The 70782-nt window shown below is 55.2% G+C and overlaps 1 protein-coding gene across 2 annotated transcripts; it reads right to left on the bottom strand.

Annotated features, from left to right (window-relative positions):
• Nucleotides 1-17449: 17449 nt before the first annotated feature.
• MST1R (macrophage stimulating 1 receptor) lies at nt 17450-67785 on the bottom strand. Of its 2 annotated transcripts, none has more exons than XM_075130642.1 (21): nt 67698-67785; nt 62637-63967; nt 42736-42924; nt 42063-42188; nt 41539-41709; nt 35496-35674; nt 34429-34606; nt 33621-33766; nt 32593-32748; nt 31223-31316; nt 30311-30538; nt 29500-29646; nt 28097-28253; nt 27557-27649; nt 26881-27099; nt 23778-23858; nt 21919-22100; nt 20626-20735; nt 19641-19806; nt 18329-18465; nt 17450-17935 (listed from the first exon to the last, which is right to left on the bottom strand). In XM_075130642.1, exons 2-21 carry the CDS (start codon nt 63855-63857, stop codon nt 17704-17706), a joined length of 4212 nt encoding a protein of 1403 aa, XP_074986743.1. In that variant the 5' UTR covers nt 63858-63967; nt 67698-67785; the 3' UTR covers nt 17450-17703. The 2 variants fall into 2 exon arrangements, with proteins under 2 accessions (XP_074986743.1, XP_048712455.1); XM_048856498.2 differs by lacking the exon at nt 67698-67785 and adding an exon at nt 67606-67691.
• Nucleotides 67786-70782: the final 2997 nt, after the last annotated feature.

Genomic DNA, 70782 nt, shown 5'->3' with positions numbered 1-70782 from the left:
GCGTAGCTAGTGCACAGCTCCTTGATCTGCTGTTGCTGCATATGCCCAAGGGTCATGGAGAGGTTCACCTCTTCCATGCCACTATCACCTTTCCCTTCGTAGCAGACACCTTCAGGCCACTCCACGTCATCTCCTCCCTGGGCTGTACCATATTAATTCTCTGGAATAAAAGGGCTTTAGAGAATTAATATGGTACACCTTAGACTTTCAGTTTGAGGTGGGGAATGCTATGAGATAATTAACAGCTCCCAGGCGCTCTTGAACCGTGAATGGCCCTTTCCATCACGCTTCCATTTTCTGGGCCTGGAGCACCTTTAAGACCATGACCTGGTCCCCTACTTTGAAGGAAAGCTCTCTGGCATGTTTATCATACCAGGCTTTTTGCTGTTTTTAAGCATCTTTTAGGTTTTCTTTAGCAACGGCTAAAGAGGTTCAGAGGGAGAACAATTAAAGAGTTTACCCTGTATAAGCTTTATACAGGGTAAAACAGATTTATTTGGGGTTTGGATCCCATTGGGAGCTGGACATCTGAGTGTTAGAGACAGGAACACTTCTTAAGCTGTTTTCAGTTTAGCCTGCAGCTGTTGGGGGATGTGGTTCAGACCTGGGTCTGGGTTTGTAACAGACTAGCGTGTCTGGCTCAAACTGGCAAGGTTCTGGAGTCCCAAGCCGGCAGGGAAAATGGGTTAGAAGTACTCTCAGCACATCCGTTGGCAGTTCCCGAGGGGTTTTCTGTGACCCAAACCGTCACAGAGGTGACCAGCCCTCTGTGGAGAAAGAAGCGGTTCAGGACTATTTAGAAAAGCTGGATGAGCACAAGTCCATGGGGCTGGATACACTGCATCCGAGGGTGTTAAAGGAGTTGGCGGATGTGATTGTAGAGCCATTGGCCATTATCTTCGAAAACTCATGGTGACTGGGGGAGGTTCCAGATGACTGGAAAAAGGCTAATGTAGTGCCCATCTTTAAAAAAGGGAAGAAGGTTGATCCAGGGAACTACAGGCCAGTCAGCCTCACCTCAGTCCCTGGAAAAATCATGGAGCAGGTCCTCAGGGAATCAATTTTGAAGCACTTCGAGGAGAGGAAAGTGATCAGGAACAGTCAGCATGGATTCACCAAGGGAAAGTCATGCCTGACTAACCTAACTGCCTTCTATGATGAGATAACTGGCTCTGTGGATGAGGGGAAAGCAGTGGACGTGTTGTTCCTTGACTTTAGCAAAGCTTTTGATATGGTCTCCCACATTATTCTTGCCAGCAAGTTAAAGAAGTATGGGCTGGATGAATGGATTACAAGGTTGAGAGAAAGCTGTCTTGATCATCGGGCTCAACGGGTAGTGATCAATGGCTCCATGTCTAGTTGGCAGCTGGTATCAAGCGGAGTGCCCCAAAGGTCAGTTCTGGGGCCAGTTTTGTTCAATATCTTCATTAATGATCTGGAGGATGGCGTGGATTGCACCCTCAGCACGTTTGCAGATGACACTAAATTGGCAGGAGTGGTAGATATGCTGGAGGGTAGGAATAGGATACAGAGGGCCCTAGACAAATTAGAGGATTGGGCCAAAAGAAATCTGATGAGGTTCGACATATTTGGGGTTGGGAGGGAATTTTCCTCCAGGGCAGATTGGAAGAGGCCCTGGAGGTTTTTCGCCTTCCTCTGTAGCATGGGGCACAGGTCACTTGCTGGAGGATTCTTGGCTCCTTGAAGACTTTAAACCACAATTTGAGGACTTCAATAGCTCAGACATAGGTGAGAGTTTTTCGCAGGAGTGGGTGGGTGAGATTCTGTGGCCTGAGTTGTGCAGGAGGTCAGATTAGATGATCATAATGGTCCCTTCTGACCGTAATATCTATGAATCTATGAAGGACAAGTGCAGAGTCCTGCACTTAGGCTGGAAGAATCCCATTCACTGCTACAGACTAGGGACCGAGTGGTTAGGCAGCAGTTCTACAGAAAAAGACCTAGGGGTTACAGTGGACGAGAAGCTGGATATGAGTCAACAGTGTGCCCTTGTTGCCAAGAAGGTTAACAGCATTTTGGCATTGCCAGCAGGTCGAGGGACGTGATCATTCCCCTCTATTCGGCATTGGTGAGGCCTCATCTGGAGTACCGTGCCCAGTTTTGGGCCCCACACTATAAGAAGGATGTCGAAAAATTGGAAAGAGTCCTGCAGAAGGGAACAAAAATGATTAGGAGGCTGGAGCACATGACTTATGAGGAGAGGCTGAGGGGACTGGTATTGTTTAGTCTGCAGAAGAGAAGAATGATGGGGGATTTGATAGCTGCTTTCAACTACCTGAAAGGGGTTTCCAAAGAGGATGGCTCTAGACTGTTCTCAGTAGTAGCAGATAACAGAACAAGGAGTAATTGTCTCAAGTTGCACTGTGGGAGATTTAGGTTGGATATTAGGAAAAACTTGTTCTCTAGGAGGGTGTTGAAGCAGTGGAATGGGTTACCTAGGGAGGTGGTGGAACCTCCTTCCTTAGTGGTTTTTAAGGTCAGGCTTGACAAAGCCCTGGCTGGGAATATTTAGTTGGGGATTGGTGCTGCTTTGAGCAGGGGGTTGGACTTGATGACCTCCTGAGGTTCCTTCCAACCCTGACATTCTATGATTCTAAGCCATAACTGATTGGTTGGGGAGCTGCCCCTCTGGGGCAGCTAAGAGGGCTATTCGTCACAGCTGAGAGCCACATGTGCACCTTCTCCCCCTTGTGATACATGTGCAGTTGCTTCTAGGAGGAAGTGCTGGACGGGGCAGCCTTCAGGCAGGGCCAGCTTGGGGGGCCGTCGCTGCTGGGTGCCAACTTCCAGGGGGCACGTGTCACTGCACTGCTTTCCTTTTTTTTTCCCCCTCTGCTGACTGGCCAGCAGGAGGGCTGGATTTGGTTTGCTTGGGTGGCTCTCTGCTCGGAGAAGGGTGGGGGCACTGAAAACATTTTTCCACCTGGGCATCGGAACAGCTAGGGCCACTACTGCCATTAGCCCCTCCATAAGCTTCAGGGCTTGTTACATTAATGAGGTCGTTTGTGCTTCCTGTCCTGAGTACATTGCATTAGGCCAATGCACTGGCGAAGGGAGCCGGTTACAACCCTGTCCCTAGCAGATAAAGTTTTGTTCACAGGGCTGGAGGGTTTTAGCAGCCCAGAGATCATTAAATCCCAGCAATGCAGACTGGTCAGTGGTTCCCACACGCCATCTGACTGTAGAGCTCGCCCTGCACCCCCCTCCCCACTCAACCCTCAGGCCCTTGCGGTAATGACAAACAGGGATGAGGGGTGAAGCAACCAAGTAGGGGAGTTAGCATCTTCAGCCGCACCCTGCTGTGATGTTACTGATATAAGTTGTGACCGTATAGATCATTGTTGCAACCACTGTTATATATTTGCAGCAAATATTGTACAAAAGTTGTCGTGTGAGGTGTCTATGAAAAGGTTATGATTTGCTGGTTATGATTATGCTATCTGTATTCATGTATCATTTTTGTATTTAAAGTTATAAGTATTGGCTCTATCCTGTCTGTATTTCAAACTAGTGCTATGCTTCTCGGTGACACCCCAGACAATGTGGCGTCAGCTCTGCCTAGGCTGCTTGATGGCCCATTAAGGACCATCAGCTATACAACTGATCCATTGAGAGAAGGCAGATACACCTTGTGACTCAGCAAGGCATTCAGCCGTACCCTGCTCTAACCATGGAGGTGGGCAGGTTCCCAGCGAACCAACCCTGCAGCCTGAGCTTCCTGCCTGGCTGGTAGAGCAGCTAGTGAGAGTCCTGCCACTCAGCAGCACTGGGAGAGGAACCAGACCTGGATTCCCGAGCCCCAGGAATGGGCTCTGGATTCAGGCCCAGGGAGGGAAAGGACCGGCCTGGATTCTCAGGAGGTAGGTGCCAGGCTGCTGCCCGTGCCCTGCCCCCAAAGTGCCACGCCCAGCTGTGTTGTTCCAATCCCTCTCCCCACGCCAGCAGTGACCTTGGTGCCCCTCGCTGGAGTGAGCTCGTGTGCAGCCAGCTCTGCCAAGCACAGCTCACTTCAGAGTCCCCACTTAGCACTAGCGAGGAGCAGCACAGGATTGCAGGCCTCCCTTTTCACACAGGGCCTGTCTGACTCCTGTGCACCAGACAGAAGAGTCCCTGCATCACATTGTTTGTCCTTATTTCCTGTCGCAACACCAGTGCTCAGAATAAAACCCTTTAGCAGGACAAAGCAGGCTCCAGGCCCCTGCATGTCTCGCCTCGCAGCTGTCCTCCAAGCAAACCATCAGCGCCTCCCTTCGCTTACAAGATGATTCCAGTAGCCTCAGCTTGCTGGAAGCAGCATCCTCAGGGCTCCTGTAGCATGAACAAGTTTCGCAGCCTTAGCCTAACAGCGCATTCAGAAGCCTACCTATTCCTGTGTCTGTGCACCAGATGCTCACCCTCTAGCCCTGTCTCTCCCTCATAGAATCATAGACTATTAGGGTTGGAGGAGACCTCAGGAGGTCATCTAGTCCAACCCCCTGCTCAAAGCAGGACCAACCCCAACTAAATCATCCCAGCCAGAGCTTTGTCAAGCCGGGCCTTAAAAACCTCTAAGGAAGGAGATTCCACCACCTCCCTAGGTAACGCATTCCAGTGTTTCACCACCCTCAGTTTGCTCCTACCCACCCCCCACCCCCCGCTTAGCACTTCCCACCAATGTTCAGCACCTCGGCAGGGAACTGCCCACTGCGGATCGGCCCAAGCGGATCAGTGAGCCCTTAGGAAATGGGTGCGGCAGGGAGCAGCCAATTCAGGAGAGACAAGCAGCAGCTCAGAGGCCTGAACTACAGGAGAGCTCCTTCTGCTGGTAGCAGTGGAATAGCTCTGAGCATCTGTGTAGGGTTGGCCAGTAGGTGGTGCCATCCAATACACAAGGCCAGTATGGTAGAGTGCAGCACACAGAGACTTTAGCTCCCAGAGTGCCCTGCCCAGCCAGACTCTGCAGGGACAGCTGTGAGCATTGACTGCTCTGCTGCAATCTGTGCCCTTCTAATACCCAGGCAGCCCATCTGCTCCCTGCCCAGTCAGGGGCTGCCTTCCCTTGCCCCTGCAGACTCGCTCACCTGCCCCTCTTTCAATGGCACAATCCAGTATTGGGGAGCCCTGCCAGCTGCTCCTGATTCCCCACCCCACTGCACTGTCACACTGGGCCCTTCCACCCCAGCTCACCCCTGCCCATGCTGATCATACCCCAGCCCACGTAGTGCTCTGGGCGCCTGCTCCAGCCTTCAGCCACACAGTGTGCCCCCTTGTAACACCACCTGTCTGGACACTTTAGAGTTTATGTAGGCCGGGACCCCCAGACAGACCCCTGACCTCCCCACTCCAGCCAGATCCTCCCCTCCCCAGCTGGGCCCCTGGCCTCCCCACTCCGGCCAGACCCCGCACTGGCCGGGCCTCTGGCCTCCCCACTCTGGCTAGACCCTCTGTGACGTTATTGACATAAACTGTGACCATATAGATCATTGTTGCAACCACTGTTATATAATTGCAGCAAATATTGTACAAAGGTGGTTGTGTGAGGTGTCCATGAAAAGGTTATGATTTGCTGGTTATGATTATGCTATCTGTATGTATGTACCATTTTTGTAGTTGAAGTTATGAATATTGGCTATGTACTTGTATCTCAATGTGTTTTGATTCTAAGTAGCCTCAATAAAGCATTTGGTCAGCTTCTTGAGAAAGAACCATTCTCAGTAAGTGCCCAGTCAAGAAACACTTAACTGACAATGAACATTGGGAGATGCCAATCCACATCTAAGCTTTCCTGGGAACATATAAACAATGGAGTCAGCCTATAAAGAACTGAGTCAGGCATGGACATGTGACTTGCCCATGTGACTCCAGGCTCCATCTTGCTGCTGTGATTTCCACAGTAAGAACGGAGGGGTGTCCTTCCACATGGAGAGGATATAAAAGGCCCTGGAAACCCTTCCATTTGGTCTTCAATCCTGCTTCTTGCCTCTGGAGGAACTTTGATACAAACTGAAGCTCTGAACCAAAGACTGAATGACCAATCCCAGCAGTGGATGTGCTCCAGAGTCTTGATTTGAACCTGCAGTTTATTCTATCACTGTTACAAGCCTGAACTAAGAACTTTGCCCTTACTGTATGTAATTGATTCCATTTAACCAGTTCTAGCTCTCATCTATATCTTTTTCCTTTTATGAATAAACCTTTAGATTTTAGATTCTAAAGGATTGGCAACAGTGTGATTTGTGGGTAAGATCTGATTTGTATATTGACCTGGGTCTGGGGCTTGGTCCTTTGGGATCGAGAGAACCTTTTTTCTTTTACTAGGGTATTGGTTTTCATTACCATTCGTCCCCATGAGTGGCACTGGTGGTGATACTGGGAAATTGGAGTGTCCAAGGGAATTGCTTGTGTGACTTATGGTTAGCCAGTGGGGTAAACCAAAGTCCTCTCTGTCTGGTTGGTTTGGTGTGCCTTAAAGGTGGAGAAACCCCAGCCTTGAGCTGTAACTGCCCTGCTATAAGCAATTTGTTTTGAATAGGTACTCTCAGTTGTGTCCCACCAAAGGCAGCATCGTTACAGTGGTGTAGTCGTGCTTGGATCCACAGATCCAGGTCAATTAAGCTATGGATCAAAACCCCACACTATCCAAATTTGAATTTTGGTATTGAGAGTTTGGTTGGTTAAAAAGCAGTTACAATGGATGAGCAAAGAGCATATGAGGAGGGCCTTGACAAAAAAGCCCTGGAAGATTTGTGTTCAGAAAAGGCGATAAGCTTTAAAAAGAAAGCTACAAATCAAGAACTGAGAGATCTGTAAATGGCCAGTAATCAGAAGGCAGGAGCGCAGCCCTTACCTGATATGAATTTACTGTTGTCACCGACTCACAAGTCTTGCCCACTCTTGGCCCCATGCAGTCCCTGGGGGGAACCCCCTTCAGTGTGACAGACCTTCTCAGGGGTCCACTCTCTCTCAGGGGTTAAGCCCCTCCGCCTCCTGGAACCGCACCTCTCAGAGCCTTTAGCATGCCTGTCTCTCGCGGTGGGCCCCCTCAGGGAGTCCACTCCCTCTGGACCCCCAGAGCCTCCACTCCCAGAGGGAATAATGCAACCCTGATCTCTAGACCAGAGCAACTCTCAGTCAGCATGAAAGAGGAGGGTTTATTGAGCGTCTGAATGCAGCATCGGAAACTCTCAGAGCCCTCAGGCCTGGCCTCCCTCAGCACAGTATGTCTAAATCTCTCCTGCATCCAGGTGGGCTCTGCTTGCGCTCTCTCTCTCCAGTTCTGAGCCCTCCGTGCTTTCCAGCTGGGTATCTGATATCACCTCCCCCAAGTCCCGCCTCTGTCCATGGGCCTCCTCTCCTCTCTTCTGTCCCCCTCTGACTGGAACTGACTGGTCAGGTCACCAGGATCCTCTCTTCACAGCCCATTGTCCTTGCACTGGCCAGAACCAGCTGTGACTTCCAAGCTGGACCTCCTAGTCACCAGTTGCTGGGGTATTCATTCTCCAGGCCATTGGCTGGGGTCCCAAGTCCCATTGCCAGTCCTAACAACAACTCCCTCTCCCATCACCTCGTTAAACCAGTAACACCCATGGACACTGAGTCCCACCCCTTCTGCATGCAAACCATTGAAAAAAACAAGGAAAAACCAAGGAAACCCTCACTTCGTCATAACTGTAAGTATGCTTTTAGCCAGACTCCACCTTGAATGGAATGGTACTAAGCATGATGTAATGGTACATAGCTGGTGTAAGGAAGTTATTGCCTAAGGATCTTTTGATTGGAGAAGATATTAAAGCTTTGTTCAGTCCAGGTAACCAGTCACAGGAAAGAAATGATCTTAAACCTATTATGTCTATTATGGGCAATGATTTGCCCGGGGCGGGTTTCTCCAAATGTTTGAGGGAAAGAGCTGTTTGTCTGTGAATGAAGTTTCTAAATGTCTCTCTAATGTCTCAGAAGTGAATCTGGAATTAGATCAAGCACAGGAAAAGCTCACGAAAGCTTATGCTCAAATAAATTTGTTAGTCTCTAAGGTGTCACAAGTCCTCCTTTTCTTTTTGCGAATACAGACTAACACGGCTGCTACTCTAAAACTTGATCAGAAAAATGTTTCTCAGGAGCAGATTAAAGTGGATGGTCAGGTTAAAGCCCTAACTGAGGAAGGAAAGGGTAGATTTTTTTGATGGGTGATGGATTATTGGCAAGTACAGCTTGTAAAAGTGAATCTGAAAAAGGTAATACGGATTTGCTGGAAGTAGCTCAGTGTAGTGAGAAGAGCAGCAATTTGTGTGTTGGGAATAGCAATGTGCCTGGTAAAAAAGCTGCCCCACTATCCCAGTATTTGTCTGTAACCAGCCCTGTGTGGTGGGACAAGAGAGACAAAAGCAGGGAAAAAGAAAAGGAGTACTTGTGGCACCTTAGAGACTAATCAATTTATTTGAGCATAAGCTTTCGTGAGCTACAGATCACTTCATCGGATGCATACTGTGGAAACTGCAGAAGACATTATATACACAGAGACCATGAAACAATACCTGCTCCCACCCCACTCTCCTGCTGGTAATAGCTTATCTAAAGTGATCACTCTCCTTACAATGTGTATGATAATCAAGGTGGGTCATTTCCAGCACAAATCCAGGTTTTCTCACCCTCCGCCCCCCCCCTCCCCCCCACACACACACACAAACTCACTCTCCTGCTGGTAATAGCCCATCCAAAGTGACCACTCTCCTTACAATGTGTATGATAATCAAGGTGGGCCATTTCCAGCATAAATCCAAGTTTAACCAGAACGTCAGGTGGGGGGGGGGGTAGGAAAAAACAAGGGGAAATAGGCTACTTTGCATAATGACTTAGCCACTCCCAGTCTCTATTTAAGCCTAAATTAATAGTATCCAATTTGCAAATGAATTCCAATACAGCAGTTTCTCGCTGGAGTCTGGATTTGAAGTTTTTTTGTTTTAAGATAGCGACCTTCATGTCTGTAATTGCGTGACCAGAGAGATTGAAGTGTTCTCCGACTGGTTTATGAATGTTATAATTCTTGACATCTGATTTGTGTCCATTTATTCTTTTACGTAGAGACTGTCCAGTTTGACCAATGTAAATGGCAGAGGGGCATTGCTGGCACATGATGGCATATATCACATTGGTGGATGTGAAGGTGAACGAGCCTCTGATAGCGTGGCTAATGTTATTAGGCCCTGTGATGGTGTCCCCTGAATAGATATGTGGGCACAGTTGGCAACGGGCTTTGTTGCAAGGATAGGTTCCTGGGTTAGTGGTTCTGTTGTGTGGTATGTGGTTGTTGGTGAGTATTTGCTTCAGGTTGGGGGGCTGTCTGTAGGCAAGGACTGGCCTGTCTCCCAAGATTTGAGAGAGTTGGGTCCTCCTTCAGGATAGGTTGTAGATCCTTAATAATGCGTTGGAGGGGTTTTAGTTGGGGGCTGAAGGTGACGGCTAGTGGCGTTCTGTTATTTTCTTTGTTAGGCCTGTCCTGTAGTAGGTGACTTCTGGGAACTCTTCTGGCTCTATCAATCTGTTTCTTCACTTCCGCAGGTGGGTATTGTAGTTGTAAGAATGCTTGATAGAGATCTTGTAGGTGTTTGTCTCTGTCTGAGGGGTTGGAGCAAATGCGGTTGTATCGCAGAGCTTGGCTGTAGACGATGGATCGTGTGGTGTGGTCAGGGTGAAAGCTGGAGGCATGTAGGTAGGAATAGCGGTCAGTAGGTTTCCGGTATAGGGTGGTGTTTATGTGACCATTGTTTATTAGCACTGTAGTGTCCAGGAAGTGGATCTCTTGTGTGGACTGGACCAGGCGGAGGTTGATGGTGGGATGGAAATTGTTGAAATCATGGTGAAATTTCTCAAGGGCTTCTTTTCCATGGGTCCAGATGATGAAGATGTCATCAATATAGCGCAAGTAGAGTAAGGGCGTTAGGGGACAAGAGCTGAGGAAGCGTTGTTCTAAATCAGCCATAAAAATGTTGGCATACTGTGGGGCCATGCTGGTACCCATAGCAGTGCCGCTGATCTGAAGGTATACATTGTCCCCAAATGTAAAATAGTTATGGGTAAGGACAAAGTCACAAAGTTCAGCCACCAGGTTAGCCGTGACATTATCGGGGATAGTGTTCTTGACAGCTTGTAATCCATCTTTGTGTGGAATGTTGGTGTAGAGGGCTTCTACATCCATAGTGGCCAGGATGGTGTTATCAGGAAGATCACCGATTGTAGTTTCCTCAGGAAGTCAGTGGTGTCTCGAAGGTAGCTGGGAGTGCTGGTAGCGTAGGGCCTGAGGAGGGAGTCTACATAGCCAGACAATCCTGCTGTCAGGGTGCCAATGCCTGAGATGATGGGGCGCCCAGGATTTCCAGGTTTATGGATCTTAGGTAGTAGATAGAATATCCCAGGTCGGGGTTCCAGGAGTGTGTCTGTGCGGATTTGATCTTGTGCTTTTTCAGGAAGTTTCTTGAGCAAATGCTGTAGTTGCTTTGGTAACTCAGTGGGATCATAGGGTAATGGCTTGTAGAAAGTGGTGTTGGAGAGCTGCCAAGCAGCCTCTTGTTCATATTCCGACCTATTCATGATGACAACAGCACCTCCTTTGTCAGCCTTTTTGATTATGATGACACTACAGTGCTAATAAACAATGGTCACATAAACACCACCCTATACCGGAAACCTACTGACCGCTATTCCTACCTACATGCCTCCAGCTTTCACCCTGACCACACCACACGATCCATCGTCTACAGCCAAGCTCTGCGATACAACCGCATTTGCTCCAACCCCTCAGACAGAGACAAACACCTACAAGATCTCTATCAAGCATTCTTACAACTACAATACCCACCTGCGGAAGTGAAGAAACAGATTGATAGAGCCAGAAGAGTTCCCAGAAGTCACCTACTACAGGACAGGCCTAACAAAGAAAATAACAGAACGCCACTAGCCGTCACCTTCAGCCCCCAACTAAAACCCCTCCAACGCATTATTAAGGATCTACAACCTATCCTGAAGGAGGACCCAACTCTCTCAAATCTTGGGAGACAGGCCAGTCCTTGCCTACAGACAGCCCCCCAACCTGAAGCAAATACTCACCAACAACCACATACCACACAACAGAACCACTAACCCAGGAACCTATCCTTGCAACAAAGCCCGTTGCCAACTGTGCCCACATATCTATTCAGGGGACACCATCACAGGGCCTAATAACATCAGCCACACTATCAGAGGCTCGTTCACCTGCACATCCACCAATGTGATATATGCCATCATGTGCCAGCAATGCCCCTCTGCCATTTACATTGGTCAAACTGGACAGTCTCTACGTAAAAGAATAAATGGACACAAATCAGATGTCAAGAATTATAACATTCATAAACCAGTCGGAGAACACTTCAATCTCTCTGGTCACGCAATTACAGACATGAAGGTCGCTATCTTAAAACAAAAAAACTTCAAATCCAGACTCCAGCGAGAAACTGCTGTATTGGAATTCATTTGCAAATTGGATACTATTAATTTAGGCTTAAATAGAGACTGGGAGTGGCTAAGTCATTATGCAAAGTAGCCTATTTCCCCTTGTTTTTTCCTACCCCCCCCCCACCTGACGTTCTGGTTAAACTTGGATTTATGATGGAAATGGCCCACCTTGATTATCATACACATTGTAAGGAGAGTGATCACTTTAGATAAGCTATTACCAGCAGGAGAGTGGGGTGGGAGGAGGTATTGTTTCATGGTCTCTGTGTATATAACGTCTTCTGCAGTTTCCACAGTATGCATCCGATGAAGAGAGCTGTAGCTCACGAAAGCTTATGCTCAAATAAATTGGTCAGTCTCTAAGGTAACACAAGTACTCCTTTTCTTTTTGCGAATACAGACTAACACGGCTGTTACTCTGAAAGGCAGGGAAAGTTTGGATAATCTCACAAGGCTGCCTAGGCTGAGGGCTTTATCTAGTCAGCCGTTTGGGAAGGCGAGGATAGTGGAAAATGAGTGTCCTATAACTTACTTGTTACCTGTGTGGAGAACTGTGAAAGTAAAGGAAATGTACCTGTGTCTGTTAGGGGTAATGACTTGCCCATGGAGGGAGTTACCCCGGCCTCCAAGCAGTTGTCTGTGAACAGCCCTGTGTGCTGGGACAAGGAAAATGAGATCCCAAGCTGTGTGTCTGTAAAAGGGGAAGGTTTCTCCAGCTCTTCTTTGTCAGTAGAGCAGACAAAAGGTGTCTTTCAGCCTGTGATGGTTGAGGGTAGTGCAGTTGTCTCAGAGTTGGTTCTGGATTCAACTAAAGCCCAGGAAGGGAATGGTCCTACCTTTGTGTCTGCTAGAAAGAATGGTACTCTAACTAGGTTGCATCCAGTTAGTGTCCTAGCAAAATAGCATAAAGGTGATTTGATTGTGTTACTTACGGACGGTGTGGAAACTTGTAGCAAGGAAAAGATTCCTGAATGTGTGTGTGGCAAAGGGAAGAAGAATGCTTCTAACCTTTTATCTAGTGAGTCTATAAGTTTGCCTGAAAGGGGATTGTGTAAGAATCCGCCTGATGGGCCAGAGGTGATTCTGGATGTAAGTGAATCTCAGAAGCTGGTAGTGGCTCAGCAGAGCAATGCTTCTGTGGAGCAAGGTAAAGGTACATGGGTGCTTAGAAAGATTCCTGAAGAGAAAAATTTTCAGGGTAGTCTTTGTAAGCAGTTTGCTGTAGCTAAAGGGCGTGGAAGTGATTTAATCAAGGAAGTTTCAGTTCCTGATAGCCAGAAATTTTCTGCTAGGAAGGAATTCATTGACTTTGCTTTGGAAAGATCCAGTGTGGATAGCTCTGAGAAGGCTTCAGATGGAATAAAAATTGTTAGGAAATTTGGACAGCCCTATAATCAAGTGGCTGTGCTTAACCAGTTTGTTGGAAAGACAATGCTGTTGGAACAGGAAGGTCTCCATGCTAATTCTTTAAGTGAGCAGTCTGTGCTTCAGGGTGTGAAGATAGATTTGGTTACTGGTGTTTCAGAGCAGAACCATTTTATGGCTGAATGCTCAAGGATGCAGGGGAAAGCAAGCAAACTCTCACCCTTAGGTACTTTGAATTGGTTTGGTATCGCTTTAAAACAGAATCCAGTCTCTAAGTTGCTGGGGGTCACAAGCAAGCAGGCAGAAGATCATCTGTGTAGATGTTCAAAGCACAGAGGGTCTGCAATTGGTAAACACACCTAGTCAGCATGCATCCGATGAAGTGAGCTGTAGCTCATGAAAGCTTATGCTCAAATAAATTTGTTAGTCTCTAAAGGTGCCACAAGTACTACTTTTCTTCTAGCCAGCAAAGGAATTCCTGTAAGCAGGAAGTTTCAGTTTTCAACCTTCTAGAAAAAAGGTGTGTGTGGGGGGGGGAGAACCCAATCCTGCTGAAGGGGAAAATGAGTGTCCAGCCTTGAAATTGGTAGCAGCTGAGAATTTAAAAGCTAGTGTTTACATTGATGCAAATTACCTGACTGACTGGGGGAAGAAAGATTTGCTGATAGCTATCAGCAAAGAGAGCACAGCCAATCAGCCAGTTAATTCTGTTAAGCAAGAAGGATCAAGGTTTGATCCTTCAGGACAAGGAAGGGAAAAAGAACTTGATTTTGCAGAGGGAAGACACAGGGTAACTCTAAAAGGCCCAAACCCCAATTTTTATTAAGCCAAAGGCGTGGCATGACAAAAATGGACACTTGCAATTAATTTGTTATTGCTAATGGTAATTTTTGTAACTAATGTGTTGCTATTACCAAGAACTGTAAAAATGTACAATGTGCCTAATCTTTGGAAAAAACCCTTGAACATGTTAAAAGAATTACACTTTATGTTAAAAGGCCTTGTTATACTGAAGTTTCACAGTTAATACCTGTAAACAGCACTGGAACTTTTCACAGGGGAAAATATACTGTATGAAAAGGGAAACTAAGGCACACTACCATATTGCTTTCACAGCTAAAGATTCCTGTACTATGAATAATGTTAATATCTACATTGTCAAGATTCCTATACTATGAATAACGTTAATATCTACATTGTCTTGATATTAAATGGGTTCCAAACATTTGCCAGAGCTTGTATGGATAAAGTAGCTATGTACTTTAGCTCTTGGCAAAATCATACAAAACATACAGGAACCATGCTGCAAGAGCAGATCCAATCCACTATTGTTCTAACCAAGTTTTGCCTTGAGTTTGTAAAGAGATTCAGTCATGTTATTGAACAGAACTTGAATAAACCATTTCTGTTATACACGAATCCTAGCTGTAGTAAGACAGAACCAAGGATGGGGAACTCTTGGGATGCAGTCAGTGATGTTTGCATCATCCCTTCCTGCATCAATTGTACATTGGGGGTGTGACGTTATTGACATAAACTGTGACTGTACAGATCATTGTTGCAACCACTGTTGCTCTGCCCTGGGCACAAACCCCTGCAGGTGGGGGCCCTGCTGTCCACCCTTCCCATCTGCCCCAACAGTGCCCTCTGCAGGCCTGAGCCCTGACCATGGTGGCGAGAGGGGCCACGGGCCAGAGCCCGAGCAGCAGGCAGAGGCAGCTCAAGATAAAGCTGCCTCCCTAGACAGCATGGCCATGGGCTGCCCCTGCACCGCTCAGATTTGGCCCAGCTGGGCAGATCTGCCATCCTAGGCACTGCATGGCATTCCCAGCGCTAGGGGCTGCTAGCTGTAGGGCTCAGCACTGGAGTGTTGGCTGGGGGCAGCCCCATCGTGCCAGCTCCGAGAGTCGCGACTGCAGGAGAGTCTGAGAAACAACGGACCGCGTGGCACTTGCTGCTTCGCCACAGGCTCCCCCACAGTATGGCCTGGCTCTGAGGGTGGGGCACCACCTGTGCTGCAGTGGCTGCGAGTGGAGCTGGCACTCAGGGTGGGGGGACAGTGCCTGCCCCCTTCCCTGTGGCCCCAGCTGAGGGCTCCAGAATGTGAAGATCCGGTCCCTGGCACAGGATTGGGTTGGGCCCCGGGAGAGGGGGAGGAGAATCCAATCTCTGGCACAGCACCGGGTAGGAGCCCAGAGTGGGTGTGTGCATGTGTGTGACTGGTAGCATCCTTGGGCCCTGTCTGGCCAGCCCATCTCCTGCACTGAACAGCTGGCTGCCCCTTCAATCCTTCAGGTACTGCAGGCCAGTTCTCTCTCCCTCACATCCCGGCAGGCCAATGGGGGGGGGGGGCCTCTGGGACAGGGCAGGGGGCCAGCACCCCCTGCACTGTGCCAGGGAGGAGGCTCGGTGCTGAGGAGCAACCCTGCTGGGACAGGGGCTGCAGGGCAGAGCATGCGGATGATACTAAACTGGGAGGAGTGGTAGATATGCTGGAGGGGAGGGATAGGATACAGAAGGACCTAGACAAATTGGAGGATTGGGCCAAAAGAAATCTGATGAGGTTCAATAAGGATAAGTGCAGGGTCCTGCACTTAGGATGGAAGAATCCAATGCACCGCTACAGACTAGGGACCGAATGGCTAGGCAGCAGTTCTGCGGAAAAGGACCTAGGGGTGACAGTGGATGAGAAGCTGGATATGAGTCAGCAGTGTGCCCTTGTTGCCAAGAAGGCCAATGGCATTTTGGGATGTAGAAGTAGGGGCATAGCGAGCAGATCGAGGGACGTGATCGTTCCCCTCTATTCGACATTGGTGAGGCCTCATCTGGAGTACTGTGTCCAGTTTTGGGCCCCACACTACAAGAAGGATGTGGATAAATTGGAGAGAGTCCAGCGAAGGGCAACAAAAATGATTAGGGGTCTAGAACACATGACTTATGAGGAGAGGCTGAGGGAGCTGGGATTGTTTAGCCTGCAGAAGAGAAGAATGAGGGGGGATTTGATAGCTGCTTTCAACTACCTGAAAGGGGGTTCCAAAGAGGATGGCTCTAGACTGTTCTCAATGGTAGCAGATGACAGAACGAGGAGTAATGGTCTCAAGTTGCAGTGGGGGAGGTTTAGATTGGATATTAGGAAAAACTTTTTCACTAAGAGGGTGGTGAAACACTGGAATGCGTTACCTAGGGAGGTGGTAGAATCTCCTTCCTTAGAGGTTTTTAAGGTCAGGCTTGACAAAGCCCTGGCTGGGATGATTTAACTGGGAATTGGTCCTGCTTCGAGCAGGGGGTTGGACTAGATGACCTTCAGGGGTCCCTTCCAACCCTGATATTCTATGATTCTATGTGGCCTCACTGTCCACCCCCCTGTGCCTGTGGGAATAACAACACCCCACAGCCAGCGCAGTCTCACACTTCTGGAGATGGGGCCCCTCCCTTCTGCCCCACAGGCCAATGCAAACCCAGAGCAGGCTGGGGCTGCCCAAGGGGCTGGGTGCCAGCAGCAGGAGGGCGATGCGTCATCACGCTGCTGCCAGGTGTGCAGGTAGAGTCTGGGCCGGCCAGTTCCCTCTCTAGGGCCTGAGCCCTGCCCCCTGCGAAGCCAGCCCCAGCCCAGCGCTGTGGAAAGGTGGGTCCCGTGTAGTGGCTGGTAAGGAGTTGAGCAAGGGGTTGTCCCTGCCTGGCACTCCCTAGGGATGTTACCCCTGCCAGCTTGCCCCTGGCTCCAAGAGGAGATCAGGCGCGAGGAACCTCGAGCTCTGGGACATAGTTCCCCTGCTGCAGCCCCTCTCTGGGCACCATGGGGATACCGCTGGCATTTGAGGGACATGCCCTAGAAAGGGGAGGGTGTGTGTGGTCCAACAGTGTCCTGGCAACCAGCTTTGCTCAGCATTGTGTTGCCTCTGCCCTCACATTGCCACCTCGGTGCCATTGCCACGATCTCAGGGAAAGCCCCGGGGCCAGGCCAGGCTGGACAAACTGGCCATGGACACTGAATTCCCCTCTGTTCCGGAGAGTGCCCACCAAGGCAGGGCTGGGGCAGGGGATGAGACAGCGGAAGGGACGCCCAGTCCCTGAGCCGGCAGGGCCCTGAACCCAGCTGGGTGCAGGCGGGCAGTTCCTGCCAGGGTTGTGTGTGAGAGGTCATGCCCTGTGCCCCAGGGCCCTGCCCCACACACGCCTGGCTCCTAGTGGGGGTAGAGAGCTTTCCAGCACCAGGGCGTGCCCCACTGGTGCCAGCCCCTATGGCCGCACCCCTAGCCGCTGGGCCCTCCCCTCAGCCCAGACAGCACCAGTAGCCGTGTGGGGCACCAGGCCTAGAACCAGGACAAACAATTCCCACATCCCCAGACTCAGTCACAGGATACTCCTAGGCCCTGGCTCCGTGTGGCCTGTGGGTAGCACTGGGAGGGAGGGTTGCCCGCACTTCTGCGCCCTGCTGAGGACACAGCATGACAGCCAGGCCCAGCTGCCCCTGCACCGGGTGGGAGCCGAATTTCCATCCACCCCTTTGGACAAGCCCCCATGGAATCAGGACAAAGAGCCAAAATTCCAAAGCTTCCCCCAAATCAAAACTTTGTGATTCAAGCCCCAGAACTGGTTGGTTTTGACGTTTCTTTTGTATTAAAATAGTCCCTGTATCTCTTCGCTACACAATAAATATCAGGTAGAAAAACAACAGTGCTCAACATCCCCGTTCTAACACCCCAGCCGGGCAGTGCCAATGGGAGCCCAGCCGGGTGCTGGCACCTCTTCCCATCGCGTCGCCACAGCCCCCTGACACGCTGCCCAGCCCAGGTCTCCCCAGCCAGCTCTGACTGTGTTCCTGGTGCCCCACGGGGCGGAGAGCGCCCCCTAACATGTGGCAGCTGCTTCACCCTCCTCCCCGCTGGAGGCCAGCTCGTCCTCGGAGTCAGGCACCGGCGGGCTGGATGGGCTGGGCTCCAGGTTGACGTAGGTGGCGCTCAGGTTGATGTAGTGCTCGCCCTTCAGGGAGGCCATGATGCACTCTACCTCCCCGATCAGGGTGAAGAAGGTGGGGCGCTCCTCGGGGCTTGGAGCCCAGCAGCTCAGCATCACCGCATACCTGCCCCGACAAGAGAGCCTGTTAGAGTCGGGACAGGCCCAGGGGCAGGGAGCTCAGCCGGACACCAGCACTGGACCACCTCCTGCTCCCCCACCTGATCCCCACATGCCAAACCCTCCCAAATTCCCCCATGCTGGGCCCCCTGCACCCCACATCCCCACACACCAGGGAAGGGGAGCTCAAAGGGGATGTCCTGCATGAGGAGATGAGGAGGCTCTGGGGGGCGTCGGGCCGGGCACTGCTCACTGCGGGGGCTGGCAGGCAGAAGTTTGGGAGCTGGGATATGTGGGGTTGATGTGGGGGATGCAGCAGGGAGCGGGGTTATGGGGGAAGAAGGTCCCCAAGGGGCCCTGGGCCACCCCCCCGTGAGGAGGAGGAGGGCACGACACTCACAGCGAGTCCGGGCAGTACTCGGGCTGCGGCAGGCGCCGGCCGCTCAGCAAGTAGGATGTTATGTCGTAGGGATCCACCTCAGGGTACGGTGGGGCCCCACGTGTCAGCAGCTCCCACAGGAGGACCCCGAAGGACCACTGTGCCGGAGAGAACGGGGGTCATTCTAGCAGCACCGTGCATGCGGCAGGGCCGGAAATGCTTGGCATCCTCTAGGCCAGTGGCACACAGCCACCCCACACAGTCCCCTAGAGTCTCCCACCGCACATGTCAGCACTGCCTGAGGGAACCCAGCCCGGGGGCCTGGCCTGGGCAGTGCCCGCAGCAGCAGGTGTGGGAGAATCTGCCCCATCAGGTGTCTGGTCTCCACCAGCAAGGGGACAGCTTCATCCCCGCTCCTCTCCCAGCTCTTTAACTCTGGCTACCCAACCTGCCGGAGAGCCATGTTTTGAGGCCCCACGTAGGCCCAGCATTGGCCAGCGAGGACACGGACCTGCCTGGGTCAGCAACATCAGGAGTGGTGTCTGTTGGCACTGGGCTCTGACCCTCAGGCTGCGCTCTCCCCTGCCGGGCTCTGACGCCCGGGCCACGCTCTCCCTGGGCCACACTCTCTCCTGCCGGGCTCTGACGCCTTGGAACCGGCTCTGCCTGGGCTGGGCTCTCCCCTCCCTCACACAGTGGTAGGAGACACCGAGACCCCCGTAGTGCAGCCAAGGAAGCTCAGCTGGAGGCCAAGTGCTCAGCGAGTGCTGCTTTGTGCCAGTCACGCTGGCTGGCAGGGTTCTGCTCACCTGGCACAGCACAGCCAGGGGGCAGGCTGCTGGGAAAGGGAAAGCCACATGTAACGGTCTAAACTTCCAAAGCCCCATGTGCCAAGGTGGGCATGTAACACCATGTGCGGGCCAGCCACTAACCCTGGTTCCGTCAGCCATGCGCCCGGGGTGTCTGGTGGGGGGTAGGTGGGAGGCAGGGTCCAGCCGGGGGCGGATTACCTAGGGAGGTGGTGGAATCTCCTTCCTTAGAGGTTTTTAAAGTCAGGCTTGACAAAGCCCTGGCTGGGATGATTGAGTTGGGGTTGGTCCTGCTTGAGCAGGGGGTTGGACTAGATGACCTCCTGAGGTCCCTTCCAACCCTGATATTCTATGAAGAGGAGAGCAGAGCTCTTTCCTGGAGTTGGAGCAGCTGAGAGCCAGTTAGGGCCGTTCTGCGATCACTCGCCATAGCCACCCCGCTCCTGGGCGCCTCCCGGTGGGCGTGGCATGGGCACAGGCAATGCACTAGCCCCCCACACAGCCAACCCCTCCCCCGCACTCACCACGTCCGACTTGGTGGTGAATTTCTGGATCTGCAGGCTCTCAAGCGCCATCCACTTGACGGGCAGCTTGGCCTGGCGGTGCTGCCGGATACTGTAATACTCCTTATCAAAGACATCCCGGGCCAGGCCGAAATCCGCCACCTTCACCGTGAACGCCTGGTCCAGCCTGCAAGGCGCGAAGAAGGAATGCCAGCTGAGCTGGTTGCACAGCTCCAGGAGCCTGGCGCTCAGAGCCACTTATCTCCAGTCCCAGGCATCTGGGCCCCAATCCATGGGGTGGGCACTCAGGGGCCACTGGCACACAGATGGGCAGGTCTCAGAGCAGCCCCCAGGGCAACGCATCCACCCTCCCAGCTGGCAAAGTGACTGCTCCTGGGCCACAAACCCCATTCTCCTAATAGCAGAGTTCCCTCTGAGGCACTTTGATTGACACTCGCCCTGCTGCTGCCCAGGTTCAGCCAGCACCGAGCGGGCATGCCAGGCCCCTGTACCCACCAGTCCTGGGCTCAGCTGGCACAGAGGGAGCAGTGCCAGGCTCTGGTACCCACCAGCCCCAGGCTCAGCTGGCACCAAGGGGGCAGTGCCAGGTCCCTGTACCCACCACTCCTGGGCTCAGCTGGCACAGAGGGAGCAGTGCCAGGCTCTGGTACCCACCAGCCCCAGGCTCAGCTGGCACCAAGGGGGCAGTGCCAGGCCCCTGTACCCACCGGCCCAAGGCTCAGCCAGCACAGAGGCTGCAGTGCCAGGCCCCATAACCCTCTATCCCCAGCAGCCAGCCCCGGGCTCGCCAGCTGCACTCAAAGGAAAGGGTGCCGTGCCTTGGGCTCCCGAGGCCAGTGTGCCTGGGCAGAGCATCCTGTTGGAAAGCGTCTTGCGGTGAAGAGGATGCTGAGGAGTGTGCTTGGGAGTGCTCCAGGCTAGCAAGGCAGCCCCAGCACCTCCCAGCCAGGCACGCAGGCCCCGGACACCCGCCCGCCACACTCACATGCAATTCCTGGCGGCCAGGTCCCTGTGCACAAACTTCATGTGGGCCAGATAGTCCATGCCCTGCGCCACCTGCAGCCCGAAACCGATCAGGTCCTTCACCGTCGGGTTCTGGGGAGACAAGAGCAGGGAGACATACAGCCCATCCCTCGTGCCTGGGCACAGCTCAGCCCTTACCTGGCACTGCCACGGCTGGAGCCCTGCGAACACCAGCTCCCCCAGGCCCCCTGCATCTGGAGCCGGGAGACCAGGGCAGAGCGCTGGGCAGGGCAGCACCCACGGCCAGCTGTCGGGAGACACCGCTAGAACGCAGCTCAGAGCATCTCCACGGCAACCCCTACAGGACACAGGCATGGGGCACAGGAGCGTGGCCCTCTGCTGAGCCTCCCCTGGCCATGGCTGGGGGCTGCTCGGGCAGAGATGAGTAGGGGGCGCAGGAAGGGAATAGCTGGGGGCTGCAGGGCAGTGTGGAGGGGCAGTGGCAGAGCCCGGGGCTGGGCAATGGCAGAGCTGAGGGGGAGGGAAATAGCCGAGGATGGGGAGACTGGAGTATGGTATGGATAGGCAGCAGTAGAGCTGCAGGGGAATAGCTGGGGGGTTGGAGGGCAGCATGGAGGGGCAGTGGCAGAACAGGGGGGCTGGAGGGCAGCACAAAGGAGCAGTGGCAGAGCTAGGGGAGGAGAATGCAGGGCACCCTCTGCTAGCCAGGTGAGCCCCTTGCCTTCCCAGCGCGAAGTGGCCCTGCCGGCCAGAGAGCCTGGGGAGAACAGCGTGAGGACACAGGCAGGGCTCAACCCTGGTGCCCTCAGGACTCACTGCCCCAGCTCCCGGCCTCCGCAGGGCCGGGGAGACTTGGTGGCTGGCTGGCAGGAGGGGCAGCTGGGCTCTCCTGGGCGTCCATTAGCCCCCATCTCACCTTCCTGCCCATTTGACAGGCAGCACAACCCCCCGCCCCAGACCCAGGCACCCCCTATCCCACTTGGGCCCTAGGATCCGGAACGCCCCCTGCCCCTGCAGCAGCTTCAGCCCAGCTGACATGTCTGGCAGCTCCTGAAAACCCAATGGCCATGGTGCTGCCTGGCCCCATCTGCTGGCCCCTGCCTGCTGCGGCCAGGGTAGGGCGCCTGGGCCAGTGCAGAGAGCACAGGCTGGCTAGGCAGGGAGCTGCATGGGGTCTGGCTCTGGGAGCGGGGGTTACCCCTTCTCCTCTAGGCTGCAGGCAGGGAGCCCCAAGCCAGGGTGACCCTGCCTTTGCCCAGCCCCTGAGCAGGGAGGGTGGCTGGCCTGCGCTTACCCGTTTGTTGGAGCGGATGAAGTGCCGGAGGTCTCCGTGCTGCATGTAGGGCAGCACAACCAGGGGCAATCCCTGGCACGGCAGGCAGACACCCACCAGCGACAGGATGTGGGGGTGATGGAAGCTCTTCATGAGAATCCCCTCCTTCAGGAATTCCTCCACCTCCTCCACATCGGTGATCCCTGGGACGGAGCACAGCCATGGAACTGGGGCGCTAACCAGCCCAGGAGCCACAGTGCAGGGATGGGCCCCAGGGGATGGGGCAACCTGGGCTGTCAGAGCCCAGTGAGGAGCAGCAGAGGTGGAGAGCAGTGGCTACATCACAGAGGGGTTAAGCCCAGTGATGAGCTGCCAAAATCTTAACAACCAGTTCCCTCCTCACCCCACGAGGAGGTCATGGCCCGCGCCCGCCCCCCGGGACCCCTGCCCCATCCAACCCTCCGCGTTTCTTGATGGCCCCCCTTGGGACCCCTGCCCCATCCACCCCCCCTCCTCTGTCCCCTGACTGCCCCCGGAACCAGGCAGGAGGGTCTCGTGGGCCACCGTAGTGGGCGCCCACCACGCCTCACCCCGCCCCTAAGAACCAGAGGGACCTGCCTGGGGGCAAGGTGGGGAGTCCCGGTGGTGCTTACCTGGGCGGCTCCCAGGAAGCATCCGGCAGGTCCCTCTGGCTCCTAGGGGCAGGGTAGCAAAACTGGAGGGGGGGGGAGTGGCTGCTCCCCCCAATGATCACATCAAAAGTGGCGTCTTAGGCACCGACTCCCTGGGTGCTCCAGGGCTGGAGCACCCACGGGGAAAATTTGGTGGGTGCAGAGCACCCACTGGCAGCTCCCCGCCCCGCGCCCGGCCCCAGCTCACCTCCGCTCCGCCTCCGCCCCTGAATGTGCCGCCCTCCTCTGCTTCTCCGCCCACCCCCACCCCCGGCTTCCCACGAATCAGCTGTTCATACGGGAAGCCTGGGAGGGCTGAGAAGCAGGCGGTGGCTTCGCACTCAGGCCCAGGGAGGCGGAGGCGAGCTGGGGCGGGGAGCGGTTCCCCTGCGCCTCCCCCGCCCCCCCCCAGGTTACCTGCTGCTGCACCGGTGGCCCTCCTTGTGCCCCCCCCCCACCCCCATCCCAGCTCACCTCCACCACCCTGGGCCTGAGGGCAAAGCTGCCGCCTGCTTCTCGGCCCTCCCAGGCTTCCCGCGCAAACAGCTGATTGGTGGGAAGTGGGGGGGGGGGGCGGAGAAGCAGAGCGGGGCAGAGCATAACTCAGGGGCGGAAGCGGAGCGGAGGTGAGCTGGGGCCTGGCGCGGGGTGGGGCAGGGAGCTGCCAGTAGCACCCTCCAAATTTTCCCTGTGGGTGCTCCAGCCCCGGAGCACCCACAGTGTCGGCGCCTAAGGCGCCACTTTTGGCCAGTTGTTAAATTTAGGAGCCCTTTTAGAACTGGTTGTCCGTCGTGGGACAACCGGTTCTAAAAGGGCTTCTAAATTTAACAACCGGTTCCAGCGAAGTGGTGCAAACCGGCTCCAGCTCACCACTGGTTATGCCCACTCCATGAGACACCACATCCAGCCACCAGCCAGGCACAGCAGGGGCTGGGCACACACACGCTTCCTGGCCCCTGGCACTGGCAGCTGCACAGGAGGAAGGCCTGAAGACACCCAAGAGTCAGGCATAGCCCAGATAGGTGGGGTGCCCGTTCCATTCACCTCCTGCTCCTTGGCCAACAGCCTGGCACGAGTGAAGGGCCAGCGCAGGAAGCAGGCAGGGCTCAGAGGCACCCTAAAGGGGATGGGGATTAGGGACCCCCTAGAGCATGGCAGAAGCAACCCCCGCAGGAGAGCAGGCCAGGAGCCAGAGGGAAGGGCACTCACGGTTCAGGGATTTCACAGCACAGTGGATCTCCCTCTCTGCCAGATCTCTGTACATGCCATGGTACACGCTCCCGAAATGCCCTGGCCGGGAAAACACAGGCACCCTGAACAGAGCCGCCATGCAGCAAGGAATGCCCCAAGCTTCCCTTTGCTCCAGACCCCAGCCGACATGCTGCAGGCAGGGCAAACACCTAGAGTCCAAGGAGATGGGCTGGAAGATGGCAGAGGGGCTGCAGGAGAGTCAATGCTGCAGGGCCCGAATGGGCACCAGATACAGCAGGGGGGCTGGGACCGCGTTACTGCTGAGAGGCACCCATAGATACTGGATACAGTCAAGGGGACATGGCAATGTTGGTGCTGCAAGGCCCAGACTGACACCAGATACAGCCAAGGGGACGGAGTCGTATTGGTGCCACAGTGCCCAGATGGGTACCAAATACAGCCAATGGGATGGGCCCATGTTGGCGCCACAGGGCCCGGACGGGCACCAGGTACGGCTAAGGGGATGGGGTCATGTTGGTGTCGCAGGGCCTAGATGGACGCTAGATATGGCCAAGTGGACGGGCCATTTTGGCACTGCAGGGCCCAGACAGGCACCAGATACAGCCTGACCTATTGTGGGACCTCCAGGCCGGCCCGACAGGCTCCCCTGCAGGGCTATTCTGCACTGAGCCGGGAACCTCATCAGGTTCAGAGAGGCGACCTAGCTGGGCAACAGCCACAGGCATGCACCTGGCACTAAGGGGAATGGGCTGAGCTTGATGCTGCCAAACTGCAGTGCTGCTCAGCCCGAACCCTGGGCAGGGACCGGCCCCTCCGACCAGGGGAGCAGCAGGGGCCAGGCAGCGAGGCTGCGGCGGGTATGGACTCCCCACCCGTGCCCAACCCCGCATGCCATGCCATGGATGAATGCCATCTGTGCTAGATCAGCATCACATGGGGGCTCTCGTTAGTACTGAGCTTCTCTGGGGTGGGACCTTGACACAGAGGGAATGCCAGGCAGGCCCAGTCCAACCCAGCTATGGCTCAGTGCTCACTGTGCCAGGCTGTACGTGCCACACAGGCCCAGCCAGAGCCATCTATGGCTCAGCGCTCACTGTGCCATGCTGCTGGTGCCATGCAGGCCCAACCCAACCCAGCTAAGGCTCAGCACTCACTGTGCCGGTCTGCATGTGCCATGCAGGCCCAGCCCAGCACTCACTGTGCCAGGCTGCATGTGCTACATGGGCCCAGCCCAACCCAGCTACGGCTCAGCACTCCTTGTGCCAGTCAGTGCATGCCACACAGGTCCAGCCCGACTCAGCTATGGCTTGGCACTCACTGTGCCAGGCTGCGGGTGCCACGCAGGCCCGACACAGCCGCAATTCATAGATTCATAGATACTAAGGTTGGAAGGGACCATTATGATCATCTAGTCTGACCTCCTGCACAACGCAGGCCACCGAATCTCACCCACCCACTCCTGAAAAACCTCACCTATGTCTGAGCTATTGAAGTCCTCAAATCGTGGTTTAAAGACTTCAAGGAGCAGAGAATCCTCCAGCAAGTGACCTGTGCCCGATGCTACAGAGGAAGGCGAAAAACCTCCAGGGCCTCTTCCAATCTGCCCTGGAGAAAAATTCCTTCCCGACCCCAAATATGGTGATCAGCTAAACCCTGAGCACAGGGGCAAGATTCACCAGCCAGATACTACAGAAAATTCTTTCAGTATTTATCCCACCCCATCTAACATCCCATCACAGGCCATTAGGCCTATTTACCATGAATATTTAAAGATCAATTAGTTACCAAAATCATGTTATCCCATCATACCATCTCCTCCATAAACTTATCGAGTTTAATCTTGAAGCCAGATAGATCTTTTGCTCCCACTGCTTCTCTTGGAAGGCTGTTCCAAAACTTCACTCCTGGTTAGAAACCTTCATCTAATTTCAAATCTAAACTTCCTGGTGGCCAGTTTATATCCATTTGTTCTTGTGTCCACATTGGTACTGAGCTTAAACAATTCCTCTCCCTCTCCGGTATTTATCCCTCTGATATATTTATAGAGAGCAATCATATCTCCCCTCAACCTTCTTTTAGTTAGGCTAAACAAGCCCAAGCTCCTTGAGTCTCCTTTCATAAGACAAGTTTTCCATTCCTCAGATCATCCTAGTAGACCTTCTCTGTATCTGTTCCAGTTTGAATTCATCCTTTTTAAACATGGGAGACCAAAACTGCACACAGTATTCCAGATGAGGTCTCACCAGTGCCTTGTATAACGGTACTAAAACCTCCTTATCCCTACTGGAAATAACTCTCCTGATGCATCCCAAGACCGCATTAGCTTTTTTCACAGCCATATCACATTGCCAGCTCATAGTCATCCTATGATCAACCAAGGTCCTTCTCCTCCTCCATTACTTCTAATTGATGCGTCCCCAGCTTATAACTAAAATTCTTATTATTAATCCCTAAATGCATGACCTTACACTTTTCACTATTAAATTTCATCCTATTACTATTACTCCAGTTTACAAGGTCATCCAGATCCTCCTGTATGATATCCTGGTCCTTCTCTAAATTGGCAATACCTCCCAGCTTTGTATCATCCGCAAACTTTATTAGCACACTCCCACTTTTTGTGCCAAGGTCAATAATAAAAAGATTAAATAAGATTGGTCCCAAAACCAATCCTTGACGAACTCCACTGGTAACCTCCCTCCAGCCTGACAGTTCACCTTTCAGTAGGACCCGCTGTAGTCTCCCCTTTAACCAATTCCTTATCCACCTTTCAATGTTCATATTGATCACCATCTTTTCCAATTTAACTAATAATTCCCCAGGTGGCACGGTATCAAATGCCTTACTGAAATCTAGGTAAATTAGATCCACTGCGTTTCCTTTGTCTAAAAAATCTGTTACTTTCTCAAAGAAGGAGATCAGGTTGGTTTGGCACGATCTACCTTTTGTAAAACCATGTTGTATTTTGTCCCATTTACCATTGACTTCAATGTCCTTAACTACTTTCTCCTTCAAAATTTTTTCCAAGACCTTGCATACTACAGAGCTCACTGTACCACGCTTCGGGTGCCAGGTGGGCCCAGCCCGGCCCAACACTCACCTTTGCCAATGACCCGGTCCCGGTGTGTTAGCAGCCGCTCCTCTGGGATCAGGACATCCTTCACCTCCTCCAGCAGCTCAGGACGGAGGTTTTCGATGCAGCAGGATGGCATCCTCACGAGCGGCATGGCAGAGCCGTCACTACTGCCCGTGTAGGAGGCATCTCGGAAGCGCCTGCTGGCAAAGCCACCACTGGGAGTGGCGGCTGGGGGAAGCACCGCTAGGAACCAGACAGAGAGAGGAAAGTCACAGTGAGACCCTGGCAAAACCCTTCTTCTCTGCCAGATCAGCCTGCGTGCCCTGCCACCTGCTCCCCGCTGGGGGAGAGGGATGAACTGCCCCTTGGAAAATCCCCAGGGTCTTCCAATCAATGCCCACCAGCCCCGCGCGGGCCCCCAAGCATTGCAGAGCTGGGAGCTTATGGGCGGGGGTCCCACGGCCGGCAAGGGCCAGCGGGCAGGAGCTGCACATAGCCACGGCCAAGACCCGCCCACTGGGGAGGAACAGAAGGGAGCAGACTGATGTGCTGGGGCAGCTCTAACATGGGCAGGGCTGCCCTAAGCTGGGCCCTCAACCGGCCGGGGTTGAGGGGGTCTGCTGCAAAGACGGTGACTCAACCCTGGCCCCACAGGCTGCAGGCACAGTGAGCAGTGCCCCCCGGCATGCCATTTCTTTACCCTGCACATCCCGGTAGTCCATGGAGGAGGGTAGCAGGGCGAATCTGGGGGTATTCCCATTGGGATTCACCAGCATCTCCAAATTCTCGGTCCCTGCAGACATGGAAAAGAAAGCCGTTCAGAGCCTCAAGAGCCAACGCTGACCTCATGGCCTGGCCCACTTCTGCTGGGCACCAGCTATCCCACCGGCATCACTCAGACCCCTGCCCCACTGAGAATACGGGAGGCCCAGGCCCACTCGGCGCCAGCACCCTAAGGACTGGCACAGAATCAGTAACAATGTGGGGCGGGGGGCAGTTTCTTGGTGCCCAGATAGCAGGGTGATGGGCACATTGCCCATAATGCCAGAAGACACCTCCTCCATGGTCGTGGGGCACAGTCCCATTCACCCAGGAAAGGCATATGCCACCCAGCTGAGGGCCCAGAACAGGAGTGGACGTTGCCAGAGCAGAGGGCGTGTGACACAACGGTCAGTGCCTGTGGGAATGGGACCATGGCAGGCTCAGGGGTGCGATGCCCTGTGTGAGGGAGGGGAATTACCCATCTTCCTCCTGCGTCTGCATTTCAGCACCAGGAATGCCAGGAGGCAGCCGAACATGAAGGTGGTGATGGTGCCCAAGAGGATGCCAGTCAGGGGGTCCGGGGAGATGGTGGCCACCACCCAGCCCAGGTCCTGACAGGCACCATTCACACAGATCTGGGGAAGAAGAGGGCAGGCAGTCAGTGTCCCGGCAGCCAGCAGGCAGAGAATGGATCCCTAAGCCATCTGCAGGATTGGGGGGACTTGCCCATACCCCCCTGCGCTGACCACCACCCCAGCTCTTATCTAGTACTTTCACCCAGCAATCTCAGTGTGCTCTGCCAAGGTCAGTGCCTTTAGCCCTGTTTTGCAGATGGGGAAACCGAGGCACGGGGCATGGCCATGACTTGTCCAGGTCTCCTGAGTCCCAGCCCAGTACTCTATGCACCATGCCACTCTGCCTCCCTGAAGCACTGGCGCTCCTGCCCAGGTTCTCCAGAGGGCTGGGGCTGGCATGAAGGGAGCTCCTCTCCACACAGGTCTCCTGGGTACCAAGGGATGCAGCGCCCAGGGCTGGTGGGACAACAGAGGGCCCAGGAGCAGGCAGCGCATGTGGCACATGACCAGCCCCGACCCACGCTCCCCTGGCAGGGCAGGCACCGTCGCCTGATGGCCCAGGGGACATTTCCCATCCCTGGGCCCAGGGAGCTACACCCTTCTGTTACAGGGCTGCTCCGAGCATGCATGTCAGGTACCCCAGCCCCTGCGCTTTGCCCCCTCTCAGCCCTGCCCAGCAGCACCCCTGCAAAGCCTGGCACTTACTCATCTTGGCAGTGAGCACTGGGTGGGGCAGGTAGGGCAGGACATGGGCATCAGAGATGCCACCCCAGCACATGCCATGGCGCAGAGATGCCAGGGGAAAGAGACTGACAGGGTCACCACATGGGCTCAGCTGGCAGGAATAACGGCTCCAGCGGGGACCCCCCGGCCACCCCTTTGCACCCAGGGCAGACAACAAGCAGCTGGCACAGCCTGTAGCTGCATGCTGGGCTGGACGCTGCTTCCCGTGCCCTCCTCACTGCGTGCAGGCAGCAGAACCAGGAGTGAAGCCCAGCAGCTGGCTGGCAGAGGGGCAGCCGGTCTCCACAGGCCTGGTGCCCTCCAGAGACCAGGGAAGCCTTCCCAGGCAGCTGCACTCAGGGCATGTTCAGCCCTGAGCACTGTCCAAAGGAGAAGGGCAGAGAGGGGGGGTGGCAGGCTGCAGGCCAGAGGCCACAGGGCAGAGGGCCAATCTAGGCAGTGCTGCCATAGCCGAGAGCCAGGCCAGATCTCCCTGGGCTCTGCACCAGCAGGGGGAACGGGGGCAAAGCCACTGGGAGCCCAGCTTAGGGCGGGTGCTGCCCTCCCCCAAGCTTGGCTCTACCTGCACAGGGGCTCCATCCAGGGGGAGGCTCAGGTTCCTGGGGATCCGGCAGGTCACCTCGTTCTTCAGCACACTGGGATGGCAGTCCCGGCCCGCCACCGTCACAGTGATTCTCATGCAGCCCACCAACACGTCCAGCCCGATTTGCTGCGCACACAGCCACCGTCACAGGGATCCCCCGACCCTAGCTAGAGAACTCCCCATCCTGAACCGCCCCACCTCCGCCAGGATCCCCCTGGCCTGAGCTGCCCCACCTCCCCTGGGAACTCCCCAGCCTCTCCCTGGAACCCCTCCCGCCACCTGAGCCGCCCCCCAGCCCCCAGGTTGCCTTCCCGGCCTGAGCTGACCTGCCGCCTCCAGGAACCACACCGCCTGAGCCCCCCCGCCTTCCCCAGAAACCCCCAGGCCCACCCCTCCCGAGGGCATCCCACCATCCCAACCTCAGTTCCAGCTGCCAAGCCTCTCCCCTGGGCTACCATTCCTGGGCTCTCGCCCTAACCAGTGTCCCTGTCCTTCAGGGCCAGGCATTCGTCCCCCTGCAGGTCCTCAGTCCACTGGCCATGGCCCCAGGCCCTCCCGCACCAGCCATTGTCCGGCCCCAGGCCCTCCTGCACTGGCCATCCCTCCATGACCTGGGCCCTCCCCTATCCCATCCCCACCAGCCATCATCCCATGCCCTGGGCCCTCATCTCTCTGCCCCCCAGTTCTCTCTGGCATTGTTCTGGCCCCCAGCCCACCAATGCAGGGCTGGCCTGGCTCCCTCAGTCCCACCCCTGCCTGGGTTCCCCGCCTCTCCCAGCCCCCTCCGTACATGGATCTCAATCTCGTGGTCACCAGACTTGAGGTGGTAAGTGTCGTCATCGTGCTCGAAGGGCAGGATCTGGGGCGGGGGGTAGTAATGCACGCGGAAGGCCCTGCGTCCGGGGGAGCCGTCCAGCAGCACAGTCAGGTTGCCCTGGGCGCTCTCCACCCTGTTAGCGAAGGGGTAGGCTGGGCTCTGGCACACCAGCTGCTCGGGGGAGCGTGGCCCCATGCACACCTGAGGGGACAGGGCGTGTTGGAAGGAGCGTGCCCGGGAGCAGAGCTCACAGTGGCGAGGGGACCCGGTGCTCCTCGGACATGGCCCGGACCTGGCTCCCAGGCCCCACGTCAGGCCCAGGCCCGCGCCGCCCTTCGCTCTGCCGGCTACACGCTACGGATCCAGCCCAGGCCTCTCGCCATCCCCTCAACCCCGCTACATGCACACTACGTCTGCAGGGAGCCCGGGGCTGCCGCACCAAGTTAACGCACCCACTTGGACAACTGGAGACCAGAGCCACCAGTGACATGAGTGTGTGAGCTCTCAGTCACCTCCTGGTGAATGCACAACCCCCTGTCACTGGCACAGCCTGGGCCCAAGAGTGGGACAGCAGGGCCTGCGGGCCGGCACTGAGCAAAGCCCAGGGCTGGGCTAGCAGGGGCTGCGGGTCAGGATTGAGGGGCACTAGCAGAGCTGGGGAGGAGCCCAGGGCTGGGCTAGCAGGGCTTGTGGGGTGGGACTGGGGGGCACTGGCAGACTGGGTGGAATCTCCTTCAGCGCCTGCCTGCACCAGGCCCGACCAGCATTTCAAGTCCGTTTTTCTCTCCCCCTTCAGCACATCATGCCCAGCTCCCTGACTGTGATTCCCCAGCCTCAGCCGGCCCTGGCCCACGATGCCGGCCCTGCCCCACCCCTCACACTCACCTTGGCCTCCGTTGCCACGCTGGCATCCACAAACTGGATTCTGGGGTAATACACGGAGTCCAGGCTGGTGCCGTGGATGGTGAGGGTCGAACCCCTACAGAAGGTCATAGGTCACTGCCACATGGAGCGTGAAGCACAGCCCTGAGCCTGGGACTCTGGGGCGGGGGGAGACCCGGCCAAGACACACTGGGGGCCTACCAGCTAGGGGGAGTCCCTGGCTGGGGCACGTTGGGGACCCCGGGGCCAGCAGAGCCCTGGACGGGATGCGCTGGGGACCCCGGGTCCGAGCCAACCTCCAGTGTTGGGCACGCTTGGGATCATGGGGCTGGGGGAACCCCGTACGGGATGTGCTGGGCACCCATAGGCCGGGGGAACCCCATACGGGATGCGCTGGGGACCCAGGGGCCGGGGGAATCCCAACTGGGGTACACTGGCTAGACACGCTGCCTGGAGCCTCTGGAGCCCACAAGGGGAGCTGTGCCCCCTGTTCCTAACCCCCCATGCTGTGAACTCCCACATGTCATGGGCTTGCAGGAGGAGGCTGAGGCTGCCCCATCCCCAGCCTGGAGGGGAGATGCCTTGGCTCCCAGAAGGGGGTCCCCAGCCTGGTGAAATGGGCCAGGCTGCTGGGCACAGAGTGCTAGGCTCTTCACCGTTCCCTGCAGGGAGGAGGCCATGCAAGCTGGGGGTGGGGGAGGGAGGCTGTGATCCGGGGAGGTTGGAGAGAAGAGTTGGCGGGGGAGGGTGACGTTATTGACAAGAACTGTGACCATATAGATCATTGTTGCAACCACTGTTATATATTTGCAGCAAATATTGTACAAGTTTGTTGAGTGAGGTGTCTATGAAAAGGTTATGATTTGCTGGTTATGATTATGCTATCTGTATGCATGTATCATTTTTGTATTTAAAGTTATAAGTATTGACTCTATACTGTCTGTATTTCAAACTTGTGCTATGCTTCTGGGTGACAGAAGTCCTCTCTGTTTGGCTGGTTTGGCATGCCTTAATAGTAAAGAACTCCAGCTTTGGGCTATAACTGCCCTGCTCTAAGCAATTTGTCCTGAACTGATACTCAGTTGTGTCCCGCCAGAGATCGCATCGTTACGGGGGACTGTGACCTGGGGGGTTAGAGGTGAAGGGCTGTGATCAGAGGGGCTGTGATCTGGAGGGGTTGGAGTGGGGCTGTGATTGGGAGGGGTTGGAGTGGGGATGATGTGACCTGTGGGGTTGGAGTGGCTGTGATCGGGAGAAGGGGGGTTGGAGGGAGAGGAGGAGGGGGGCTGTGACCAGGGGGTTGGAGTAGCTGTGACCGGAGGGATGGAGTGGGGAACTGTGACCAGGGAAGGGCGGGGGGTCAGGGGACTCACTCGTAGGCGCAGGTGGGGGAGATGTCATGGAGGACGGGGTCTGGGCGGTACTGGAATGGCTCCGGGGCAGGGAACTGCTGCCCATCTATCCACACGTCCACGGGGACAGAGTGCAGGTTGCTGGCTGCAGGGCTGATGCAGCGGATCTCGGTGTGGCTGGGGACAGAGGACAGCACAACATGGAGACAAACAGACCCCTGGCTGGGCTGCAGGCTGCCCCGCAACCCACCCTGGCCCAACCCCATTCCCTGCAGTGACCCGCCTGGACCAGCACAGCCAACACCCCCACACTGGCCATCCCGTGGCTGGAAGCGGGCCCGGCCCCATCCGTGCCCCAACAGGCCTTGGCAGTCCTGGGCAGGAGCTCCCCCGCGAGGGCTCTGCCCCCCAGATGGACCCCGGGCACTGCAGACAGATGTGTGCTCTAACACACTGCAGAGGGTCCGTGGCACCAGACACCATCCAAAGGACCCCACATGGGTGTTTATGTATAAACATGACCTCCATGGAGCACACACACCCATACGAAGCTGGCAGCACCCGGCCACACTAACCCAGCTGCTCAGCCACGCTGACCCGGCCACACCACACCTGGCCACGCTGACCGAGCCATGCAAACCCAGCCACGCCCAGACACGCTGGCCCAGCCAGAGCGACCCAGCCACACCCGGTGACAATGACCCAGCCACACCGATCCAGCTGCATCCAGCCATGCCGACCCAGCCACACCAACCCAGCCACACCCGGACATGCCGACCTGGCCGCACCGGCCCGGCCACATTCGGCCATGCCAACCCAGCCCGTTCAGCCACACCTGGCCATGCTGACCCATGCCAACCAGAGCAACACCAGCTGAGTCCAATTCAGGCAAAGTAGCCCCCAGGCCATTCTGACCTAACCCTTCCCAGCTGGGCCGCCCACCGTCTGGCTGTCGAACACAAAGGCTTTAGCTCCGCTGACCTAGAGCCAATGGCCCAAGCCCAACCCCCCAAGCCAATGCAGCACTGAGAGCTCCATGCTTGCTGTACCTCTGCTGCCCCACCACGGGGCACTCCACCCCAGCGAGCGTCACTCTCCAGCTGCTGCCCACGGTCAGGTTTCGGCCCCGGATGGAGAGCTGGGTCCCGCCGGCCAGCGGGCCATATGCAGGGTGGATGGCAGTGATGTTCGGCACCTGTGGAGCCACAGAGGGCACGGGGCCTTTACCAAGGGAAGCGGGGGGCAGGGCATCCCCAGAGGAGAACCTCTCCAGCATGCAGCCCGCCAGCCAGACACCTCCCTGCCGGACACAAAGCACGGCCCAGGGAGAGGGCGAGCTCCTGGGGAGGGTCCTGCCCCTCTGACACAAAACGGGATGCCAGGGCAGGGCAGCCCATGGCTGCCGCAGTGGAGCTGTCTCCATTGCACATGCTGGGGCTGTCCAGCGGCTGCCATAGGAGCTCCATCAGGGAGGAAGCTGGCCGCAGGCTCAGCCCGGCCTCCAGAGAGGGAGGGGTGGTGATGAGATGCTGCAATGCCTGGCACCACTGATGCCCCCCCCAGTGCCCAGGGGTGCGCTGTGTACACTGGTGGGGGGGGAGGTCCCAGCTGGGCACCTGGCCCTGCTTACAGAGGAGCCGGGCCCGACACATGATAAGAATGAGCTGCTGGCTGGAGAGCAGGCGGGGCACTCTGCCAACCCTGCTCTGGGGGCTGCCGTCCCCAGGGTCCCAGCTGGCACTGACGGGCAGCTTTCCCAGGCAGGCTCCATTGCTGACCCCTGGTTCCGGCTGCTGGGGCCAGCTCTCCTCTGGGGCTGTCCCTGCAGCTGGGTGGCGGGCAGGGGAAAGGACGTACCACGAAGACGAAGCCACTGAGGGATGAGGAGCCACTGACATAGAAGGGCGGGTCCCTCGTCTGCTCCTCGATGGTGAGCTGAACCGTGACGGGCACCGCCACCGCCTGGGTGCTGTTCAGCTCCAGCTCACATACCAGCACGTCCACAGCGGCCTTGGTGCGGGGCAGCACGGGGGGCCTGCGGGACACAGCAGGGAGCACTGAGACACGGGGGCAGGCCCAACCTCCCACCCCAGCCAGAGAGGACAACAGCAGGGTCCAGGTGCCTCTGCTTCTCCTTCCGCACACCTCTCGTCTTCTATCCCCACCCGCAGAGCAGGGGCACCAGCTGGGGAGCCGCGGCTCCGAGAGGGAAAGTCACTGGACTCTGTCACCAAAAGCACCCTGGCAATCGGTGAACACCTCTCGTACAAACCCCAGTGGGTGCCACCAGCTGCCCGTGCTCTAGGTCTGATGGCAAACCAGCTGGTGCCCCTCATTCCCAACCCAGAGCCCCTCCTGCCCATAATACTCCAGCCCCCTGCTAAAAGGCCCAGTTGCTTGGGGCAGTGGCTGCATGACATGGGGCAGAACTCGCTGGGGTGGCAGCACTGGTGACTCGGGCCGTAGGGAAAGGCCAGTGGCTGCGTGCCTGGAGGAGCTGAGCCCAGCCTGCACTGCCAGCCCATTTCCACTCAAGAAAGCTGCCAGCTTCTGGCACCAGTACATGGAGGGGCCTCACCTGGGGAGATGTTGTGGCTCAAATGCAGACAGAGCAGGGGCCGGGTCATACTACAGAGAGAGGTCCACCGGGGGTGGCGGGCAAGGGGGAGAGGCAGCTGACCCAAGAACCACCCCCATTCTGCCTTCCCCCTGCTACCTAAACTGGGGGAGGTAGGGGGTGTGTGCCCCAAGCACCCCGTATGCTGAATAGGGAAGGTGCCTCTTCCCCCTCCCCACCCATGTTCTGAGCTGCTGCTGGCCAGGAAGGAAGGCCCCATCCCCAGGCAAGCCAGCAGGAGACACCTCTATCCCCAGGTCAGTGGCAGCCCCAACAGCAGACCCAGAGCCCCTCCGCCGCCCCCTACCTCCTGTCCAGGCTCTTCTCAGGCAGCACAGTGCAGGTCCTCTGCCCCACCGTCACCCAGTAGGTGCTGCTGGCCACGGGGGACCCAACGGCGGTGGCGAAGTGCGGGCGCGACTGGAAGCCCATCCCGCAGAGTGTCACACGGGTGCGGCCATGCAAGGGGGCACTTCGGGGGTAGAACTGAGGGGAAACAAGACAGTGTCACATCCCCAGCCCACCCCAGTCCCCCCGACATCCCGGCTCTTCGCCCTTGGATCCCCAACAGCAGCACAGGGCTCTCCCACCCAGCCCATGGGCAGCAGGTGGGCAGCCCAGGTGGGGAAGGGAGGGTGCAGGCCAGAGGCTGGCCCTGTGACAAAGCCTCTTGGTGAGCCCTGGGCCATGGCAGGAGGCACATCCAATGGCAGGCTGAGGGGACCCCAGAGCACTGACAGGGCATGACTCCTTCGTGGGGGCGGGGGGCAGCAGTGGATGGCACTGGCTGCCGTGCCCACCCTCCCCCTTGTCCAAACCCAAGTGATGTCCCTGCGGCCACTGCAGCCAGTGCTGACGTGATGGACCCAGCGTGGCTCACACCCCAGGGACCAAACCAGCAGCTTCCAGAGCCCCAGGCAGGAGCTGCAACAGCGCAAGCTGAAGAGTTCCCCAGCACCGAGGGGACTTGTGATGGCCCCCATGCAGTGGGCTGTCCCTAGGGGGCCTCTAACAGCTCCCTGTCCCGCAGGCCGCCCTGAGGGGGCCCGTGACTGCTCCCCGACCGGCAGCACAACCCAAGGGGACCCATGACAGCTCTCTGCCCAGCTGGACGCCCCAAGGAAACTCCTGTCAGCTCCCCACCCAGCAGGACGCCCTGAGGGGGCCCATGGTAGCTCCCCGGCAGGCAGCAGTCCTGTGGAAGGGCAATGCTGGGAAAACAACCTCTTCCTGTACTGAGGTTTATAACTTCTTCTAATGCAACTTAGCAGCTGGGCATGAGGAGGAGATGTCTGTGAGTGCTGCACGGATTCCGGCCAAGTGAGGAGGGCTTTAAACTAGGTTCACTGGGGGAAGGAGACCAAAGCCCTGAGGTAAGTGGGGAAGTGGGATACCGGGAGGAAGCATGAGCAGAAGCGTGCAAGAGGGGAGGGCTCCTGCCTCATACGGAGAAAGAGGGACGATCAGCGAGTTATCTCAAGTGCCTATACACAAATGCAAGAAGCCTGGGAAACAAGCAGGGAGAACTGGAAGTCCTGGCACAGTCAAGCAATTACGATGTGATTGGAATAACCGAGACTTGGTGGGATAACTCACATGACTGGAGTACTGTCATGGATGGATATAAACTGTTCAGGAAGGACAGGCAGGGCAGAGAAGGGGGGGGAGGGGGGAGTTGCATCGTACGTAAGAGAGCAGCATGGCTGCTCAGAGCTCCGGTATGAAACTGCAGAAAAACCTGAGAGTCTCTGGATTAAGCTTAGAAGTTTAGAAGAGTGAGCAACAAGGGTGATGTCGTGGTGGAAGTCTGCTATAGACCACCAGACCAGGGGGATGAGGTGGACGAGGCTTTCTTCCGGCAACTAACGGAAGTTACTAGATCGCAGGCTCTGGTTCCTATGGGAGACTTCAAGCTCCCTGATATCTGCTGGGAGAGCAATACAGCGGTGCACAGATAATCCAGGAAGTTTTTGGAAAGTGTAGGGGACAATTTCCTGGTGCAATTGCTGGAGGAACCAACTAGGGGCAGAGCTCTTCTTGACTGGCTGCTCACAAACAGGGAAGAATTAGTAGGGGAAGCAAAAGTGGATGGGAATCTGGGAGGCAGTGACCATGAGATGGTCGAGTTCAGGATCCTGACACAGGGAAGAAAGGAGAGCAGCAGAATATGGACCCTGGACTTCAGAAAAGCAGACTTTGACTCCCTCAGGGAACTGACACGCAGGATCCCCTGGGAGAATGACATGAGGGGGAAAGGAGTCCAGGAGAGCTGGCTGTATTTTAAAGAATCCCTATTGAGGTTACAGGGACAAATCATCCCGATGTGTAGAAAGAATAGTAAATATGGCAGGCGACCAGCTTGGCTTAACAGTGAAATCCTTGCTGATCTTAAGCACAAAAAAGAAGCTTACAAGAAGTGGAAGATTGGACAAATGACCAGAGTATAAAAATATTGCTCAGACATGTAGGGGTGAAATCAGGAAGGCCAAATCACACCTGGAATTTCAGCTAGCAAGAGATGTTAAGAGTAACAAGAAGGGTTTATTCAGGTATGTTAGCAACAAGAAGTCAGTCAAGGAAAGTGTGGGCCCCTTACTGAATGAGGGAGGCATCTAGTGACAGAGGATGTGGAAAAAGCTAATGTACTCCGTGCTTTTTTTGCCTCTGTCTTCACGAACAAGGTCAGCTCCCAGACTACTGCACTGGGCATGGGGAGGAGGTGACCAGCCCTCTGTGGAGAAAGAAGTGGTTCGGGACTATTTAGAAAAGCTGGACGAGCACAAGTCCATGGGGCCGGATGCGCTGCATCCAAGAGTGCTAAAGGAGATGGCGGATGTGATTGCAGAGCCATTGGCCATTATCTTTGAAAACTCATGGCGATCGGGGGAAGTCCCAGACAACTGAAAAAAGGCTAATGTAGTGCCCATCTTTAGAAAAGGGAAGAAGGAGGATCCTGGGAACTAAAGGCCAGTCAGCCTCACCTCAGTCCCTGGAAAAATCATGGAGCAGGTCCTCAAGGAATCAATTCTGAAGCACTTAGAGGAGAGGAAAGTGATCAGGAACAGTCAGCATGGATTCACCAAGGGAAAGTCATGCCTGACTAATCTAATTGCCTTCTATGACGAGATAACTGGCTCTGTGGATGAGGGGAAAGCAGTGGACGAGTTGTTCCTTGATTTTAGCAAAGCTTTTGACACGGTCTCCCACATTATTCTCGCCAGTAAGTTAAAGAAGTATGGGCTGGATGAATGGACTATAAGGTGGATAGGAAGTTGGCTAGATTGTCGGGCTCAACGGGTAGTGATCAATGGCGCCATGTCTAGATGGCAGCCGGTATCGAGCGGAGTGCCCCAAGGGTCGGTTCTGGGGCCGGTTTTGTTCAAATATCTTCATAAATGATCTGAAGGATGGTGTGGATTGCACCCTCAGCAAGTTTGCAGATGACACTAAACTGGGAGGAGGGGTAGAAACTCCGGAGGGTAGGGATAGGATACAGAGGGACCTAGACGAATTAGAGGATTGGGCCAAAAGAAATCTGATGACATTCAACAAGGACAAGTGCAGAGTCCTGCACTTAGGACGGAAGAATCCCATGCACTGCTACAGACTAGGGATCGAATGGCTAGGCAGCACTTATGCAGAAAAGGACCTAGGGATTACAGTGGACGAGAAGCTGGATATGAGTCAACAGTGTGCCCTTGTTGCCAAGAAGGCCAAAGGCATTTTGGGATGTAGAAGTAGGGGCATTGCCAGCAGATCGAGGGACGTGATTGTTCCCCTCTATTCAACATTGGTGAGGCCTCATCTGGAGTACTGTGTCCAGTTTTGGGCCCCACACTACAACAAGGATGTGGAAAAATTGGAAAAGGTCCAGCGGAGGGCAACAAAAATGATTAGGGGACTGGAACACATGACTTATGAGGAGAGGCTGAGGGAACTGGGGTTGTTTAGTCTGCAGAAGAGAAGAATGAGGGGGGATTTGATAGCTGCTTTCAACTACCTGAAAGGGGGTTCCAAAGGGGATGGATCTAGACTGTTGTCAGTGATAGCAGATGACAGAACAAGGAGTAATGGTCTCAAGTTGCAGTGGGGGAGGTTTAGGTTGCATATTAGGAAAAACTTTTTCCCTAGGAGGGTGGTGAAACACTGGAATGGGTTACCTAGGGAGGTGGTGGAATCTCCTTCCTTAGAAGTTTTTAAGGTCAGGCTTGACAAAGCCCTGGCTGGGATGATTAAATTGGGGATTGGTCCTGCTTTGAGCAGGGGGTTGGACTAGATGACCTCCTGAGGTCCCTTCCAACCCTGATATTCTATGACCAGCCATCCAGGGGCTCAGATGAGGGGAAAAGAAGGCATTTCCCCATGTTAACAGAGAGATGTTTTTAAACCACTTGCTGCCATCCCATGGGTCACTCTGCTGGTGAGTTTGAGGCCTTTCCCTCCCTGCGTCTCTCTGCTCTGTTTTGACTGTGAGCTGGTCAGGACAGCTATCTGTTACCCTGGGTGTGTACAGTGCCAAGCACAATGGAGCCCTTATCCTCACATTCTGCAGCAATACTGAGCCCTCGGTGTAACCAGCCCTTGCTGGGGAGCTGGCCTTTGGCAAGGTTTGAGGGGAAGCTGAACTAACAAGGCTATGGCGATTGGAAAAACAATTCTGACATATTAGCAGCTGCTTCTGAGCGTGCTTACCAGCTCCTCTGCCCTGTCTGAGTCTCTGCAGGAGGGAGGTGGTGGGAGAGGAAGTTTGTTGTTGCAGAGGACCACGTGTGGCCTCGCCTAGCAGTGGGGACCCCGGAAAACTGCCTGGAGATGGGGGACCCTAGCAACCAGTGAGCTGGTGACCAGGAGGCCAAGCCCAGCTTGGCAGTCAGCCGGTTCTGGGCAGTGGGAGGACAAAGGGCTGAGGAGAGAGGACCCCGGTGACCTGACCCACCAGTTTAGGCCAGTGGGCAACAAAGGATGGAATATAGGAGCCCCAGGCACCTGTTTACCTGGGAGGGAAGACAAAGGACAGGGGAGGAGCTGTTTTGAGAGATGATATAGGATGATCGGCTGGAAGGAGGGGGCTTCTGGACTGGGGAGAGAGAGCAACCAGAGCCCACCTGGATGCAGGAGAGACCTAGATGTACGGTGCTGAGGGTTGCTAGGCCTGAGGGCCTAGAGAGTTTCCTGTGCTGTGTTCAGATGCTCAATAAACCCTCCTGTTTTACACTGGCTGAGAGTCACTTCAGTCTAGAGATCAGGTTGCATCATTCCCTCTGGGGGTCCAGAGCAAGTGGACTCCCTGAGGGGGCCCATGGCAACAGTAGGCCCCCTCTTGCCTACTCAGAGAGGTGCGGTCAGAGAGGTGCAGTTCCGGGGGGCCTATGGCTTACCCCCCGAGAGAGAGCAGACCCCTGAGAAGGGCTGTTGCACTGAAGGCTGTTCCTTCCAGGGACTGTATGGAGCTGAGAAAGAGCACACGTCCTGAGAGTCTGTGACATAGGTCAGTTACCTTAGACCCGAATGAGAGGGCACATGAGAAATGGCAATAAAATATCGCCTGATCTAGGGAAGGGAGGACGGGGGCATCTGTTCTCCCTGTCTCATAGCACAAGGGCAGAGGACAAACAATGACATTAAAAAATGGGACATTCAAACCAATAAAAGGCAATACTTCTACACACCACATGTGGGCAGACTGTGGAACTCACTGCCACCAGAAGCTGCAGAGGCCAGGAACTCGACACAATGCAAAAAGGGATTGGATGTGGGCACGGACAACGAGAATAGCCAGAGCTGTCATAATTAATAACAAATCTGGCAGGATATTGAACCTTCTGCCTCAGAGCTTAAACCAACCTATTAGAGACCAAGAGGAGACCTGCCTGTGGAGGGCTGACACGTCTGAAACCTCAGCGCTGGCCCCTGGGAGGCTGGGCTGGACGGATCTCCACTCTGACCCAGTCTGGCAATGCCCATTTTCCTCTGATAGGCGACAAACCCTGCCCTCTCCCCCCAGCCTGGCACAAAGCCAGTCCCAGCCAAGAGCAGCTTGTCCCCTGCCAGCCCCTCTGGGGGGAGGGAAATGCCCAGGTTACTGCAGAGCTAGGAAAGTGGATCGGGGGTGAGCACAAAGGAAAAGCTGGATCAGCGCAGCAGCCAGGAGATACCACTCCCTCCAAGGCAGGGTCGGCAGCAGGTGGGTTTTGGGTCCGGGGCCCTAGGGGCTGCATGTAGCACGGGGACGTATCAAGCTGCACCGGAAAAAACGAAGTGCAAAGCGAGGGCCCCAGGCAGGGCAGGAGCCAGCACAGCGTCCAAGGAGGAACAGGAAGGACAGAGCAGGGGGTGGTTCAAGGGCCTACATCAGTGAGGACAGGAGGGCAGCTCTTCTCGGTCCATAGTGCCGCGCAGTCCTTCTGCCGAGTGCACGTGCCCCCGCACCAGCCGCACTGCATGAGGCGCTCCGCCCGCAGGCAGCGCTGGCATGTCAGAAAGTGGCGGCAGCCCGGGCCAGTGAGGGAAACTTGAGACACCTTCAGGAGAAAGGGAGAACATCAGTGCACAGGGCTGAGGCTCGCGGAGATCTCGGGGCAGCCGCAAAGCACCCGCGAACGGGGACCCCCACACACCCCTCAGCACCAGGAGGGCAGGACACAGCCTTCCTGCAGTTGGCATGCCCTTGGGCACAGCCATTGCTGCCTCCCAGCCACAGGTGAGGGGCAGCAATGAACCCTGTGGCCCACCCAGCACATCTCCCCAAGACAGACCAGCTGGTGGCCCAGGGCTCCGATCCCATTTGGGGCCAGGGCAGAGAGTGGCTTCCCGACCCAGGCAAAGGGGGAGACCCCAGCCCAGCGAGGTTGGGGTAAACACTCGCCTGTCTCACCTTGTTTCCAGTGGCGAAGAACAGAGAGTCCTCCAGCCGACCAACCTCCCGCAGCACCGGCAGCTCCTTGCCCAGGGAGAAATTAGCCAAGGTGACAGTGTAGGAGCTGGATCGCTGAAGCACCACCTGAGGGGGGACAGTGACCGCATTCAGAGAGCTAGCAACTCCAGGGAAAGCCGGGGGCATGGCCCAGCCGACCCCCGCAGGAGGAGAGCAGCACTGCCCTTGGTGGGGACCGTGCCCCGGCCCTCTGCAATCCCAGGGAAGTGGGGGTCTACGGTGTCCGCACGGTCCTCCAGTGCTGCCCAGGCCCAGCCAGTGGCCTGACCACACGGCTGGATGGAGGCAGCTGCCTCCTCCAGGCCCAGCCAGTGGCACGGATAGGCTACAGTAGTGGCAGCAATAGCACCAGGGCAAGGAATGGAGGTGCTTTGGATTGGGCACAGTCCAGTCAGCCTCACGGGTCATTGTAACTGGCAGTCAGCCACAGAGCCCCAAGTCCAGGCACGATTCACCCCATTTCATCCGGCCCATGTCAGTTCCACAGGATGGACGCCCTGTGTGGGCTTTGGAAACCGTTGGAGCAACCCAGGGCACGTCGCCCCCTGCTGGAGGGGCTGGCATTGCAGCCCCCCTGGGAATGGAGACGGCACAGCTGCGGAGCCAAGTCTACCTGCATGATGCGCCCCTCCGCCGTGCCCAGGTGGGCGACCGTCACATTGCCCTGGGCCTCCACGAAGATGGAGGTGAGCAGAACTCCGACCATGTGCCCATTGAACAGATCCACCTTGTAGGGGGCCGTGGTGACCAGGGTGGGCTTGTTCCAGCAACTGGTATCCACCACCGGAGACGAGAGGTTCACCTGGGACATCACACAGTATTAGCTCCCTGCAGCACCTCCCCCGCCCCCCCGTCTTCCTCCCCCCACAGCTGCCCGGTGTCACACATAGACCTGCCAGTGCTCCCACTGCATCTGGGGCCGCTGCCCCTGTCCTGCCACTCGCTGCTCCCTCTGCCAGCCACCCATGAGGAGGGAGCAGCTGGGGGGAAAGGGGACAAAGCGGACAGGGAACCCACTGCTGGCCCCAGCCTCTTCCAGCTACCCCCTGCCCGGCTTCCTCCCACCACCACCAGTAGTCAGCTCCAGATTCCCACCCATACACCCCAACCCCCAGGTACTACCCAGCCCCCCAGTACCACCTATACACCCCCAACCCCCCAGCACCCACCCATACACCCCCTGAACCCCAGTACCACCCAGCCCCCCAGCACTCACCCATACACACCAATCCCCCAACATAGAATCATAGAATCATAGAATATCAGGGTTGGAAGGGACCCCAGAAGGTCATCTAGTCCAACCCCCTGCTCAAAGCAGGACCAATTCCCAGTTAAATCATCCCAGCCAGGGCTTTGTCAAGCCTGACCTTAAAAACCTCTAAGGAAGGAGATTCTACCACCTCCCTAGGTAACGCATTCCAGCGTTTCACCACCCTCTTAGTGAAAAAGTTTTTCCTAATATCCAATCTAAACCTCCCCCACTGCAACTTGAGACCATTACTCCTCGTTCTGTCATCTGCTACCATTGAGAACAGTCTAGAGCCATCCTCTTTGGAACCCCCTTTCAGGTAGTTGAAAGCAGCTATCAAATCCCCCCTCATTCTTCTCTTCTGCAGGCTAAACAATCCCAGCTCCCTCAGCCTCTCCTCATAACTCATGTGTTCCAGTCCCCTAATCATTTTTGTTGCCCTTCGCTGGACTCTCTCCAATTTATCCACATCCTTCTTGAAGTGTGGGGCCCAAAACTGGACACAGTACTCCAGATGAGGCCTCACCAATGTCGAATAGAGGGGAACGATCACGTCCCTCGATCTGCTCGCTATGCCCCTACTTATACATCCCAAAATGCCATTGGCCTTCTTGGCAACAAGGGCACACTGCTGACTCATATCCAGCTTCTCGTCCACTGTCACCCCTAGGTCCTTTTCCGCAGAACTGCTGCCTAGCCATTCGGTCCCTAGTCTGTAGCTGTGCATTGGGTTCTTCCGTCCTAAGTGCAGGACCCTGCACTTATCCTTATTGAACCTCATCAGATTTCTTTTGGCCCAATCCTCCAATTTGTCTAGGTCTTTCTGTATCCTATCCCTCCCCTCCAGCGTATCTACCACTCCTCCCAGTTTAGTATCATCCGCAAATTTGCTGAGAGTGCAATCCACACCATCCTCCAGATCATTTATGAAGATATTGAACAAAACCGGCCCCAGGACCGACCCCTGGGGCACTCCACTTGACACCGGCTGCCAACTAGATATGGAGCCATTGATCACTACCCGTTGAGCCCGACAATCTAGCCAGCTTTCTACCCACCTTGTAGTGCATTCATCCAGCCCATACTTCCTTAACTTGCTGACAAGAATACTGTGGGAGACCGTGTCAAAAGCTTTGCTAAAGTCAAGAAACAATACATCCACTGCTTTCCCTTCATCCACAGAACCAGTAATCTCATCATAAAAGGCGATTAGATTAGTCAGGCATGACCTTCCCTTGGTGAATCCATGCTGGCTGTTCCTGATCACTTTCCTCTCATGCAAGTGCTTCAGGACTGATTCTTTGAGGACCTGCTCCATGATTTTTCCAGGGACTGAAGTGAGGCTGACTGGCCTGTAGTTCCCAGGATCGTCCTTCTTCCCTTTTTTAAAGATTGGCACTACATTAGCCTTTTTCCAGTCATCCGGGACTTCCCCGGTTCGCCACGAGTTTTCAAAGATAATGGCCAATGGCTCTGCAATCACAGCCGCCAATTCCTTCAGCACTCTCGGATGCAACTCGTCCGGCCCCATGGACTTGTGCACGTCCAGCTTTTCTAAATAGTCCCTAACCACCTCTATCTCCACAGAGGGCTGGCCATCTCTTCCCCATTTTGTGATGCCCAGCGTAGCAGTCTGGGAGCTGACCTTGTTAGTGAAAACAGAGGCAAAAAAAGCATTGAGTACATTAGCTTTTTCCACATCCTCTGTCACTAGTTTGCCTCCCTCATTCAGTAAGGGGCCCACACATTCCTTGGCTTTCTTCTTGTTGCCAACATACCTGAAGAAACCCTTCTTGTTACTCTTGACATCTCTGGCTAGCTGCAGCTCCAGGTGCGATTTGGCCCTCCTGATAACATTCCTACATGCCCGAGCAATATTTTTATACTCTTCCCTGGTCATATGTCCAACCTTCCACTTCTTGTAAGCTTCTTTTTTATGTTTAAGATCCGCTAAGATTTCACCATTAAGCCAAGCTGGTCGCCTGCCATATTTACTATTCTTTCGACTCATCGGGATGGTTTGTCCCTGTAACCTCAACAGGGATTCCTTGAAATACAGCCAGCTCTCCTGGACTCCTTTCCCCTTCAAGTTAGTCCCCCAGGGGATCCTGGCCATCCGTTCCCTGAGGGAGTCGAAGTCTGCTTTCCTGAAGTCCAGGGTCCGTATCGTGCTGCTTACCTTTCTTCCCTGTGTCAGGATCCTGAACTCAACCAACTCATGGTCACTGCCTCCCAGATTCCCATCCACTTTTGCTTCCCCCACTAATTCTACCCGGTTTGTGAGCAGCAGGTCAAGAAAAGCGCCCCCCCTAGTTGGCTCCTCTAGCACTTGCGCCAGGAAATTGTCCCCTATGCTTTCCAAAAACTTCCTGGATTGTCTATGCACCGCTGTATTGCTCTCCCAGCAGATATCAGGAAAATTAAAGTCACCCATGAGAATCAGGGCATGCGATCTAGTAGCGTCCGTGAGCTGCCGGAAGAAAGCCTCATCTACCTCATCCCCCTGGTCCGGTGGTCTATAGCAGACTCCCACCACTACATCACTCTTGTTGCACACACTTCTAAATTTAATCCAGAGACACTCAGGTTTTTCTGCAGTTTCGTACCGGAGCTCTGAGCAGTCATACTGCTCCCTTACACACAGTGCTACTCCCCCACCTTTTCTGCCCTGCCTGTCCTTCCTGAACAGTTTATAACCATCCATGACAGTACTCCAGTCATGTGAGTTATCCCACCAAGTCTCTGTTATTCCGATCACGTCATAGTTCCTTGACATCACCAGGACCTCCAGTTCTCCCTGCTTGTTTCCAAGGCTTTGTGCATTTGTATATAAGCACTTGAGATAACCTGTTGATCGCCCCTCATTCCCAGTATGAGGCAGGAGCCCTCCCCTCACAGACATTCCTGCCTGTGCTTCCTCCCGGTATCCCGCTTTCCCACTTACCTCAGGGCTTTGGTCTCCTTCCCCCGGTGAACCTAGTTTAAAGCCCTCCTCACTAGGTTAGCCAGCCTGCTCGCGAAGATGCTCTTCCCTCTCTTCGTTAAGTGGAGCCCGTCTCTGCCTAGCACTCCTCCTTCTTGGAACACCATCCCATGGTCAAAGAATCCAAAGCCTTCTCTCCGACACCACCTGCGTAGCCATTCGTTGACTTCCACAATTCGACGCTCCCTACCTAGGCCTTTTCCTTCCACGGGGAGGATGGACGAGAACACCACTTGCGCCTCCAACTCCTTTATTCTTCTTCCTAGAGCCACATAGTCCACAGTGATCCGCTCAAGGTCATTCTTGGCAGTATCATTGGTGCCCACGTGGAGAAGCAGGAAGGGGTAGCGATCCGAGGGCTTGATGAGTCTCGGCAGTCTCTCCGTCACATCGCACATCCTAGTACCACCCATATACCCCCAACTCCCCAGTACCACTCAACCCCTCCATACACTCCCGTGCACCCCCTGCACCACCCAGTCCTCCAGTACCCATCTATACATCCCCCAACTCCACAGCACCCATCCATACACCCCCTAACCTCCATCCTCACCCCTATACATCCCACCTTCCACTACGGGGTGCATTGCCCAGGAGCTGAAGTTGATACAATCGACAAATACAAAATGAACTAAGTAACTGATTGGCCCAGAACATCCCCCATAGAGCTACACAGAACTTGGCACCTGCGGGTGTGGGTAGCCTTTGGACTTGGCACTGGCTGGGCGAAGAGCAGGGGATTCCCCTGATCTCCAGCCTCCATTTCTGCAGAAGCCTGGGCCAGCTGGGGATCACCAGCAGCTAGGGAGACCTGGCCACAGGTCCAGCTGTTAAGCGGAGGACAAGAGATCCTGCAAGGGAACAGATACTGCTGGCCGCTGCAGGGGAAGCAGCAGCTGCTGGGCATTTGGATGAACGTTGCGGCGGCGGCTGCTGGGCAATTTTAGAGCCGTTTCCCCTGCAGGGAAGTCTCTCTTGGGATAACAGGCAAACTCCCTGCCTTGATCCCAGAGTTTCCCAGCCCGGGAAACTTATGACACACACACTGCTGGATGGAGACCTCCTGCCCTGGGCCCTGCAGCCAGCGAACCGAACCTGAGCTGCCAGCGCCAAGGGCTCCCAAAGGAAGCTGATGATCAGGGCGTAGGACGGACAGGGAGGAGTAGGACAAATGTCCTCAACATTCTGGGTCACATAGCAGCGCCCTCGGAAACCCGTCTCCATCGCCTGGCCCAGAGCCACATCCATGGGCCTGGCACGGATGGCCCCACAGGGAGGCTCCATGGGATCTGATGCAGGCCATCCCTGGGGGTGAGGCCACTACTGCTAGGGCCCTGCTAGCTAGTCACCCCAGGGGCAGGAGGGACTGCTGGCTCCAGCACTACCTCAGCAGGTAGGTCAGAACACACCGGTGAAGATTACAATCGGAGCAGGGTGGCACATTAAGCCTGTGACGGGACATTCAGGACCGGGGTCATAGGAAGCAAAGCCCCCTCTGGTTACAGCCAGAGGTCCCGGAGATGAGGATGCAGTGCTTCTGTCCTGCCTCGCGTTGGCTGTGTACCATTTGCTATCCCGCTGTAGAGTCCTCGGACAGCTCCTAACTTTAGGCCTGTTTGCCTCTCGCTTGCGTGACTCAGCTGTCTTGCCCTGGAGTCATAACACCCACCCCTTCCTCCATGCGCATTAGCACTCGACCCGGCGGGAGCAGGCAGCCCAATTTCCCTGCCTTTGGGACTCGCACAGCTCCAGGCAGCTGCTGCAGAAGAGGAGGGCAGCCGACTGTAAGCAGAGCGTGAGCTCATGCCAGGCGCTTTTGGGAAATGGACGAGACATCTGGCAAGAGCTCAGACTCAGTGTCCTCCCACTCCCGAAGCAGGGGCTTGAGGCAAAGGGCTTGGCCTGACCCTGCAATGCACAATAGTGGAAGGAAGGAGACGAAGCTGGACCGAAAGGCCACAGCAGCCTCTGTGTCTGTGGAGGGAGGATTTTCCGTCACACTCCCAGGAAACATGGTGGGTTCCCATTCCCTCCAGGGCAGAACTCCCAGGAGATGAAACCGGGGAAGGGCAAGGAATCCAGCTGAGATCAGAGCTCGGTACACAGCCTCAGGCAGGGCTACTCTTAAAAATCCGATTGTCCCAGCGACGGCACTTGGCTGGGAAAACGTCACCCCAAGCACTGTAGTTTTGCTGGCCTAACCCCCAGTGCAGACACAACTAGGCCAACAGAATTCTCCCTTTACCTAGTTACCACCTCTCGGAGAGCTGGATTCACTCCAGCCATGGGAAAACCCCTTAGCTGGCATAGGAAGTGTCTAGGCTGCAGCTCTACCGGGGCACAGCCGCAGCACTGTAGCTGTGCGGCTGCAGACACATTCCGGCCCACCCCTCTCCTCTACCCAGTCACGGGGCAAAGGGCTGCCCTGCTGCGCCCTATCCCAGACAGCCTCCACCTCACCTCATCACCCCCCTCCACGCCCCAGCCACCCGCGGCATTTCACAGCCTCCAGCGGCTGAAGTTCACCGCCTCTGATTCTTCCGGCACGGGGAGCTTCCCCCTGCACATCTGCACCTGCCTAGACAAAATCTAGCTGTGCTCTGCCAGTAGCAGAGTCCCACTGGGGGGAGCAGTAAGAGCACGGCTGCAGGAGGGGCTCCCGACAGGACTCCAGTCGCCAGCACTTCCCATCTTCGCAGCGCAGCACACGACAAACCATGGCACAGGAACACCAGGGAGGTTACACAGCCCGGCCCTCAGACATTAGGAAACAGGACATTAAAGGGCGCCCGTGGACCTTGAATTCGGCCCCTGGGGTGATTGCATTACGGTGCAGTCTTTAATTACAGGACCACCGTCCGGCTTCCCCACGGGTGAGCATGTCACGGCTGTGCCCTAACGCACGTACACAAGGGGCCAAAGGCTTTCAGATGGGTCACCAGCAGGGTTGGGACTGTGAGACGCACTGCACAGACCTCTGCCCCTGGAGCTACCCACATCAGTAGTACGTTGTCATCCTCTCCCGGGTCAGGAAGATGAGACGCACGCTTTGCTGGGGGCTCCCAGTTAGTGGTAGAGGAATGGTGAGATGCAGGGATCTCTCCTTCCATTCCTGGGCTCGGAAGGGAGCCCAGACATTTCTGACATTTTTCCCAAGCTGTCCCATCCGCTCCAACCTGTCCCAGTCCTGTCTCTTCCCCACCCCAGCTCCTTGCCTACCCAGGCTGTCTCCAGTCCTCAGGCTTCTCATCCCAGTCCCTGTCTCCTTGTCCAGCCAGTCCCAGTCCCTCCTCCAGCTATTTGTCCAATCTGTCTCTCTCCTATCCCCAGGGCTGGTGCCCTAGATCCCTTCCCAGGCTCCTCAGCTAACCTGTCTCCAATGAATCCCCTCGCCAGCCCCATGGCCCAGTCTCTTGGCCTAGCCAGTCCCAGTTCTCCTCTTGTACCTAGCTCCTTGTCAGATCTGTCTCTATCCCACCCTCCATTCTCCTTGTCCAACCAGCCCGAATCCTCCAGACCCTCATGTGACCCGAATGCTTCCCTCAGTGGCTCTCAGTACTCATCTCCTTGCCCAAGCAGTCTCAGTCTCCCCACCCCAGCTCTCAGCCCCAGTCTCCCCCACACGCATTCCAGGCCCAGTTTCCCCACGCTAGTCTCATACTCCTGGTCCCAGGTTACTCCTTCCCCTACTTCCCAGGACTGGCTCTTGCCTCTCTGCATTCATCTCAGCTTCCTGCTCCCCAGGACCTGGTTGCCGGCACGGGGGCTCTGAGAGCGCCCGAGAGCCCAGCTCCTGCCCTCGATCCCTGTGCCCGGCTGGGGCCAGGAACAGCTCTGCCCACCCCCTGTAGCCTGGGCTGGAGCATCAGATGCTCAGTAGGAAGGTGGCTGCGCAGACTGGGAGCTCTGGGGCGATGGAGCATGCTCAGTGAGGGAGAATCTCTGGCCACCACTGCGGAAGTCTTCACTGAGCATGTGTGAACTGTAATGTTAAAACTCTTTGAACTTAGCCAAGTGTGGGAGGATTTTCCTGGGGACAACAAAAGGCACCTCCCTGACACAGGCGACCCTGTGTCACATCCCTGCTCCAAAGCATGGGGCCACTAGAGCTGGCCATGCAAAAGGTCGCATGCAAAACCTCAACCTGACCACATAGAAACAGGGGCTGCTCCAGCTACAAGCAAACTAGCCAGCTGCCTAGGATTTCTGGGAGACACACCGCGGACCCGTCTACTGGGGGAGGGAGGAAGGAGGTGAGCTGCAGAGCACTAACAGCCCCGTGGAGACCCTGATGTGTTAATACACAATTCACAACCCCCACAAACTGCTCCATGGTGGAGTGCAGACAAGCCCTATGGGGGATGGGGCAGGAAGGCCCCTGGCACAATGGCCATAGACATCGAGGGGAGAGGCCTGGTCCCTCCAGTGGGAGGAGAGGGGAGGCCCTGGAGAGTGCAGTTTCTCCCGTGGGAGGAGAAGGGGGGAGATCCTGGCCCCCCTCTTTAAATGCCACTCCGCCGCCCCTGGGCAACACAGCATGTATTTCCCCAGCCTCGTTCTTGGAAACAGCTTGATCATTTTGGCTGGAAATTCCCAACAAAATTCAGGCTGCAGAAGACACAGGGCATGGAAAATTAAGCCCAAATGGTTAAAATTTGGCAAAGTTATAAGTAACTGACAATGGGGTCTTATAATAGGAAATGCTGGGTAGCCTTCCCAATAGGCCAGACTGCCAGCCCCGGCTCTGAGCACTGGGGTCGCAGAACAACGTCCCTCCCCTGCTGCCAGCCCTGGCTCTGAGCACTGGTTGCAGAGCCACGTCCATCCCATGCTGCCTGCCCCCAGACCAGCTCCCAAGCATGACAAGGATCAGTCCCAGGAACGCACATGGAGACCACAGCAACCCTCCAGATCAGCCACACCACACAACCCCTGGGGCTGCACCATACCAGCTTCCATGGAGACACTGCCCAGCCCTGAGCTAAAGACCAACCAAGATGACCCGTCTCGAGCTGCTCGGCGTGTGGGACCAACAGCACCACACAGCTCCTGACCCGGCAGCTCCACAGCTTAGATCAGGACCCTGTGTTTTTAAATCTGGCGCAGTCAGCTGTGGGGTGACTTAGGCCTCACCTTTCTTCTCTGGCAAGCCTGAGGAATGTGCACAAACCCCCTGGCAGTGTCCCACACCCACACGGAAGCCTCTCCACTGCCTGGGGCCCTGGAAGCGAATCCATGATGGGGCTTGGCCTGGAATCCAGGAGACTAGCTTGCGCGCACGCACACACACACACACACGCACACACATGCACACCCTTCCCAAGCCCAAGGTCACCTGACACCACCGAACATTTCCTCCTGGGGCTCCAAGGAGAACAAAGCCATTCTCACTGCCATAGCCCCATGGCTCTGAAACAGCCTCCCGACACTTAGCACCTGTGCAAGCCGGAGCACTATGGATAGACTGATCTCCCCGAGCTGCCCCAGCACCACGCCAGACATGGGTATCAGCTCCGGGTGAGGGAGAAGAGCAGCACACTGCCTAGGGAGGAACCTGGAGAGGGTTAGGAATTCTGCAGGGGAGAGAAAGGGTGCCAAGAAGCGCCTGGCACCAGGGAACAGGAAAGGGGGAACTGGCCTGGATCCTGCCAAAGCAGAGTGTCCGCTGTATGCGCGCACATGAAACCAGAACTGGCCTATGTTGTCTCACTGTCAGCATGCAGGTGTCACCCCAGGAGAACCACCGTACTGGACATAGTCAGAGGCGATGCTGGGGCAGCCTCCTCTGGGGGGCACTCATTCCCCAGAACCTGACTCCTTGCGAAAATTTCCCCCCCCAGGTGGGTCAGAAATAAGCCACGCCCTGGCTCTGCAGCCGGGAAGCATCGTGCCAGCTGCTCACCACCAGCCCTGGCGTGTAGTCGAGCGAAGCATGCTAGAAACAGCAGCGTCGTCACAGCAGTGTGAGCATTGGGCCGGGCACCCCAGTACGATCTCATCCAAGACCCTAAGTACATACTCGAAAGGGTGGCCTGTCCCACTGTCCATGCTGCAGCAACTACACTGCTGTTTTTAGCCCACTAGCGCAATCAGAGCCAGCATGGGTCTGTCTCCTGGGATTGGAAATCTCACCTCCAGCCCCAGCATAGAGACACCCTCAGTGTGAGAATTAATCAGGTTTCAGCGGATGGCACATTCTGTTTCTGTCAGACTGCCAGGAAACCCAGATGGGCTGAAACCCCATTGAATTGGGCCCTGGACTTGTACAAGGCACTTGCTGCCCAGTGCACTCAGACGACAACATGCCGCCCTCCGGAGAAGATCCCAAGGTTTCAAAGGGTTGGGCTCAGCTGCATTTGTGTCACACAAGTTCCACTGTCTAGCTCCATCACAGCAGCCCCAGGGGTGGTCTCCCCATACAGCAGTGCCATGGGATGGCTAGTGAGAGTTGTCCTGGCCACAGAATGCTGAATGCACATGGCATGGTCCCGGGCTGAGCTCCAAGTCAAGACCCCTGCACGGCACCATCATTGCAGTCAGGGGATGTGTTCCATGCTCTCGGCCCTTCCCCATCAGCAGCTCCGGGCGCCCCAGATCTGCAGCACAGAGATGGGATTGCTGCGACATGCTACCCAGTGAGGGTAGCAGCTACCGAGGGAGGAGAACATAGCCACAAGGCACCTTCACCCTGGGGGCCTGCACTCAGCCACTCTCACAAGGAGGGGCCTGCAGGTTCCACGCCACACGCTACTCCCAGCTCCAAAGTCAGGGTCAGTCAGTACCCGGGCATGGGGGCAGCGGGACACAGCCTGCAAACTGACCTCTGCACCATCTCTGAGACAGAGCTGGGAAGGGCCAGAGGCAACAGGGGTAAAGAGGTTGCAATGCTGGCAGACCACAGGGTGGAGCATCCCAGACCCAACACAAAATCCACACCTGCCAACACAACCCAAAACGTGGAAGCTTTTTACTGCCAATGAACAGAACTGAAAATAGCCTCCCAGCCCACCAAGGCGAGCCCAGAGACTTCCCATCCCCAGGCCTCACCCCAGTGCGGTGTGGCTTAGGGCATGTTTAATGCTCTGGGGTCACATCCACAGGGACCAGCGCTGGGCAGCTCTCTCAGCTCTCCTATTAAATATTAACATTAACCAGCCCCTGGGGAGTTGTTCCTTCCATTGCTTAGGAGCAGCTGGGCTAGGAATGGAGCATGGGACACGCCCACCCAACCTGGAACTCTAGGCAGGGAATGTAAGCAAGCTGCAGCCAGTTAGCTGAATGCTAGCACAGGCCAGATCCCTAACCACAGCTCCAGGAGAGCACTGATGTGGGCTGTCTGAGACACGCCCGCAGGGCTGGGGCACAGCAGGGTGAAACTCAGGGCTCGCCCTCCCTGGCTGTATCTCCCTAGAAAAGCTGGCACTAATTCCCCTCGTATTTCTGTACCTACAAACACAATCTCCAGGGTGCTCCCCTCCCCAACCCTCCTTGCAGCCCCAATTCCCCTGCTGCCTGAAACCCCACAGACAGAAGATCTCTGAGGCCCTGATTGCAGAATGTGATTATGCTGCACCCAGCAGCGATATGGCCTTGCGGCGGGCAGAACATGGGGGTATTTGAGCTCTCTGAGGATCCAGAGGAGTGGGTCAGATTACAGGGCAATTAGCAGCCACAAGCGGAACCCTAAATCAGAAGCACCTCTTGCACCTGTGTGCGCTCAGCCTACAGCTAGGAGAGCCCAGACCTGGCACTGTTGTCCCTGACTTAACAAGGCCAATGCACCAAACACAAGGTTACAAATCCCCCGTGACTAACTGTGCCAAGTGTCGCCCGGTGCACCTGCTGAGAGGCCTGCGGTAGGAACATCCAGATGGGGCAGTTCCCAGGTGCAGCGGTGAGAGCTAATCAGAGACAGCAAACATGCAGCAGGCTACACACCCTGTCTGCGTCTGCACGGGGTGAGTTGCAGGCAACCGGCCTCTCTCCATGCCTGCTCTGTCCCTGCTCCCTGGAGCTCAGCACTGGCTTGATCCTGGGTTTTCATATCCCGCAGCTCACTCTCCGAGTGGCTTAGGACACTGCCACCAGTCTGCAAGGATGGTGCCGATGCCCCCAGTGCTGCAGCAACAGAGCATGGTGATGCCAGGCAGTACCGCCAAGAAGTGCAAGTGCAGTCAGGCCAGAGAGGCATTACATGGGTAGGGAGCCACCATTTGCACTGCCCCCTCCCCGTCCTAGCCACTGTGGCAGTGCTGAGGCCCCTGGCCACACACCAGCACTTGTTACCTTCCCCCATGGTACAGCCTCCTTGGGCATGTCTGGCAGAGCCCTAGCCATTCTCGTTCATCCTGCACTGGACAGGAGACAGCTTCTCTCTCTGAGCCACAGGCCCAGACACTTCCCTGCACCCCCACTAGGGAATCGATTTTCCCCTCAGGCCATAGCAAAGGCTGAACCGAAGATCCCAGCTGGGAGTGTGAAGATCCAGGCCAAGCCAGAAATGCAGCGAGGGGCCAGCTGGGAACTGACCCTGCTGGAGTCGCTGGGGAGAATTGAGTGTCCTACTCTGGGGAGCTTGCTTTTCCCCTTACTCTGGGCTTGCCTTGGTCGCCAGCCCCTCCATGCAGCCCAGCTCTCTACCGAGCCTTTGGGAGGCCAGGTTCTGCCCCACCCCCCGGCAGCTGGACGATTCACTGCCTCTCTTCAGTCATCTGCTTGTTTCCGAACAGGGAGAGAGAGGAGATTTAGGGATCAGGACGATGACAAGCTAATGGCGTGAGCCACCTGCCTCCTGCACTCAGCTCTGCTGGCACTGCTCAGTCCTGACCTGCAGCCCCACTGCTGCCCCAGCCAAGGTCAGAGATGGGATAATGCTGATGGTGCCCTGCCCACTCCTCGACCTGGGACAGGGCTTGGGTTTGGTTTGAGACCCAGGCAGCCCACTGAAGCATGGCTGGATCTGAGAGAGTGCTGGGGCTCCAAAGATCAACCCAAGGGCTGGAGTCACTATTCCATCTGAGGTGGCACTCCCAAGAGAGAAGGAGTAGGAGAGCTGGGTGTAGGTCTGAGATTTGACCAACGTACATGGCAGAGGGGCATTGCTGGCACATGATGGCATATATCACATTGGTAGATGTGCAGGTGAACGAGCCTCTGATGGTGTGGCTGATGTGATTAGGCCCTATGATGGTATTTCCTGAATAGATATGTGGACATAGTTGGCAACGGGCTTTGTTGCAAGGATAGGTTCCTGGTTTAGTGGTTCTGTTGTGTATATGCCATCATGTGCCAGCAATGCCCCTCTGCCATTTGCCATTGCCATTTGCCATGTCAAACTGAACAGTCTCTACGTAAAAGAATAAATGGACACAAATCAGACGTCAAGAAATATAACATTCAAAAACCAGTTGAGAACACTTCAATCTCTCTGGTCACTCGATTATAGACCTAAAAGTGGCAATACTTCAACAAAAAAAATTTCAGAAACAGACTCCAACGAGAGACTGCTGAATTGGAATTAATTTGCAAACTGGACACAATTAACTTAGGCTTGAATAGAGACTGGGAGTGGATGGGTCATTACACAAAGCAAAACTATTTCCCCATGTTTGTCCCCCACCATCCCCCCCATTGTTCCTCAGACCTTCTTGTCAACTGCTGGAAATGGCCCACCTTGATTATCACTACAAAAGGTCCCACCCACTCCCCCACCCCGCTCTCCTGCTGGTAACAGCTCACCTTAAGTGATCACTCTGGTTACAGTGTGAATGGTAACACCCATTGTTTTATGTTTTCTATGTATATAAATCTCCCCACTGTATTTTCCACTGAATGCATCCGATGAAGTGAGCTGTAGCTCACGAAAGCTTATGCTCAAATAAATTTGTTAGCTCTAAGGTGCCACAAGTACTCCTCTTCTTTTTACAGAAGATCTTAAGTTACAATTTGGGCATGAGAGATAAAATATAAAGAGTTGAGCAGGAAGGAGAAAACATAGGTGCCAGTGCATGATTGGTTAAATGTTGTTACCTAGGAGTACTGAGTTAAAGGAGGTAGCTAGTTTTACCTATATAATGTAACAAAAAACAATGCTCTTTGGGAACCATCTCCAGACAGGAATTTAACATCAAATTTTATCTCTCATGCACAAATGCAAGAAGCCTGGGAAACGAGCAGGGAGAAATGGAAGTCCTGGCACAGTCAAGCAATTATGATGTGATTGGAATAACCGAGACTTGGTGGGATAACTCACATGACTGGAGTACTGTCATGGATGGATGGATATAAACTGTTCAGGAAGGACAGGCAGGGCAGAAAAGGTGGGGCAGTTGCACTGTATGTAAGAGAGCAGTATGACTGCTCAGAGCTCCGGTATGAAACTGCAGAAAAACCTCTGGATTAAGTTTAGAAGCGTGAGCAACAAGGGTGATGTCATGGTGGGAGTCTGCTCTAGACCACCAGACCGGGGGATGAGGTGGACGAGGCTTTCTTCCAGCAAATAACAGAAATTACTAGATCACTGGCCCTGGTTCTCATGGTTCTTCAATCACCCTGATATCTGCTGGGAGAGCAATACAGCGGTGCACAGACAATCCAGGAAGTTTTTGGAAAGTGTAGGGGACAATTTCCTGGTGCAAGTGCTGGAGGAACCAACTAGGGGCGGAGCTCTTCTTGACCTGCTGCTCACAAACTGGGAAGAATTAGTAGGGGAAGCAAAAGTGGAGGAAGGAGAGCAGCAGAATACTTACCCTGGACTCCAGACTTTGACTCCCTCGGGGAACTGATGGGCAGGATCCCCTGGGAGAATAACATGAGGGGGAAAGGAGTCCAGGAGAGCTGGCTGTATTTTAAAGAATCCTTACTGAGGTTGCAGGAACAAACCATCCTGATGTGTAGAAAGAATAGTAAATATGGCAGGCGACCAGCTTGGCTTAACAGTGAAATCCTTGCTAATTAAACACAAAAAAGAAGCTTACAAGAAGTGAAAGATTGGACAAATGACCAGGGAGGAGTATAAAAATATTGCTCAGGCATGCAGGAGTGAAATCAGGAAGGCCAAATCACACTTGGAGTTGCAACTAGCAAGGAACGTTAAGAGTAACAAGAAGGGTTTCTACAGGTATATTAGAAACAAGAAGAAGGTCAAGGAAAGTGTGGGACCCTTACTGAATGTGGGAGGCAACCTAGCGACAGAGGATGTGGAAAAAGCTAATGTACTCAATGTTCTTATTGCCTCTGTCTTCACGAACAAGGTCAGCTCCCAGACTACTGCACTGGGCAGCACAGCATAGGGAGGAGGTGACCAGCTCTCTGTGGAGTAAGAAGAGGTTCAGGACTATTTAGAAGAGCTGAATAAGCATAAGTCCATGGGGCCGGATGCGCTGCATCCAATGGTGCTAAAGGAGTTGGCGGATGTGATTGCAGAGCCATCGGCCATTATCTTTGAAAACTCATGGCGATCGAGGGACATCCCAGATGACTGGAAAAAGGCTAATGTAGTGCCCATCTTTAAAAAAGATCCGGTAAGGAGGATCCAGGGAACTAAAGGCCAGTCAGACTCACCTCAGTCCCTGGAAAAATCATGGAGCAGGTCCTCAAGGAATCAATTTTGAAGCACTTAGAGGAGAGGAAAGTGATCAGGAACAGTCAGCATGGATTCACCAAGGGAAAGTCATGCCTGACTAACCTAATTGCCTTCTATGAGGAGATAACTGGCTCTGTGGATGAGGGGATAACAGTGGACGTGTTATTCCTTGACTTTAGCAAAGCTTTTGATATGGTCTCCCACAGTATTCTTGCCAGCAAGTTAAAGTAGTATGTGCTGGATGAATGGACTATAAGGAGGATAGAAAGCTGTCGAGATCGTCGGGCTCAACAGGTAGTGATCAATGGCTTCCATGTCTAGTTGGCAGCGGGTATCGAGCGGAGTGCCCCAAGGGTCGGTTCTGGGGCCGGTTTTGTTCAATATCTTAATGAATGATCTGGAGGATGGTGTGGATTGCGCCCTCAGCAAGTTTGCAGATGACACTAAACTGGGAGGAGTGGTAGAAATGCTGGAGGGCAGGGATAGGATACAGAGGGACCTGGACAAATTAGAGGATTGGGCCAAAAGAAATCTGATGAAGTTCAACAAGGACAAGTGCAGAGTCCTGCACTTAGGACAGAAGAATCCCATGCACTACTACAGACCAGGGACCTAGTGGCTAGGCATCAATTCTGCAGAAAAGGACCTAGGGGTTACAGTGGACGAGAAGCTGGATATGAATCAACAGTGTGCCCTTGTTGCCAAGAAGGCTAATGGCATTTTGGGCTGTATAAGTAGGAGCATTGCCAGCAGATCAAGAGACGTGATCGTTCCCCTTTATTTGGCATTGGTGAGGCCTCATCTGGAGAACGGTGTCCAGTTCTGGGCCCCACACTACAAGAAGGATGTAGAAAAACTGGAAAGAGTCCAGTGGAGGGCAACAAAAAGGGTTAGGGGGCTGGAGCGCATGATTTATGAGGAGAGGCTGAGGAAACTGGGATTACTTAGTCTGCAAAAGAGAAGAATGAGGGGGGATTTGATATATGCTTTCAACTATCTGAAAGGGGGTTCCAAAGAGGATGGATCTAGATTGTTCTCAGCGGTAGCAGATGACAGAACAAGAAGTAATGGTCTCATGTTGCAGTGGGGAAGGTTTAGGTTGGATATTAGGAAAAACTTGTTCTCTAGGAGGGTGGTGAAGCAATGGAATGGGTTACCTAGGGAGGTAGTGGAATCTCCTGCCTTAGAGGTTTTCAAGGTCAGGCTTGACAAAGCCCTGGCTGGGATGATTTAGTTGGGGATTGGTCCTACTTTGAGCACGGGGTTGGACTAGATGACCTCCTGAGGTCCCTTCCAACCCTGATATTCTATGATTCTATGATCAAGCTGCTACAACTCTGACCCATCTGCACGACCGTGACTTGCAGAGGCGTCGCCGGAACCTCCAGATGAGAGGATCCTGACTGGCCATCGGGTGAATTATGTCTGTATAGTGGGAGTGTTGAGCATAAGAGATTTGCTTGGTATATGTATTCTCTGTGTGTTGCTAAGAAATAGATGTTCAGAGCACAGTTGTATAAGGCTCTCTCACTGAGAAAAAGTCCTGCAGACCCATAGGGCCCTGAGAACCAAGGGAAAGGGCAGGTACTTAAATTGACCAAGTTTCTTCCTGAGCCCCGTGGGTAAGAATAGGTGCCTTACACCCTGAGCCCTCGGAAGGGAAAGGATGGGGGTGCCTAAATTGATTGGATATAGGCGAGGTGCCCTGGATTTTTGGCGGGTAACATGGGGGACAGCACCGGGGGCACCCCCTACAGCGCTGTGCTAGGAACAAGCCCTTACCTTGAGCCCAGGGTATACCACCCCCACCAGGGCTCTGCTGGGTTTGAGCAGGGATGCAGACATAGAGGAGAGACATCACGGCCCACCTTAGCCACAGGATGGGGCTGTTCCCGCAGACCCCTGGACATGCAGGTCTTTGGCCAGGCTGCCAGTGCACAGGGGACACAGGTGAGCCCGTTTGACCAGAGCCCAGGTGCCCAGGCTGACTCCTCGTTCGAATAACACAGTGCAGATGGGCACCAGCTTCCTCTTTACAGCAGGTGCTGTCCACTGAGGCAGCGCCATCTAGATCCAAGGGCAGCGCGGTGGGGGGAGGGGGAAAGCAAAGCTGCTGGAATAGGAAGGAAGGTCCCATCACAGGTCAAGGACAGAACTGGCCACCTGCATGCCCTAGGGCGGCATGTTCCCAAGGAACTCCTGTAACACCCTTTGGCTGGCTTCCCCACTGCAGGCGGAGAACTCACCCTCTCCAGCCTGACAGAGCAAGCCTAGAGCCAGGCCATGCTGTGCCCACTCCTCCAGCCCAGGCCTGAGTCTCTCCCACCATGTCCCATCCTATTATTTAAGAGTGGATTGGGCTGGGCTTGAATGAGAGATAAACCCAGCCTCTGCGGTGCCCCGCCCCCCACAGCCCCTACTCCTAGGCACAGCATCTGGCTTCAAATGGTAACTAAGTCCACATTCAGAAGTGACAGCCGCTACTTCCCTAGCACTGCCTCAAGGGCTTGACACACGCTCAGGACACAGCCGAGTTCCCACCAGATGGAAGGACAAAACTGGGAACCAGAAACAGAGCTGCTACCAAGGCCGCACCCTTTACTCTTCCTAACCACCAGGAATGCATGGGCTGCCTGTGAGACGGAGTGAGGGGCTTTCCTAGGTGGATTGCTCATCACCCCTTCCTGCCACTGTAGAAATCTGCCCGCAGCCAGAGATCATGTAGCGACAGAGAGGGGGAATGAGTCAGGATTATTACACAATCCGGCAAAGCAGGCAGTCGTCGGATTCCAGAGGCAGCAACATCCCTTCAGCTGCCAACACGCTGTTTGTTTTGCTTGTGCAAACTAAGTCGGCTTCCTGCACAGGCCGCGCTATCAGTTTCCAACTGGCCTATGGGCCCATTTCACACCAGAAACCTCCCACGCTTCCAAACCCACTCTCTGCAAGGTGCCAGGCTCTCCTACCGTTTGCCAGCATGGCACAGCCCAGTGTTAAACTGCAAGTTGCCCTGGAACCAAGACCCTGCCCCCCCCGCACCGCCCCAAGGTGAGCTTGCTCCTCATCTCTTGGGACGCTGCCGAGGAACGTATCCACACGGAGGGGCTGGCCACCTTGGGTGAGCACTGCCCAGGCTCTGAGCCACGGGAACACCACAGAAGTCAGGTTGCAAACACCTCCTTTCAACACTCTGCAAACAAAACAGGCAGCGTGTTCCCAATTCCTGGGGGCCCCAAGGAAGGGGGCACCAACTTGTTCTGCTCCAGGAAGAACACAAGGCTGAGAGAAAAGGGGAAAAGCAAACAGCCACACAATGCAAGGAACGGGAAGGACAGCAAACAGCAGCCGATTAGTAAAAATAGGAGAAGGCCAAATCAGACCAGACTTTCACCTTATGCAGAGATTGCTAGCCACAGGTTATCACTGTTATTACTCATGCCTATTGCGGCAGGGCCTAAGGGTGACCACACGGTGCCAGGCACTGTAAGACACCCCATAGCTATGGCAGTGTGAGGCCGGCCAGGAGCGCGGTACCACCCACTAACACAGCTGGGTGGCACAGAATTAGCTTTGCCCACAGCAGTGCTTGCTGCCCAGAGAAATTTTTGTGGATGGTCATTTTCTACAGTCCTGAGATCACAGGTTTGGAGTCAAGCAGAAGCTCAAAGTGCCAGTGAGTAGCAAAAAGTTGGCATAGCCCTTTTTTCCCCTCTCTGCCTCCCTTGCTGCCAATAACCATGTCTGTCTGTATCCCACCACTCAGAAAACACGGGCTCAAGTGCAGATCACAGGGTTGAGAGTCAGGAAGGCCCAAGTTCTCACGCTGGGTCTGACATGGTTTTTCTGCAGGACTCTGGACCAGCCCCGTCCCCTCCCTCTGCCTCACTTTCCCCATCTGGCAAACGCAGGGGAAGCAAATGTTTCCTTGGGACTTTGTGAGGCTCCATTCATATTTGCACAGCACTTTAAGCAGAGGAAGTGCTATTTGCTAAGCCCATGGGCCACACCCTCTTGAAGGAACGGAAGCAGAAGACAGAGCAGGGCACTTGGATCAACTCATGTGCTGCTAAGAAGTAATGAGGCTGCTGATAAATGTGTGTCATCGGGGCTTATATATAATTCATGGGGTAGAAAAGCAATTAAACCAAACCGCACTGGCTGGGGGGAGGAGCTTTTAGAGTTTGGGGGACAGAAAACAAGGCCGCTATAACTGATCATGAACTACAGCCCCACTAGTCCCACCCTCAAGGTGACATGCGACACAACTAGCTCTGCTCGGAGCAAGGTCAGCAATATGTAAACTGCGAAGAGCCTGGAGCTGCAGCTCGGGCAGCGACCCCCGGCCCTAACCATACAAGCACAGATCCTCACCCACCAGGGCACTCCGCAAGGATGGGGCTCCCCTCAGATGGATCTCAGCTACTGCAGCTGCTAAAGGTCATCTCAACACCCCCCAAACTAGGAAGCACAAAGGCCCGGCTAGCACAGGTAAGGGTGAGGAACAGGATGACGTTAAACAAACTTTGAGCCTCAATAGCTGAGGTTCAATGTGGAATGAGAGGACTGGGGGCAGCTGGGCCACGGTTTCCTTTTATCCCAACCAACTGGCCCACCCCAGAGAAACCGCTATGGACAGAAAGCGCTGCATGCCCCCTGCTCCCCTGGCAAGGGGGAAGCTGGTGTGTGCAGGGGACTCACGTTGTGGGGGCAGTACTCAACGGCCTGGAAGAAGCTAAGCCCTCGCAGCAGCTCACGCTGGGCAACACCACAGCACTTGGACATCCCATCCTCAATGGCCTGGTTGATCTGGTGCACAGGGAAGGCGCACACCGCCGAGTACCAGCGCGGCACGGAACTCTCCGCCTCACTCTCAGCGAACGCACCGAACAGGACCAGGTCGGTGTTGTTGACACTGATTTCCTGGGCCAGCTTTGGGCCCGGCCTGGCCACATAGGCTGCCTGAAGCACGTTGAAAGCCACATCGCGCTTGTGCTCCCCGTCCAAGCTCTGCCTCCGCCTCCGCTTGGACTCGAAGCGGCAATCCAGGACCAGCTCGCGGTACTGATGCATGTCATGCTCCTCGGCACTCAGCCGCGCCAGCCGCGTGTGGTACGATCCAGACATGGGGCTCTCCTTTTGGACAGTCAGGAAGTACACAAAGTCCTGGGCACTGAAGGAATACACGTAGTCAATGGGGTAGGAGTCCTGGAACTCTGACAGCACGTTGAGGGAACGGGAAACATGGAAGAACCCATCCAAGGTAGCCTTCGGTCTCCGGATAGACACAGATTCTGGGCTGTACCTCGCAGCTATACTGCTATTGATGGTAGAGGCAATGTAGAAGTAAGAAACATGGCTGGTTTCAGTCACCAGGACCCTCGTCCCCAGGGGGCTGGCCACGCAGTCTGGGCACTCAGCAGGACTGTTGTCCGCTGAATACAAACAGTAGGTGGCACTAACCACCACCAGGCTGTCTTGGATTTCCAATTCGTGCAGGAAACACCGGCCATGCTGGGAAGTGCCACAGCTGTATAGCCACGGCTCAGATGGGTCCAGCACCAGAACCACGTTATCTGTGTCTTCAGGCTTCCGGACGGCTCCCAGCTCCTGGCACTGGGCACAGATCTCGCACTGAGCACTGCCCACGGGGCCAGTCACGATGATGGATGAGTTTGCTAGTGCTTGGGTCACCACATAGATCTTGTTCCGCACCGCCACAAAGAGGGCGGCTACTCCGCTCGGATCCTTGTAGGTGACAATGTTCTGGATGGGGCCATCTGCGGTGAAGCTGGGCAGCTCGTACTTGACGGTGAAGTCCCTGGTAGCATTATAGGGAATCCGTGGGCACTGCCAAGTGCTGAAAGAAACTCCAGTGAGCATGAACCCCAGGGAGAGGCAAACCAGGAATGAAAGCCCCATGCTAGGGGAGGAAACGCCGCTCCAGGATCCTTGACTCCAAAGGTCACCTGAGCTCCTCAGCTCTGAGCAGGTCTGGGATCCATCGAGTGTGAGCTACCATCCTACTACAGCTGAAATACCAGCAGGAAAGAGCATGTTAGTCTCAGCATTGAAGAGATGCCACATCCCACTCGAGTACTCACTGGGAGCACACCACCTCCCCATCCCCCAGGGCAGGCACCGGGTCTCCCCCCAGAGTGCAGAGGGGATCAGGCCCCCCATGGCTGGATCTCTCCAGCATGTCCACAGCACCTCCCAGCTGGACAGACCCAGAAAAGCGCTAGTCCATCTCATTCACTGGAGGAAAGAAGTGGATTTGTATTGATGGGTCTTGAAGCATACTGCCCTGATGCTGCACTGCCGTGTCAGCCAGTCGCTTGCACAGTCAAGCATCTGGTAACCTCAGTGAGGGCTCACCCAAACCAGGCAAGCCAATACACCCTGCATGCACTGCCCTGGATACACACGGGGGCTGAGGCACATCGGATGTTGAACAGAACGAAGAAGCCTGGCTTGGTTTTAACCAGCTATGACATTTGGATCCCTAAAGACTGGAGGCTGCATGGCTCTGGGGCCCACTTCAGTTGGGATCTGCAAGTAGACAACACTTCTTTCCCCAGAATCCCCTCACCTCTCATGGGCAGCCCAAGCTGTTTGGAAGAGGTAGCACCGGGCAGCCCCTCCTCCATCTGGCCTCCGCACTGCCATGAGATGGAGACAGGAAGGGCTGGGGAGAGGGGAGATCCCTCTCCCTCACTCAGGCACCTGCTGCAGAGCCAGGGACCGAGCATCAAAGGTGAGCCTGGCTACCATCTCAGCCTACATCTAGCTAGGATGGGAACATGGGCGGCGAGTCCTATGGGCCTGTGGTGCCTGGGCACCAGGAATATTCCTGGCCCAGGGCCCGGCTCCAGCAATGTCTGAGGCTGGGTCTCTCCCTCGGCCCCACCTTCCGCCCCGGGCACCCCCGTGCCATGTGTCCCCTGGGCCGTTTAAAACAGCCCGGGGCCTCCACTCACCACCGGCAGTACAGCGGAGCTGAGCAGATTCCTGCCTGCTCGCTCCACGTGGCTGCCAACACCTTCCTGCAGCCCCTGGGTGGGGTGGGTCTGTGTCCTGCCCCAAGTGCTCCTGCGGGGGCAGTGCCTGGGGGTAGCAGCACATGGAGACGCCCACCTGCCCTGCTAGGAGTCCCAGATAAGCACTGCACACACACCCCTCCCAGAGCCTGCACCCCCTCCTTTAGCCCTCAAACTCCCTCCCAGAGCCTGTATCCCCACCCCCAGCTCAGAGCCAGCATTCAAACTCTGTCCCAGAGCCTGCACCCCTCACCTCCTCCTGCACACCCACCCCCTGCCCTAGCCTGGAGCCTGCACCCAGCACCCAAAGTCTGTCCCAGAGCCTGCACCCCTCCCCCTTCCCACACACCCTCTCCTGCCACCAAACTCCCTCCCAGAGCCTGCACCCCAGCCCTCCGCACTCCCTCCCAGAGCCTGCAACCAAACTCCTTCCCAGAGCCTGCACCCCTCACCCCCTCCTGCACCCAGCACCCAAACTCCATCCCAGAGCCTGCACCCCAGACCCCCTCCCCCACCCAAACTCCCTTCCAGAGCCCAACCTCTCACCCGTCCTGCACCCCAATCCCCTGCCTCAGCCCAGGGCCTGCACCCCAGACCTCCTCCCCCCACCCAAACTCCCTCCCAGAGCCTTAGGCAGGTGGGGGGCAGAGTTGGGGGGGGCAGGTTCTGGACACCACCAAAATTGCTACAAACCTGCCACCCCTGGATGGGAATGAAGGGCCTTATTGACAGCCCGCCTCCACTGTTCCCAAAACCATCTGGGTAGGAGCCTTTGTCAGGAAAGTTGAAAGGAGCACTGAAGCTCAGAACAGGGCCCCAGTCAGGTTGTCTGCTAACAAGGGAGGCCTCGGGACTGCACTCACTTCCCTACAGAGCAAAAATTGCAACAGATCAAGAGGCAAAACTCCTGGCCCCAAATCATCTCCATGCATAGCAAGCCCAAGTCTGTTCCAGCTTTATAGAACACCTGCCTCGCTGGATCTGCCCATCTCTGGAAATGAGTTCCACTGGATTTCAGACGCTGGGTCCCTGGAGTAAGCGAAGTTGACAAGGTTTGGTTTCTGTTTGGTTTATTATTATACACGGCTAAAGCCTCAGGGGTACATTTTCCTAACCTTCATAAGCGCATGTGGAGGTGCCCTCAAGCGCAGGAAGTGCATCCACAACTGGCTGGTTATGTTGCTAAACTGCCACTGTTGAGTGGGCACTTAGGCTTTGTCTACATGGGAAAGTTTTACCAGTTAAACCACTATAGTTATATCAGTATAATCCCCCCTCCCCCCACATCCACCCTCTGCCATGCACAAGCTTTATTCCACTATAAGAGACCATTTTTCTGGGTTAGTTTAAACTTCTTCCCAAGCAACATCCGCTAAATCAAACAAGCCACCTTTCTCCTGGCGAGTATCCCCATGGAGCATGGCAGCACCTCTCGATTAGTTTAATTACACACTTCAGCTTACAAATAAGGAAATTTTGCCTTTTAAACAAGGTGGCTTTGGAGCGGGGAACTTCCTCCTCTCATTCTGTCTAGGGCTGCTAGCTGCAGACACACACACCCTGATCACTGCAGTGATTCCGGAAACTTGCCCGCACTGTCTCACACCTCCTCTGCTCCAACACAACATGCCAGAAGAAGGCAGAGGGGGAGAGAATATGGATAAGGAGAGCCAGCCACTCCCTCTACCCCACACCCACCCACCAGCTGGGCATGCTGGGGGCGGGGGGGAGATGAAAGTGGGGAAAGACACCTAGAAGCCAGGAGAACAGTGGGGTTTCCACCAAGACAGGAAGCATGGTAGGTGGAGATGCCCTCCGCATGCCACAAAAACCACGGGACAGGAACGGTTATGACTGACAAGGGCAGATTTGAAGCAGTGACCTGGTGGTGGCAGGTCCTGCTGTGCCTCATGCCTAGTGCTGCAGGTGATGGGCCCTGCGCCCCACTCCCTATCAGATCAGATGCCCGGGTGGTTCTCCCATGCCAGGTGGCACTCTGTCCTGAGCACCCCCGTTGAGTCTCATTAATACGCTCCCAATGGTTAGAAACTGGCCCTAGGAAACTGTGCCAGGCACAGGCAGAGATCTGTCCCTGGGACCAGCATACAGGCACCCACTGAGAGGCAACCCAATGGTCTCAGAGCGTCTGCCTGCCCCTGCCCCGGCCCTTCCCCCCTGGGCAGGGATCCCAACGGCCGGCCTGGGACCCTCTCTGCACCACCCCCGGGGATCTGCCCTGGGAACAGGGAAACCTGGCATCAGTGAGTATAAAATCGGTATTCACCCCCCACGACCCCCATCTCAGAGACACCCCCTGCCCGGTCCTGCTGCCCCAGACACCCCCACCCCAGAGACACCCCTTCCCTGTATCCTCCCTCCTGCCCCAGACGCACCCCCTGCCAGGCCCTGCTGCCCCAGACACCCCCACCCCAGAGACACCCCTTCCCTGTATCCTCCCTCCTGCCCCAGACGCACCCCCTGCCAGGCCCTGCTGCCCCAGACACCCCCACCCCAGAGACACCCCTTCCCTGTATCCTCCCTCCCGCCTCAGACGCACCCCCTGCCTGGCTCCTGCTGCCCCAGACGCCCCCGCCTCCCCGGAGACCCCACTCTCCCAAGCCGAAACCCACCGCAGACGCCGGCCGCTGAGCTGAGCCGAGCCGGGACGGGCCGGGCCGGGCCGGGCCACCCCGTGTGTGCTCGACCTGGGCGCTCCGCTCACCTGGCCGGGCACCTCCGGGGCGGGGCGAGCTGAGCCGTGGGAAGGACGCGCCAGCTCCCGCCCTGGGGCCGGCACGACGGGCGGGCTCCTGCCAGCGGGTCCGCCCGCAGTCTGGTTGGAGCCCCTCGGCAGCGCGGGGTGTGACGTACGCGAGAGCCCGGGAGCTGTGAGTGCCTAGCTAGCCGGGCTGTCATCCCCGGACAGACACACACATTTACACACACGTCGGACAGACACACACCAGACACACACACACAGGAGTAATGGTCTCAAGTTGCAGTGGGGGAGGTTTAGGTTGGATATCAGGAAACACTATTTCACTAGGAGGGTGGTGAAACACTGGAATGCGTTGCCTAGGGAGGTGGTGGAATCTCCTTCCTTAGAAGTTTTTACGGTCAGGCTTGACAAAGCTCTGGCTGGGATGATTTAGTTGGGGATTGGTCCTGCTTTGAGCAGGGGGTTGGACTAGATGACCTCCTGACGTCCCTTCCAACCCTGATATTCTATGATTCTATGATCCCAGACACACATTCACACACACCCCGGACAGACACACACACCGGACGCACAGACACATACTGGACAGACACAAACATTCACACACACCCCAGACAAACACACGTACACCCTGGACACAAACACACCCCAGACACACACACACACACAAACCCAAGACGGGGACACACACACACTCTGGACACACACACACACACTCCAGACAAACAGACACACACACACTCCAGACAAACAGACACACACACACACACACCAGACAGACAGACATACACCCCGGACGGATGGACACACATACCTGACAGACACACACATACACCCCCTCCCCCTCCCACCAGACAGACAGACAGACGCATACACACTGACTGGCCAGACACACACACACGCACTGAACAGACAGGCAGACATACACCCCGGACACACACGGACAGACAGGCATACACCATGAACACAAAAACACATTGCACACACACACACACACACCTACACACACACCCTGTACAAGTACACACACTCCCATACATACACCCTGTATAAACACACATGCACACTTTGCAGACAAACACATCCTGTACTGACACACACATACACCCGTACACTCGCACACACGTACACTCACACCCGATACAGACACACATACATTCACATCCCAATACAGACAGACACATACATGTACACACACACACAGGTACACTCATACACACACACCCCATACAGATACACATATGTACACTCATACACACACACACACCATACACACACCCTATACAGATACACATACATGTACATTCACACACACACATATACTCACAGCTTGTGCAAAAAGAAAAGGAGTACTTGTGGCACCTTAGAGACTAACCAATTTATTTGAGCATAAGCTTTTGTGAGCTACAGCTCACTTCATCGGATGCATATGTGCAAACCCAGACATGCATACCCATGCACTGACACACACATACCCTGTATATACACACACACCTTCATACACTCACACCCCGTACAGACATATACACACCCGTACACTGTCTCACACACTCCCATATGCTCACACCCCATACACACACACAACCCCATACACTCACTCAAACAGTCACACACGCTCTTGTACACTCATACATGCATACATACATAGATACACACACCCCTGTACACTCACACATAGATACACACAGATACTCACTCAAACATGGACACGCACACACATGTACACTCACATGTGCAAACACACAGAGATAGGCACATGCACCCTGTACACTCACATGTGCATACACTCAGAAATACACACATACAGATACATGCACTCTGTGCACTCACGTGCATACACACGGAGATACACACTCATCCCTGTACACTCACACATGCATACACATGCAGATACACATAATTGTGTGCATGCACACACACACACATATATACCTGTACATGTACACACACACATATTCACAGATACATGCGTGAGCACTAACACACCCATATACACACATACATAACTGAATGCAGCTACTCACAAACATACATATACGCTGATTAGGCACCTTGGCAATCTTTTTGAAACACAGTCAGTAAACACCCAGAGCCGCCTGTAGCGCCGCAAGGCCTGGGCTAATAATGGAGGCCCGTGGGGCCTGCTTTCATTGTGCGATCAGTGTGGGAAAGTGGCTCATGGCTGTGACATGCTCCAAGCAGGTGTACCATGGAATGGGGATGTGGAAAGGTGCGAACAGGAGACAGATTCAATTAGTCCAAACAAAGAGGCTGTTGATGAGTCAGGGACTCTGTTCAAATCAGGTCTGATAAACCAGAGATGTGGGGGCCTGAAAATTAACGGCCCACAATTGGGGTGTAGGAAATGAGGCCTAATTGGCTATCACAATGATGAGGGGCTGGGCGACCCCACCCCTCTGTTTTTGGGGGTTCTTAAAAAAAAAAGACTTTTGCAGGAAATGAACAACTGCTGGCTGGGAGATAGGCAAAGCGAAGAGGGAAAGCACCTCCAGCCTGGTTCCCGCCCCCACCATCTCTAGAGAACCCAGGATCCGCCGGGACACAACTGGGCTTCCATCAGCCTGATAAATGTCCTGAGAAGGCCAGGCCAGAGCAAGGGGATCCCACCAGCTCTGGCTAACTCATGAGCAGCACCTGGGATGTGAGACTTTGTCATACACCCCCCACTCGTGCATCCTGCTACAGGGTAAGAGGGAAGGTGCTCTCATGGACTGATAAATGGTTAAAAGATAGGAAATAAAGGGTAGGTATAAATGGTCAGTTTTCAGAATGGAGAGAGGTAAATAGTGGTGTCCCCCAGGGCTCTGTTCTGGGACCAGTCCTGTCATAACCATACCGCTAAGAGTAGCCTAGAATTCCTCCTTACCTGTAAGGGGTTAAGAAGCTCAAATAACCTGGTTGGCGCCGGACCAATGGGGAAAGAAGATGCTTTCAAATCTGGGGGGAAGGCTTTGTTTGTGCTCTTTGTTTGTGTGTTCTCTTGGGAAGCAGAGAAGCACCAGGTCAGAAAACTCCTTCACCTATAAACCGTCCTAAAGTGAGTCTCAATATTGCAAAAAGAGTAAGT

This window comes from Caretta caretta, chromosome 7 (genome assembly GCF_965140235.1).
Source record: "Caretta caretta isolate rCarCar2 chromosome 7, rCarCar1.hap1, whole genome shotgun sequence".
Classification (NCBI taxonomy): domain Eukaryota; kingdom Metazoa; phylum Chordata; order Testudines; family Cheloniidae; genus Caretta; species Caretta caretta.
Note: the sequence above shows the minus strand (reverse complement) of the source record. Positions and strands in the feature narration are given on the sequence as shown.

What these genes read in the sequence shown, in the direction of transcription:
- MST1R (XM_075130642.1), bottom strand. Translation starts at nt 63,857, where the DNA reads ATGGGGCTTTCATTCCTGGTTTGCCTCTCCCTGGGGTTCATGCTCACT. An exon ending in GCGTGGCAACGGAGGCCAAG is followed by an intron (nt 30,539 to 31,222) that starts GTGAGTGTGAGG and finishes CTGTCCCCTCAG; the next exon opens with GTGTGCATGGGGCCACGCTC. An exon ending in CTGGCCGCCAGGAATTGCAT is followed by an intron (nt 19,807 to 20,625) that starts GTGAGTGTGGCG and finishes CGCGCCTTGCAG; the next exon opens with GCTGGACCAGGCGTTCACGG.